Source organism: Myiozetetes cayanensis, unplaced genomic scaffold, assembly GCF_022539395.1.
Source record: "Myiozetetes cayanensis isolate MyiCay16 unplaced genomic scaffold, myiCay2020 scf9, whole genome shotgun sequence".
Taxonomy (NCBI): Eukaryota; Metazoa; Chordata; class Aves; order Passeriformes; family Tyrannidae; genus Myiozetetes; species Myiozetetes cayanensis.
The window spans coordinates 11,303,987-11,376,075 of record NW_026088185.1 but is presented as its reverse complement, the minus strand read 5'-3'; the positions used below and the strand labels follow the sequence as shown (position 1 = coordinate 11,376,075).

General features: G+C 43.7%; 1 protein-coding gene across 1 annotated transcript; it reads right to left on the bottom strand.

Moving 5' to 3' along the window:
* Positions 1-55,745: 55,745 nt before the first annotated feature.
* On the bottom strand, positions 55,746-59,191 carry FZD7 (frizzled class receptor 7). The gene has a single exon (XM_050340633.1). The coding sequence runs from the start codon at positions 58,612-58,614 to the stop codon at positions 56,893-56,895; it is 1,722 nt and encodes a 573-aa protein (XP_050196590.1). The 5' UTR covers positions 58,615-59,191; the 3' UTR covers positions 55,746-56,892.
* Positions 59,192-72,089: the final 12,898 nt, after the last annotated feature.

Here is a 72,089-nt window from a genome sequence, read left to right as displayed (position 1 = left end):
TCTCCTCCTGCGTGGTTAATTCCTTACTATTCAATGGCACATAATGGGCTCAGGTAAAAATTTCTAACAACCCAAATTGACCTCAGAGGGAAAGGCTTTTGTGTCTACCCTTTTTCTTAGCAAGTCTGCGATGATTTCAGCTTCAGTTAGTAAGAACCATTCCCCTCTACAGCCAACGTGGTAAATTGTTCCCATTCCTCTTCTAATGTTTTTTCTCCGTCCTTGCCCGGACAAACCATTCTTGTAAAGGGAGATCTTTCTGCTGCTTTTGTCGATGCTATTGTGTTACAGATTGTTTAGGGTGCCTGTTCAAGACCTGCGATTAAGACTTGCAAAAGACCTGTGAGAATTTCCTTGTGTAGTTTTTTCCTAACTCATCCCAGGGGCTCACAGACAGGCCCTGCCTTCCTGCTCTAGCCAGTGTGAGGGTCGGAAGGAGACGGGAGTCAGATGTGGAGGCCCGGGGAAAGAGTTAAAATAAACCCTTAGGAGACAGAAATTACATTTCTAAATAATTGTTTTTCTGTTTTTCAAAAAATACTCTGTGCCCGGCTGCTGGGAGCAGGCTCAGTGCCTCGGTGTCCTTAGGACCGACTAAATATTGGGAAATTCAGCTTTTGGTTTGTATTTTTTTTGAAAAGGGTTTGCTTCTGCTGTCTTGACAACATGGAGTAGGAAAGCAGCAAGAGGTTATCAAAAAATGTGTATTGGAATTAACTGGTCAGCGTCTGGAGGGTGCCAGAGCGCAGTCACCAGCATGTAAAGGCAGACATCTGTGGGATGCTTTGGGTTCCAGAGATATTTTTATGAATGAAAGGTGCTTATGACAGGAATGCGTGCTGGAATAGGCAGTGCTAATGGAGAGTCTCTACAATCTCCTTATCTTCACCAGTAAATCTGCCCCTGAAGATAAATGTTTAATAACATTCCAATTTGGTTGTACTTGGTAAAAGTGATTGAACTAATGACCCGTAATCCAGCAGATCCATTTGTAGTGAATAGCACCAAGGGTTCAATCCCGTGCTGCTGATTTAGCAAGATGTCTGCTTAATTTACCACGTTTCACTGTTGCAGCGCTTGCTCAGCGATCAAACCAAAAGATTTACCTGGCACTGGATGTTGTCCACCTTTCAGCTGCAAATGGGCAACGATTTCTTTGTACGTCTGAAAATTAACAAAAATCTCGCATGCTCTCGGGCATCAGTAAATCTGAGTGTGAGAGGCAGAAATTTGAGTTTTGGGTTACAGTTTGGTGCGATAACTGATGTGTGGCAGTAGCTGTGTACACAAACTTCTGGTGCACATACTTGTAAACAGGGACCTGAAATTTGCTCTGGTCAGTAAATACTTGTGCACTCAAATAACTTTTCCCTGCAAACATTGAAGAAAGGTGGAACTATGACCAAAGTAAATTTGTATCACACTTCAAACAAATACCTGTGGAATTCTTTCTATCTGGCAAATGAAGCGCTCCTAATCACTTCGGGGGGAATCTGTCTGCTTTCAGGAATGCAGTATCTTGACCTAAGACCCCCAGCACTTACGTAATGAGACCCACTGAACCATGTGGGACTACTTATGCACATGAGTAATTTTATGGACAACTCTGTGCAATGTGCAGGTCCAGGACATGCAGGTTGTGACTGCAGTCACCGATTGCTGATTGCCAAGTAACAGACTTGTGTATTAGGTTAGAGTGGCAGTGACCCCAGTCATGTTTTCCTGCTGCTGCAATGCGGATGGTCTCCTCTTCCTTCTAACCTAACTCTCGTAGGGCACAGTTGCTTTCATAAATCCTGAAAAATCTTCCAGTTGCTATTTGCTCTCAAGCTTTTTTTGGTAGATTGAAATGACTGGTCTTGCATTCTAGGAACTTCCTGTAATAAAAAATAAATGTATAAATAAATAAGCTCCCCGCCCTTCTGTTGCTCAAGTATTTTCTTTGTGAGAAAGTTCTGCAGTTCAGAGTAATGATAATTGAACTGGGTGGAACTGTGTGGGGAGAGAAATAACTATTTTTTTGAGTACTTTTCTTAGAACCCTTTACTTTTTCAAGCATTGCTCCCAAGTTTGAGGTGTTCTATTGCCAACTCTTTACACAAGAAATGTGTTGAAGCAACAGGATCCTGATACCTCAGCTCATACTCTCAGGTTCTGCAGCCTTGCCAGTAACACCTTATTGAGGACCTGGACTGAACAGTGGCTGATAGGAATAATCTGTTACTAAAAGATCTAGTAATTTGAGAGACTAAGTGAGGCTGCAGGGATGGACACAGCAAAACAGTGACAGCAAAAAGATTTCCTTCACAACCTGAGAATTCCATCCCACACTTCTGATGATAATGGCTGATGTATCAGAAGGTTTGCAGCAAAACTGAGGCATATTCTTAATTTTAAAAACCTTCATTATATATATATTTTTTTTTCTTTTTATTGCAGGTGTGTAAAGCAAGCTCAAGGCAAGGAAGGAAAGTAACCTAAACAGACAGAATTGATGTTCTGTCCCCTTTTTTATCCTCCACAGTAAATTAGACCAGTTTCCATCTTCTAACCCTTGTGTAAGATCGTGCACACCTTCCAATATAAGCATTCCTGTTTAAACATCTACCTTAACATCTGGTTTTTTGCCCACTACCCTTAATTTCTCTCTCTGTTTAATCTAGCTGGTTGCTGACCCACAAGTTTTGCTAGGAAAACCCTGGTTCCTTGGATGAGAGTCAGTGGCTGTTGTATCCCATGTCTTCAGGACTGCATGTTATTACAAGTTCGCTGAAAATTTCATTTTCTCCTCAATGTGATAGGGTAGAGCTTAATCTGGATGATCTGCACAAACTACAGAGGGGTATCTGGGAGGGGAATGACCAGAACATTCTAGAAGAAAATAAGTCCCAGTTTCTGATGGGCTTAAGCTCTGCCAGGGGAGGTTTAGGTTGGATATTAGAAAGAAGTTCTTTACAGAGAGAGCGATCAGGCATTTGAATGGCCTGCCCAGAGAGGTGGTGGATTCACCATCCCTGGAGGTTTTTAAGACAAGGCTGGATGTGGCACTGAGTGCCATGGTCTGGTAATCACAGTGGGGTTGGATCAAGGGTTGGACTTGATGATCTAGGAGGTCTCTTCCAAACCAGTTAATTCTATGATTCTATGATTTGTAGGGAAAAGCAGGTTCTCTTATGAGACTGACCGATATAACTGGGGAGAGAATAGATAAGCTTTTAGGCATGCAAGCCCTTTTCCAGGTCTGCTAATTACCTGCTCATTTAATGCTGCTTGTGCTTGTGTTTTCCTATAAATGTTTCATGTGTTACTTCATACTGTATTTTGTAAGAAGATATGGTTTGTACCTTATTACTCATTTCTTCAGTTAAAGAGATTTTGTGTGAATATCTGTGAAGATTGGCTCCAATTTCAAAAGGTAATTAAAAGCCTGCTGCAATGAAATTGAGAACACCTTGATCAGGGTCCATACAGTTTTCTCTATATCTCTGCTTATAGAGTGAGTTTTAATAGCATTATTGTTTAAAAACAAAACAAAATCACAAACAGAACAAGCAAACAAAGTAGACTGGCTAGACTGACAATCCCAGAAACAGGAATTCATTTGGTTTCTCCCTCCTAGTAGAGGGACAGCATAAACAGTGCCAGGTCCAGGTCTACAAACATACTCATATGCAAATAACACCCAAGGACAGGCCAGGCCCTGCATAGGGCTCAGACTCTTTGATGAAGCCGTGGCAGAGACAATTGAGTGGTGGACCAAGGCTGAGACTGGCCAGGGTCCAGCTACCTTCACACTGGTGAAATAATCATCCTATCTTGGAACTCTGTGGAGGGTCTGTCCCTCTCTCCTGTGCATGCAGGCAATGCTGGGGTAGGTTGCACTTCTGTTTCTGTCTGGGGAGCCTGAAGGGAGAGCTTTGGTTGTCAGCTGGGGGAAAGCGGCTGTCTGAGGGTGCTCACACACGTGGACTCCACAGCTGCAACACCGGCTGCACCAAGAGCAAGGTCACAGTCACCAACTCCTGTGGGAAGGACTCAAGACTCACACTCCCTGATGTGACAGTCCATGGATGAGAGCTTGCCCTTACCCTTTTTGTCCGAGTCTTCTTCACTTCTCAGGTTCTTGCACGAACTCACTTGCTGCATCTTGTGTGATAATCTTCAAGTGCTGCTGTGAAAGTCAGGAAGAACTTGTGAACTCTGTGTGTGGTTTTACCTCCTTAATAGTGACTAGCTCTCCATAGTGCCCAGACTTTCAAGGAGGCAGTAGTGTAGCTTTTAAGTTCCAAACAGAACAATGTAGGTTTTTCCTTTATAATACAGAATTAAAATAACATCAATTATAATTTATTATAATTTTTTGTCTTTTCAAGTATCTATACCTTTTCTGCGATCTGCTAACATGAATAAGAAATGCAAAATGATCATTTAAGAAGTCTGTTCTAATTATAAGCATATTTTTATCCATAAAAAGTACTGTTCTAGTCACCTTGAAATTTCTCTCCAGAGAATGGCTGCTAAAAATTTCATGTGCTTTTGCTCTAAAATACTGGAGGGCTCTGTAGCTGATTATCCTGTAACAACAAATATAAAGACTTTGCCTTATATATGGTACAATGAGGAAATTCTTGATATTCTTGTAGACCGGTAGCATTAACATTTTTGTTTTTTTTTTCCAGTAAGAGGGCAACTTGGTATCTGTGACCTGATGACTCTTACTTGTTTTTAAAAAAGCCTTCATAAATCCCTTGTGAATCTCTTGACTAGAATGGAAAAAAACCCCCTCCACTGTTCTTTAGTAGAGTCTGTTTCTGAATACTTAAAAACTGTAAATAGAGTTGGGAAAGCTTTCTTATTCCTACTTGGAAGAAATTCTATGTTCAGACCATGACTAACCTGCAAGCCTGTTGTTTTAAGCTGTTGGCTCTAGCTTAGTCTGTTATTCTGTGACAAATCTGTTACGATTTTTTCCCCCTCAATTGAAATAGTGACATGAATATTAATAGTTAACAGCACTGGTTTAGATGCAGTTTGATATCAAAGATTCCTTTCTACCTTCTCGTCTATATAACTACTAAACCATAAGCACATCATTATGAACATAAAATCATTGTCTTGGGAATGGGCATCCTCCTATAGAGTTGACAGACTCTATGGTGTCTGAAGGCAGAAAGTATTATTTGTGCACTCAACTGATAAGGTGGTGTTCAAGATACTTTGGTGTTGGGACCATTGCAGGGAAGTTTTAATTTTTAAGGAACTTTTCACTAATGGGTATGTTCTTTCTTTTTCAGGTGTCTTTGAATCCTGCAGGAACTGAGTAGCTTCTTGTGGCAGAATTAGACTATGGAATGTATTGAACAATTGACCGTGGGGCCAAGATCCCTGGACAAGCACACAGGCAGGCAAACTGTGAACACAGCAATGTCTCACCTCAGGGGACTGGGACAAGTGTGGTGATATCTGGGCACAGAGAACCCGCATCAGCCGGACTCTCCTCTGAAGCTCAGGTGGAAGAAGAGACCACATAAGAGCTGTTTGCAGGGAAATCTGCTCCGATGAACAAAGAGCTCCGAATGCCAGGTGTGTGCCACAAACCTGCAGTGTCCTCTGGGGCCTTTGGGTGTGAGACTCTAATAAGGCCATCAGCGTAGTCTGAAGGGAATAATGCAAAGGGATTGTTAACAAATGGGTAGCTAACAGGACTAATTCTCCAGAGACAGTTAAATCGTTTCAGTCCCACAAAGAGATGAATGGGCTGGGGCAAATGTTGCTTAAGAAGAGTGCATTTCAAAGAGGAGCTGGTGATGAGGCTTCAAAAGGTCTCCCGAGGACCACTTGAGAGAACTCCTCACCTTGCTGCACTGGTGGCAGTTTTACCATTCAGTTCACTGGGACCAGGATTTTGCCCTGGGAGTTAAGATTAGAGAAATCTGCGTTCTGGTGAACAATCTCAAAGTGGAGCTTGGAGGTTTTTCTATGGTCTTTAGTTGCAGTGCCTATGATAACTTGAAATGAGAGACATGTGTTGAGTTAGTGATAACTGCTGGAAGGAAAACCATTTCCAGCCTTTCCTTGCCCTCCAAAAATAATCGTCATCACTTAGATTTAAGATAAATAGTCTGATGAGAAAATAAGTATTTAAATGCTACCTTATGTACTTTAGCTGTTCCTGTGCTTGCAGTGTTTAAATTCTGGTGGAAATATTTGTGGGGTTTGTAATTACATCTGTGCTCAAAAGGATTGAAGGAGTGAGACAATTTGACCAGCATGCTGAATTTGGAACCTGGGAACAAACATTTCTGGAAAGAAAAAATATAATCAATGTCAATTGTTGATTGTAGAGTTCAAGGGTACATGCCCTGGACACTGTGCATTTTTCAATTATTACTGGATTTTAAGATATGGCTAATTCAGAAATAGTATAATAAGCATTAATTTTGTCTCTCAGAACAAAGACTTTTTCCTAGAAAAATCAGATAATGAAGAAAATATGTACACTATACACAACTCTTAAAGTATTCCAGTCAGTTACTTGTATATTATCACATTTTACCTCATTAGATATTCATCTTAAAGTTCTTGATTTGAAATTATTATGGGAATGCTGATTTCCATATTTGTTATTTATTGATATACCTAATATAGTTTTGAGGAAAGATCTGAAATGTAACTTAACATTTTCAAACATAAATTAACAAATTAAAACCACTCCAAAATTATGTAAATTATTTTCTTATTTAAATTCTGGTTCCTTGAAAGCTTAATATACCTGGAGGGTTGTTTTGGCTCTTATAGAACCTACAGGAATAATACTTGTAACTGAAAATTAGTGGAACCTTGGTTTTTGTGGCTTGTGTTTTTTACAACACCTAAAACCTATTCTGTTGTTTCCAACAGTAAACACAGAGAAAAATTTAGAATACTTCCTTGTGCAGCTGAAGTGCATTCCTGCTGTGGAGTAAATACCCAAAGTCTTTTGAGGAATAAGGGGAAATACTTTTATTATTAGTTTACCTCATGCTGTACCTGTGAAAAAACCCTCAAATTTAATAAACTTATAAGGCTTTAAGAAATTTCTGTTTACATAGTCCAGTGATATTTTTAAATGAGATCTGGGAAAAAATCCATTAATATTGCTTTCCTATCTGTTTGGTCTTTGTTTTTGCCAGGTTTGCTTCTCCTGGAAGGAGGATGCTTCACCCAGCCACGCTGTTACCACTCATGGGCACATAAGACTTGAAAATGCGTAAGTTACGGTTTAATGCTATTTTTAAAGGTGTTTGTTAACAAGAGATGATTTCAAATCTTTTGGTTTTATTCTTGCCCTTCAGGGCATTAAGGGTCTAACCCAATTCCCACTGTGCTCTGGAGCAGTTTTCTAGTTGGGATTACATCCCAGTAGTTTAACAAGGTACACCCTGTTATTGTTTATTGCTGTGGTTTAAAACTCTTTGAGTGGTTGTAGGATCTAGACTTCTACTTCCAGACACCTGACAAAGATCTCTCCTTTTTTGGTACTCTCAATCAACATCCTGCAGCACTAATGCTGTCTGCAAAGTAACGTTTACGCTTCATAGTTTTACCAAAGGTTGGACATCTTCAGCTTTATTAGTGGTTCAAAATGGTTTAAATGCTGGCAAGGTATTACTTCGGCAAATAACTGTCCTTGAAATCTTATTTTTAGAAGAAATGGCTAATGCAGTTTGCATTCACATGTTTTTAAAGTGTCATGCATGGGATGTTTCTTACCAAAGGGGACACTTAACTGTGCTAGAATTTTTCTCCTGTTCACTTAAGAGAATTGTTTGAAACCTTACATAATCTTTTAGGAAGATAAATGTGTTTCACAGGTGTTCTGTTAAAATAAGTATTGCTGGGAGCTTTCTAGGTTTTTTTTCTTGCTGTTTTTAAGCTACATTCATAAAACTTGATCTCTTTTGTAATACAGTTTTAAGTTGGAAATAACATTTAGCAACAAAAATGTGTGTATTTTGACCTGAACGATTTCTTTCCCCCAAACACAATTGCAGTGTATGTTCTCATCCTGTGCAGCCTAGAGGAGGCTGGTCATGTGCTGACAGATTAGGTCAAGGAGGCTGTCAGTGTTTGACTGTTCCCCTACATGCACCTGATTTCTTCTGTGCAACAGGAATGAACTGAGGTGCTCTCTCATGCTTAGAGCCAGAAGAGCATCGCTGCTCTCACTTTGGATTCCTTTAAAGGCTTTAAGGAATGCTTCATTGTATTCAGAACCCTGCCCTGTAATGAACTGGTCTGTAGCTCATAGAATGCCCTCCTGTCGAATATTGAAGATGTACAGTTGTTCTTTGCTCCTGAAACCCACTGTAAGAGACTGCAGGAGGGTAATTATTTGTGAGGATGCAGCTGTTGGTAGATGAAGGTTAAGTTGTCTTTGGCAGAACCCAAGGCAACAATATTCACTCATTTTGACCCCAGTTCTCCGTGTGGAGTCAGGCCTCTAGAGCAAGACTGACTGAGAAGCTAAAAGCTCAAATTCAGGCTGCAGGGGCAGAAGCGTTTCCCCTATGTATAAAATAAGAAATAATAGGCAAAACTGATCGTTCACACCCATCTATACCCAGGTAATGTAGAGGAGTGTCCAGAAATCACTTATGAGTTGTGAAAACCTTGACTATCACTGAGTGTAGAATTGTGTTTGTCTTAGCAAATTGGTAAAAGGGCTTGTAAGAGGCTTAGTTAAAATAGCCATTTTGGCTTCCAGCTTTACACATTGCCCAGGAAAATAACAAAGAATAGCTTGTTACACTGCACCATTTCCCCTATCCCCACTGAGTTTCCCTGTGTCATTTCTGGATGGAATATGAACTGTGTGTGTAACTGGAGGAGTAGTTTGACCTTTGAGACCTTTGCCACTGCAAATGATACAGGAAAAATGAAAGTCAAAGTTGATGTTCATGTACCAGATCAAGTGCCTGATCAAGTTTGAAAAACTCACAGTTAGAGAAAATGTTTCTTTGCTGGTTACTGGCTTTGCTGTGTGAACTGCCCTGGCTTGTCTCTTAGTAGAGAGTACTCAGAGTAAATCCTTTTGCCAATAGGAAGAGACAACACAGAGAATGTATCAGTGCAGTGACAGGACAGTGCAAAATATCAGGAAAGGAAAGAAATGGGGAGAGTATTTTTTACCTTTTTTTACATTGTTGTCTTATAGATTGACCAGGAATTGATTGTTATCCCGTAGGGCAGGGCTGCTTCACCTCTACCTGCTTGTCTGCAGCTTCTGAGGGTAGAGCTGAAGTGCAGCAGCAGTTTGAAGATGCCCTGGCTTTTGCAAAGGGCACTGAGAGACTGAGGAGGGATTGAAGGGCTGGGGAGTTTATGACGGGTGCCATCCCTGTGTCCTGGGTGGCTCCAGAATGCTCCGTGCAGGCCGGACTGCAGTTTATGTGGCTGTCACAGCCACAGTGGGCTTTGAGCTCCTCTGGCCCACATGTCTAAGGATGCAGATACATGCTTCTGCTGTAATCTTCCCCTTAGAGCTTCCCAGTGCCAAACTACATTGACTGCATTACTGCACAGGTGATCACTGGCTGTGCTGCACGTCATTGAATCCTAACATGCTTCCCACTTATTCCTAACAGCAAAGTTTCTTAGAGGTACAAGTTATATCTGTCGTTCTTGTTTGCATTTCTCACTCGTGGCCATTGTTCTGTGTGTGATGACTCTTACCAGAAAAAAGACCCGCTCCTTTCCCATAATGTAGCCTGCAGTTTAGTTTTTTGGAGATTGCAGTACTTGTCTGTGGGAAGATGATTCACATTGGCTGGCTGAGGTGCATAGCAGAAATACCTGAGCAGATTACAAACTAGCTGTCTCTTCCTCTGAGACTCTCTGCAGGGGAAAGGAACACATGGTTTACAGTTGGCAAATTCTGAGGCAGCTTTGCTGCTCATTAACATCCAGTATCACCAATCCCTCCATGGCAGTGCCCTGAGCTTTCCTGTTGCTGGGGACAAGGGAGCTTGCTGTGCAGACCTTAGCAGGAGTGTCTGAATGAGCAGAAGGGATTCAGTCTTGGTGAGGAGAATACTGGCTGAATCCTGTTCTGCAGTTTTTTAAGGCTGTCTGGAACTGGAACGCTACCTATGTAAAACACAGCACCTACAAGATGGACAAGGAATCAGACCCAGCCAGCACAGGTTTAGGAGAGGCAGATCCTGCTTGACCAACCTGATCTCCTTTTACGATCAGGTGACTCACCTGGTGGACGAGGGGAAGGCTGTGGATGTGGTCTATCTGGACTTCAGCAAAGCCTTTGACACTGTCTCCCATAATATACTCCTGGAAAAGCTGGCAGCCCATGGCTTGGACAGGGGCACTCTGTGCTGGGTTAGGAACTGGTTGGAGGGCCGGGCCCAAAGAGTGCTGGTGAACGGGGCTGCCTCCAGCTGGCGGCCGGTCACCAGTGGTGTCCCCCAGGGATCAGTGCTGGGCCCAGTCCTGTTTAACATCTTTATCGATGACCTAGATGAGGGGATTGAGTCCATCATCAGCAAATTTGCTGATGACACCAAGTTGGGAGGGAGTGTCAACCTACCAGAAGGCAGGAGGGCTCTGCAGAGGGACCTGGATAGACTGGAGAGATGGGCTGACTCCAATGGGATGAAGTTCAACAAGGCCAAGTGCCGGGTCCTGCACTTTGGCCACAACAACCCCTGCAGCGCTACAGGCTGGGGACAGAGTGGTTGGAGAGCAGCCAGGTGGAAAGGGATCTGGGGGTGCTGATTGACAGGAAGCTGAACATGAGCCAGCAGTGTGCCCAGGTGGCCAAGAAGGCCAATGGCATCCTGGCCTGCATCAAGAACAGTGTGGCCAGCAGGAGCAGGGAAGTGATCCTTCCCCTGTACTCTGCGTTGGTGAGGCCGCACCTTGAGTATTGTGTTCAGCTCTGGGCCCCTCAGTTCAGGAAGGATATTGAGGTGCTGGAGCGGGTCCAGAGAAGAGCAACCAGGCTGGTGAAGGGACTTGAGCACAAGTCCTATGAGGAGAGGCTGAGGGAGCTGGGATTGTTTAGTCTAGAGAAGAGAAGGCTTAGAGGTGACCTCATCACTCTCTTCAACTACCTGAAGGGAAGTTATAGCCAGGTGGGGGTCGGTCTCTTCTCCCAGGCAACCAACAACAGGACAAGGGGACATGGGCTCAAGCTCTGCCAGGGGAAGTTTAGGTTAGATGTTAGGAAGAAATTCTTTACAGAGAGGGTGATCAGGCATTGGAACGGCCTGCCCAGAGAGGTGGTGGATTCACCATCCCTGGAAGTTTTTAAAAAGAGATTGGACATGGCCCTTAGTGCCATGATATAGTAATTAGAGTTGGATCAGGGGTTGGACTTGATGATCTTGGAGGTCTTTTCCAACCCAATCTATTCTATGATTCTATGATTCTATGAAAAGCAGTCTTTGCATTGTTCGTGTTTATGTTCATCTGGGTTGAAGCCGAATAGAACAGGAACATCTGAATTACAGACTCTGATAATGACAAACTGCTTCACCATCAGAAACCACGATGAAGCTGCCTACTGAAGTGCTTTTACAAACTCCTGAAAACGTAAAACCAAGCAGTGTTAGCAACCTGAATCATCAAAGCAGAAACATTTCTTAGAGAGAGGATTCTCACATTCTTAAAGGCGCTTAAAATAATTGTTTACATTGTGATCTGGTAATTCAGAGAATGATGAGGCTGAAAAGGGGCTTCACGACCTGTAGCATAAAAGTAAATCTAGTTTGATAGGAATTTTCAAATGTAGTTATTGTTTTCCTTTAGCTTTGGATTTTGGTCTTGCTCAGTGTTCAGGAAGGGCCACCAAAATGCATCACAACTTGCTCAGTGAAGAGTACTTTCTGTGATGTGCAGAAGTGCAACTCCTGAAAATTAATAAATAAATAAATATATACACATGCAAATGAAAAATGGTCTACAAAATAGAATATTTTATTTGGATTTTCCATGTGCTTCTGCCACTTCTCTAAACTTCCTGAGTGGAGGTGTATTTCTTTATTCTCTCTGGTACATGAGCAGCTTCTGAGGTGGGTGCTGACCCCAGCTTTTGGGGGTGAGCCTTGCCTGGAATGCAAAGCTGCCAGTTGACAAGAGGATGTATTTTACAGGCATGTAACTAAACACCTGCCTGCTGCACTGAGCATGATGGCTTTGCTGCCTAGATTTTTCTTATGGAAAAATCTTTGGAGTTTAGTTCTACCTCTGATTTTTTTCCCCTGTTGTTTTTTCTCTCTCAGTGAGTTAGTCACTTTATTGCCAAGATTTGCCAAGCCTACACATTGAATATTAGATGTGCAGTCGACTCTGTGCCAGAGTTTTACATAGTTTGCAGTGAATGTGGCAGCTTTTACCAGCTCTCCTTTCATCCATTACGTGGATGAAAGCCCTGCTGGCTTCCAGACTTCCTGCTTCCCTGCAATACTCTTCCTTCCACACCCAAAGTGCCAGGTATTTTACCTGGTATGTGACAGCCTGTAGCAATGCACCAGTTCATAGGCTCAGAGTGCACAGGATGCAGTTTGATCTGTCCACCAGGCAGGTCTGGGCATCTGGGACACTGAGCTGAAGCTGGAGGCTGGGATACTCTTGCTTTGTGCACTGGAAAGAGGGAAAAGCCCAAACCCATGGCTAGATGTCCTATATTACTGTGCTGATGAGAATATTGGAATATAAAAAGATTTGTGTATATAAAGGAGTAATAATCCTCTTGATTTTCCTGCTTTTTCATTAGCATCTGCCCACGAGAACTTACAGAAATAAATCCCCACCCTATTTTCCTCTCACACAAGTGAAAAACAAAAACAGTTCCTAAAGGTCTCAGGACTCCCACTAAAAATATCACACTGGTCTCGATAGCTTAAACAAAAGGAGTAATTATAGATTCCTTTCATAAGACAAACATACAGCAGTGACTTCACTTTTTGCCCTTCCCGGAGAGCACCGTGTGTGATCCCTTCAGGAACAGCCTTGGGAGGACTGTCTGGAAGGACATCTCTGCTGCTGGGGGCTCTGACACCTGCCCTGCTCTCCTGGCACGCTGGATCTTTCTTTACAGCTGTAGGTGTAAAGCACGAGACCTAAGGCTGGAGTGTTGTTTTGGGTATATAGCTCATCATCTTCAGCAGACAGGGCATGGCAGGGAAAATAAGGAAATTCTGCATAAAATGGATATGCTTCTAAACAGGAAAACCAAATACCAATAATCCAAAGAAAGCCTTTAGAAATTATTAATTACGTAAAGTAACTTGGGATTTTCACACAGGTGATCTCTACCCATAGCCATCTGATCAATCTTTATTTTTGCAGGCACTTGCAGGCAGTGGTTTTTCTTTTACAAGTAACGATCTGAAAACATGAGCAACTGTAGTAACTTAAAGGAAATTCAGATAGTGTTTGTTAAACAAAAGTAAAAATTGTGGTATTACTGCAAAACTTAAGTCAAGGATCTGCTACTGGATTTATAGGGGAAGGTAGAAAGGTATTTTTATAGTATCCTTTAGAAAAAAATGATAATAGACACCATGCTTTTCCTTCGCTCTCGGAAATAACTCTTCTGTCTTATATTCCACTGGGTAACATGTGCTGTAGAGTACTGAATTTTTAATGCTGATCACTAGCTTATACAAAACAATTTCTGCCTTACTAACCTTAATCCTTGTGAAGTATTAGGTGCACAACCACACTTTCTGTTCTTATATGGATATTCTGAGTTAGGGCTTCATTTCCAGAAATTACTTATTTGTTATAGAAAAAGTTTTATTGAGAAAGCATCAATTAATAGGGTTCTTTGCTTAACTTGAAAACCTTTTTCTGGAAAATCTGCATGCTTTTCAGTCACACAAATAGCTGCATAGCAGCACAAACACACTTGAGACAGCCTGAAATGAGTTAACTTGAATGCTGTAAATAGTTTTGTGTATGATTAATCTTTCCTGAAAGCTATAAACTGTGTAATCATGATGCTGAGGGATGCTGTGCCATTCGACAGGGCACATACAGAGCACTAGGAAAGGGAGCACTTGCTCTGCTGGCTTGGGTCTTGATCAGTTTGTGCATTCTCTCTACTGAACCTTCCTCCGAAGCCTTTGGTACAGTACAGTGTTAAAAGCATGTGCAATGCCCCCCACATCTCATCAGAAATGGCCAGTTTAACAAATCTTTGGGAGCACTGTATTTACATTAAGTCTTATTTTTAAAATGTTTTCAAAGGTCTTGAGCCTTCTAAAGTGTCGGTATCAACTAAAGCTGCTGCAGAGACAGTAATTGAACTTTGCTGTCCTCTGAACAGTGCAAAATGTAGATGCTGAGCACAGTTCAGACATATTAAATTGAAAGTTTGGACTATCTGATGTGCTTGTAGTCAGGTACCATTTGCTGAGGGATGAGGTTTGGCGGTGGGCAGCTCCAAACTCGTTAGATTTATAACTGAAAATAAATCAGTCTGACTAACATTAGGTACAGGCAGTGTTTTTCTCTGTTGGCTGACTGGCCTTTCTTGCAGTGGCCCTTCATGCCAGCATTCATCCTTCCTTCTGCCTTCCTCTCCTCCAGAGCAAAGCCTCTAGTGCCTGTTGGGGATGGGCTGAAGGTACCTGGATGTGTGCCTGGACAGCCTCCAATGGCCATCTGGTGCTGCTTAGCTCTACAGTCTGGCCCAGAGAGGAGATCATGCAGGGAAGGGGCCACCACATGGCCTCTGGTAAATGAAATGGAGATACTAGTCAGTGTTTTTGTGATTCACTCCCTTAACCAGTTTCTTGGAAAAAACAGTTTTCAAATGGCTGTGTTGCTGACACCCTTTTGTATTTTTTTATATTCTTTTGAAGAGACTGTACTTCTGAGGCAAAGTCAGAACGCACAGTAGCTCTGAGCGGCAACTTTAAATCTTTTTTGATATCAGGAATCTGACCAATACAATTGAAATCCTCACCCTCATGCAATGTTGAACTGGCAATTGCCAACTACAGTAGCTCACCAGGCTGGAGTCAAATAAGGAGCACATGCTAATAATTTGTTTTATGATTTCTGATCTTAGAAACTTGGGGGGGCAGGGATTGCATGTGTTGCATATGTGACACGGTGTGACTCTGCCTATTTCATTGCATGGTGGGCTTCTCCACATGCTTTTCCTCTTCTTCCTCAACTACTTTTGGTTATTAGGTACTAATAGATATTTTACTCAAATCAATGTCTATTAATGGAACTGAAGTTTCTTTCATGCTAGTCAACGAATGCAATTCATGTGAAGTTGATCAGGAATTGTATGTGTGTGGAATCCAGCCCTAAATTAATAAGGATAATGCCTCCGATTTTTGTTCCTAGATGTGCATCTGTGGTTATTGTGAGGAAATGAAACCCCGCTTAATCTGCTGGATTTGTAAATTCATTGGCTATGCTGAAGATTGTGATAACCTCTGTCATACTTTGGCATTTTTATCATGTTTTCTGGACTTTCCTCTTCTAATATGCCAAAATATTTTAAAAAGCGTCTATGGGCTTTCTTTTCCTTGATCTTGCACTTTTTCTGGGAGCAGATGTCATTAGCCAGATGAAAACTACTCCTCTCAAGTGAGAAGTCTGCTTGAGCAGCCAGGCAGATGAGGATGATAGTCATGACACAGGGAAGGAAAAGCAGAAGCAAAACCTGAAATATAATGGCCTATGTTACAGCTGGAGGCAGATCAACTGGCCCCTAATGGCCCTCTCTGGTTCTAATGCTGTGAAAGCACAGGTAGGAGGAGCGGGGTAACTGAGGAGGGAGGCCAGGAGAGGAGCTAAAGGGAAAAGCAGGATTGCAGCACACATGGAAAAACTCTCTTGCTCTGTTTCCAGTTCGCAAACTCCTGATTTTGGAGGGTTTTTTGTGTGACACCTGTGGTTCAAGTGTTACAGTAATGCCAGGTATATCTGGAACAGTTATTCTTTTCAAGCAAGTGACAAGAGGAAAAATTGCCAAATTTTGCATTTTAAAGGGAAATAACATTTAAGCATTAAACAGTGATTGTTGAGAAAAAGCTTCAAACCAAGCTTTCCCTAGGTGTTTCTATTTTCTTATTCAAAAAACAAGTAAAAAGCCCCATGACACCTCAAGTAATGCATCCCAAAACTGTCAAGCTATCGGTGTGAAACTCAGCTTAAACCTAAAGAGGCTGGTTTAAAAAAAAAGGAAAGAAATGCCTCCACCAAACTCCAGACATAATACTGCCAGGTGCTGAACTCAAGTGATGGGCCTATTTACCTGGAGAAGAAGGAGTAGAGATGCAACTGTGGAACCACAGAGCTGTTTAGTTTGGAAAAGACCTTTGAGATCATCAAGTACAACCATTACCCCAGCACTCCAAACTCCACCACTAAAGCAGGTCCCTAAGTTGCCACATGAACACTTTTAAATACTTCCAGGGATGGTGACTCCACCACTTCCTGGGCAGCCTCTCTTGATGCTTGACAACCCTTTCTGTGAAGAATTTTTTCCTACTATCCAATATAAATCTCCTCTGGCACAACCTGAGACTGTTTCCTCTTGTCCTATCCCTTGTGACCCAGAGGACTGGCTCCATGTCTCCAGTGTTCTGGACTGGTGATAATAAATTTTTTTGTTGTGAAAGGAGGAGACGACCAAACTGCTTTAAAACTTGTTCTGCTTTTTGAGGGAGCAAAGGTATTTTCCTGCCCTTCTTCTTTCATACTGTGTCAGTGTTGCTGGCAATGAAAGACATGACTATTGCTTGGTTAATGTGTGTGGAAAAATGGACAAGTGTGCAGTGTACCTGCTAGAGGTCCTGCTTATCTCAGGTGTTCCCTTTCTCTGCTTTGCCCAGGCTGAGAAGCCTGTCTTCATAACATTTCCTTTGTAGCCTTGGCAGCCCAGATTCCAAATCTGATCTTTCCTCTGGCAGTGTGTGATGTTGGGAACTCACCGTGGGAGGGCCACATGGAATCTTCAGAGTTCTGTGATGTGCCCTGTGGGGCCCTCTGTCTTTTTATGAAGAGATATGGCCCTCAGAGACTACGGGTCCCAGCAAGCAGTGCTTCATTTTGATCTGATAAGCAAATGCTCAAATCTGATGTGCATTGCATGTCAGGGCGTGCTGGTTACGTGAGCCACACCTCGGCATTTGAGATAAAGGTGGCTGCAGACTGCTCCAACCATCACAGGGTAGGTGCAGCTTTGGCCAGAAGCTGAATTTTTTTTTTTTTTTTCTCTGCCCCTCAATTTAAAGAATTGTCTTTTTGTCTCTTACCCAGCATTGCAATGGCATTCTGGTACATGGTATGATCGACAATCCTGGTGAATGTGCTTTTGGTTTCCAGGTTCTCCCAGGTGCTTCTTTTACCTCCTCTGTGACTGCTGCCCTCATACGCTGTTCAGGAGTGAGCAAAACTTTTGGAAGTGGCTGATTGCTTCAAGAAAGGGTGTTGTTGCAAGACATCTAAGCCTAGTTTTTACTTGGCAAAGAGGCCTGGCTCATTCAGACAAGCTTTGGATAAGCAGTCTGAAATTTGGGGTGGTTTATCTGATATGATTTTTTTAAAGTTTGTCCAATATGGGAAGAGACTCTACCTTACTTTGACATGGACAGCTGAGGAAGGAGCTTTGACACACCTTTAGACGTGCAGTTTAAGACACCTGTTTCTGAAATGCCTTCAGATTAAGAGTTCAAAAGCTGACTCTACTTGGACACAGTTCAGGATTGGAGCAATCCCTTTCTCCCAGTCTTAGGCTAGATCCTTTACAAGATGTTTGCATGTAGCTTACTTCTCTACAGCAACACCTCTCTAATGCTGTTCTTCAGCTGGGTCTGCACCTGAACAAGCAAAGGCATGATCAGAAGCTCCTTTGGAGTTTCAGTGTATCTCAGATGTTTCTTAGGAAGTGTGTAAACCCTGGGTGACTCTTCTGAGCTTGTAGGTAACCTCAGTTTCTGGTATCTGTTGTAAAATACAAAGCCAAGGTGTCAAGTGCCCTGCACTATCTGTCATCTTTATTTCTTGCTTTGTAGTGTTGTTCAAAGAAAAGTTGAGTGAAGAGCTTTTTTTCATATTCTTTTAAAATCCAAATAAATATGGCTTACCACCTCAGGAGTGGCAGTATCAGGTTGACCAAGGGGCCTGTTTGTCCCATAATTCCATCTCGGTCCATGATCAATAATAGACTTAAAGGAAAAGAACAAAAATTACATTATATGTGAGAAAATAGCCTCTCATTGGATTGCTTTCTTGCTTAGGAGCTTGAACTTCCTAAGTTACCAGTTGTTTCTGGATCATGTTACACAGAAGTTCCTGCCAACATATTCTCTGTCATCCTACATCCTATATTTGCACTTTTGCACATTAAACAAAAAAAAAAGCGTTACCACTTGGGTTTAGTTCTTTTTGCAGCTGTATAGTACGGCTAATACATGAAAAGCTGCGTGAAGACAAATCAGATGCTGTTACTCCTTCATGCTTGGCATTTTTTATGTTTTGGAACTTGGAGATAATTCTCAAGGCTGCAGTTACACACATAAAGAGAAGCAGTTAACGAGTAAGTACCTGGTCATCAGTGGATAAAGATACCTATCAAACTCTTAGCATCAGAAACGTAAAAGTGTTTGGCCCAATCCGAGATCTGAAGAATTTCCACTGGTTCCTAAGGGTTGCCTTCTTAGCCTACATAATATGAATTCTTCTCTGTATCCTTTTTCTCTTTTTTCCCCTTTTTCTTTTTAAGCATAGTTATATTATTTGATTTAATTCCCTTCTGTAGCACTGTTCTCTGTGGAAACAGCTTTATGGAGAGGAGTGACACTGTAGTATACTAGGAACAGCCTACTGGGTAAAGGTAAGATAAAAAAGATTGACCCAGGGTTTAAGGGAATAGCCAGCTATTGGAACCTGTGTTTTTCTGGAGGAATACTGCAGTAAGGGAAGTCAAAAAGTCTCTGATACAGACTTTGAGAAGTCTCACCAGTCCTCTGTTCTTATTATTGGCCATACTTCTTTTGCTGCCACTGAAAGGCGTATTGTTTGGTTGATTTTTGACCAGAGCAAGTTTTAATGAATTTTTACCTGTAAGTAAACCTATCAAACTGCTGCACTGTCAAATCTATCATGGAATTTCTATCCAAGCTCTATTTTATTCTGGCTTACTGGCAGACATGAGTCTGTTCCCCTAGGGCACTTCAACTGTGCTGTCTTTTTACTTCTGGATATCCTCTTGCTCTCTCTGACTCCACCTCAAATATGTCTGCATCGCAGGACCCAGTTTTCCTGCAGTTGTCCCCTGGTGCAATTACAGCACGATTGAAATATGCAGCATGGCTGGGACCTTGATCATGTTCTAACAAGAATATAGCCTTAGACACACAGCCCAGTTACAGCCTCCTAACGATGTCACAGAACAACCCTGCATGTCTTGTAGCATGGGGTGGGGCTTTATGTGCTTTTCCTTGGCATATTTCTAGTCACACCACTTGCTATTGTTGCATTTCAAATGCCATTATCCCAGGTGCCTAGATCAGCCCCAGGGATGAACCTACAATTACCCCTACACAGCTTTTCCAGCACTTTGCTGCTGTCTGCATCTCTAAAGGAGTAGTAGTATGCACTTTTTTGTTTCCTCTCATTTTCGAAACATTAAGTACTCGCAGAGTTATAATTGATTCCAAGAAAAGTGCATACAGTTATTTGTTGCATATTTTAATTGAGACCCCAAGCTCAAGGCCCATCTCTAACTATTGTTTTTCAAGAAGAACCTTTTCCTTAAAACCAGACGGTTCACTAACTAAACACTCATAATTTCTTAAATTTGTTCACTTTTGGCCCCTTCCTGGTGAGTGTCCAATACTATCCACTGTCAGAGACAAGATCCTGGACCAGATGGATCACTGGTTTGTCTCAGTAGTACACCTTTTATGTGTCATGCTTAAATTATGACCCCTGAGACCATTTTATAACCTATTCCAACTACAGAAGCATTAAAACCCCAAAAAATCTCCTGACCTTTCTGTGTTGCTCCATTACCACATCTTGTTCCAAGTCTGTGGCAGATGGGATAAGAGGAAAAAAGCTATTTGCATTAAGTCCTTTAACTGTAACGTCCTGGCTCTTTGCATATCCTTGTTTAGCTATGAAAGAATGGGAGACGGCCCAAAGAAGAGTGGCAGATAAAACAGATCAGTGCCTCCAGCTGGGAGACTCATGGAAAAAGTTCCCTGCACTCCAGATGCCCCTGTGGGGGAGGAATGTTTCTTCATAACGCTTCTAAATGTGCTGCATTGCAACAGTGCTTCCTTCCCAGGGAGCATTGCCACACACAGCCACAGCCACGGGGTCCTGTGGACTCTGAGATTCCCTGTGCCCTGTCCTCACAGCTGCCAGTGGGAGCACTGAGCCTCAAATCAAGGCTTCCTTGTGTGCCCCATGTTTATGAGCCTTGTCATTCTTCAGGAATCCATCGAGTTCAGGACAATGCCTGCTATGTGGCATGCAAAAAAATATGCAGATTTCTTATGATTGTAGGGCTTCTTTCTTTCAGGGAAATAGCTTCCATAGAAAGTGGAATGGGATTTCTTACTCAGAAGATGACAGATGTTGATAGTGATGTTCTTAACAAACAATGGGTTTGTTTAGAGTTTCAAGTGCCTTGGATTTGCTATACAGTTCTGCTCATTCCTGTGCCTGTGCTCTGCCATGGCAGCCTTTGTGACCTGGAGACCTTTCAGCCCTGTGCTCCAGGGAACAAGAGAAGGAAATCTTTCATGAAAGCACTGATCAGAACAGTGTGTTGTTCCATCCCTTCTGGAGCTGATTTCCATGTTTTCTTTGAATTTCTGTTTTTTAACTTGGAGGCAGTCATCATTTTTGACAAACCTGAAATATTCCGCAGGAAGCAGAAACTCTTGTTTCTTATATATATTATTATATCTTATTGTTTCTTATTTCTTATTTCTTGTTTCTTGTTGTGCTTAATCCAAAATCCAGTTTCCATTCAAAATGATCTTTTATAGAAAGGTGGTTTTTTTTTCAGTCTGAGTTCTATTCACATGTTTGTTTCTTGGCTGGGATGTTTTTTAGCTGGTTTAGTGAGCTGAATCAGCTCTTCCAGGAATGAAATGAATACCACAGCAGGCACAAAGGGAGTATGACTGGAGTTGGAAAGAGAGGAAATAAGTTGTAAGTTTTTCTATCCTTTGTTTCTAGCTAGATGCTTAAATATATAACCTTTTTTCCTTTTTTTTTTTTGACACATTTTGTTTCCACTTTATTTACCATTTAGCCAAGGAATTGTGCTTATCCTCAAGAGGGCTTTGACAGCACTTTCACTGACTTCAACGTAATAGATCCTTTAAAAGGTGACACTTTAATGGGTGTATTTATGCGTGATATTTTTCTTCTGTGAGGTGTCTATAACTGTTTTCAGACTATTGTATGTAAACAGGCACATTATTCAAGTCTTAGTCAATAGTACAGATACAACACTGCTTGGCAGAATAATCCTACAGTTTTGAGAAACATTTTAAGACAACAGCATCATAAACTTCACTTACGTTCTCTGCATCTTCTCAGCACAGTTGGACAGCACCAACCATTTTGTTTTCTTTTTAAGACTTTGAATGTTTGTAGTCTCTAAGCACCTTCCACTATATTCTGAGCAATGTGACCGACATCCATTTGGTGCTGATGCCAGAGTGTGTGCTTGCACAATTTGTGCTGCAATACAGAATCCATCGTGCCCATTGAGTACCACACCTGGGGGTGTCTGAGGGCACTCAGAGCTTTGGGACAGGAACTGGCTGAGACACAGCAAAGTGGAGCAGTGAACAGTGAGTACCTGGGGACTCCTGAACAGGAGGAAGTTTGGCTCCAGGCACTGTCCTTTGCAGCCCCCAGTCTCCACTCTCTTGATAATGCCCAAATAGGTAATTGGGGTCTACTCTTGCTGGGTATTTCTTGGCTTCCATAGTTTTCTATAAGCTTTTCTCTGTCCTCAGGCCCCTTTAGGAACAAATAACAACATTCTGTCCTTCAAGAAAGAATTTTGGGAGGTCCAAAGCAGGAGAGCAGCATCTGTGGGAGATCAGCACAAGTCTGGTTTTTTTGGATTGAAATATTGTAGGTTTACATCCCTGTCCAACATTGAGAGCTAAGATGCCTTGTTAGATAGCAGGTTGTGGGTTTGGCTGCAAAAATCTCTATCCCTCCTGATGCATCCAGTGACAAGTGAATGCTGGTTATGAAATCAGTTGATGTGGCTGATTCAGCAGCCTGTGCTCAAGGACAGCAGTGGAGATTTGACTCCTGTGCAGTGCATGGAAAGCTCCTTGTTTACCCCTCAATGTGCATGGGCAGGTTAAGTTATAACCTAATTGAGAATTCATACAGTATTGCAGGAAGTGACGATTTGCTTCAGCAATTTTGTTTTTCTTTAAGGTGGTGACCAGTGCTTTGGAATTTCAAACTGTGTGTCCTGAAGAAGGCATAGAAACATAATTTGAATGCAAGCTGTATTAAGTGCTCACATCCTGTATCCTAGCAGGAATTTCACCAAACAGGGAAGGTATTCATTGAACTAGGAGCAAAGCAAAGTCAAGTTGAGAAGGAAATTACTATGGAAATGAGTTTTCAAAGCCTGAGGCAGATGTAGGGAAAGGCACATTGTACCAGGAATTTTCCTCGTGCTCCCTCACTTATATGGCCTTTCCATTACTTCAGCTGCAACATATGAGAAATCTTTGGCTTGGAGGACTCTCTCTGAATTTCAGCAGCTTTGTGCTATTGCTGCAGACCGGCTTCCTTGTTGAGGGACATGAAAGCCAGACTTAGCTGGGTCTGGGGCATCTGCCTGTCTAGGAACAGCCTTGCTTGGGGCACACCAGAGGTCCCTTCAGTCCAGCACTTTGTCTCTCTGTGGTCAGTAATGGATGGTGAGGAGAGAAAGAGAAATATGTTAACTACTTTCCTGCTATCCACTTGCAGTGCTTGGAAAGGAGCAGCTCAGTGAGTCTGTAGGTTTAGTAGTCCCTGATTTACTTTTATTTCCCATAGATTTGCCAGGTGTGTTTTTTAATTGTGGATTTCAAGGATCCATAACTTGTGGCATTGAGATCCAAGCTAACCCACATGGTGTTAAGAAATCTCTCCCAGCTGCCTACTGATAATGTATAAAGCCCCCACCACTTCCATGTTTTAGAAAAGTTCCAAATAAACATCCTATTAATTTCCTTCATGCTGTTTATGATTAGATCATGAATTATAGATTATGACTGAGATAATATGTTTAACTTAAAGACTTTTGAGCAATATGTAAATGGATTTGATGGCTTAGTGCATTGCAGAAAGATGGTGCATGAAAAAGGTGATATTTTTCAGAAACAGCAGACAGGTCCTGTAGTGTCTTCTCATGAATTCTGGAATATTCCTGAGGCAGTAATGAATTCCTGATACATGCTGGAATGGATTGATTGCAGGTAAAGAGATACACAGCTTAGGGCAGGAGAGCAGAAAATGTTACTCATGTTGGTAACAATCAATGAGAAATGATTGTGTGGGAGAGGAAAACATGTTTACAGATTGTTTGGCAACTAATGGAACTTTGAAGAACTCAGTCCATTCCAGTCCCTCAGACACTAAACGGGAATAAACTGTTTTATTTTGTTGTAAAAAATATAAAAGGAACAAAAAATAAAACCATAAAAAGATCATGATTTTGTTAAACAACATAAAAAAGTGTTTAACACGCAATACTTTGTTTAACAATATTTCGAACAGCTTTTTCTTTAATATACTTGTTTTCATTCAAAACTCTTTGTTACAACTGCTGTTTGATCGCTCCTGGCAGAAATGTGAGTATCTGTTGCAGAGTTGCTCATGCTCAGCTTTGTCACTGGAGAAGAAATGACAATGTGTACATGTTGACAAGCTTAAAAAAAATTGGTTTAGGCACTGAACTGGGGAAGATAGTTCCATGGGGAGGCTATCTCCAAAAAAAATACTGTCTGAGTAGTCTAGAAGTTTATTATCCAAGCTTCGTGGCTATCTGCTATTGCTTTAAGAGACAAAATTTATGTGCCACATCTTGGGAACACAGATTTGTTCAGAATAGAAATTCTTCTGTCTTAAGATGGAACCGAGAACTTATGAATTGGAAAGTCACAAATTTGTGTCCCTTTCCTGTATAATGTGTAATAAAATTATTAACTTACCAGGCTCAATTATGCAGTGCTATCACTTTGTACATTGATATTAAGAATAATCTGAGGTCTGATTACACTCCTGTCTGCTGGTATCTGTTCACTGATTTGAATGGAAGTTGGTTGGGACTCCAAATCTTGTGAATCCTGCAACCTGGGGAAAGTGTTTACTCTGTTTTCTTTCTACTCAGCCAGGAAGGAATGTGTGCATGAATAGTCATTTTCCTCTTTCAATTCCCTCTATGTAATGCAATAGAGTTTTTTTCACACCCCCTCCCAATATCTGTAGAAATATCTGCGTTATTCTTAAGCAGGAAAATAATGTCTTTCAGAAGGCCGTTGTAATTACCTTTTAAGTGCCACTGACCTGTAAAGTTGAGCCTGTCTATTGTACCAGGATCAAGAGAGTCTGAATAGGTACCTCCTGGAGAAATATCCCGGGCAACTTTGTTGGCCTATCTGGTTATCAGGTTTGTTTAGGAATTGGGAGTGGGTGCCACAGTGTTCCTTTGTGATCCTTTTGCAGCAGTAATGCGTGTGGGAGGACTGTAGTGTCAGCCTCTGTCGTTTCCCTGCTATCCATGGGTTGCAGGCTCTAATCAATAATGCAGAGGGTGCTCATGAAGCTGCCTCTAGGTAAGCAGCTAAGCCAGAAAGATCCTGAGAACTATGACTGAGGGCAGTTACCTCTTTAGTCTGCTCTGATTTTAGCCATTCCTCTGGCTCTGGCCCTGTCCCAGGCCCTGCCTGTGCGCAGTGTGTTGCCAACAATCTGAACGACTCACAGTGCTATGCAACGTAGGAACTGAAAATGAGTTAATGAGGTCTTGGTTCCTTATCTCAAGTACTCTGCAGTGTATCAGACTTGTTTCCTGATTGGGCTGAATGTCTGCGCTGTCACTCCTGTGGCTCGTGAAGGACTATCCTGGGAAGACCTGTTACTCTTCATGGGCTGGGAAGTTCTGGGTTCCTCACATCCCAGTGAGCAACTGTGTAAAGGACGGAAGGCACATGAATGGAAAAGCAAATGCTCTCCTAGAAGACAAATGAACAGTATAAGAGCTCTGAAGAGTACTCATTTGCATAAACTGCAAATTCTGTAAAAGTATAATGCTGTCTGGCAATTAGTCATCTTCTACTTTGTGTAGATTCATGGAATGTATTTATTGGCAGTTCTCAAAACAGGCCACCCTGTACTTGCCCAAGTGTTTCACAGTATAGAAAGCATGTTGAAGCCTGTCCATGTTCCTTTGCACTATAGCCAATTACTGCATTTAATTATTCTTTGCCTATGTCTCTGTATATATTTCTCTTCAGCATTCAAACATTTTTTTTCTAGAGAGTGTCTTCGTAAATAACAGGTTGATACCATGCAATAGAGAAGTTGCACTGACATCAGTGGTGTTCCTTGCTTTTGAGCCTGCCCAGCCCTGAGAGCCCTCTTAAAACGTGCAAAGTCTGACTTTAAGGCACTGGGTGCTCTCAGCTCTAGCTGGGTCAAGCCTTTGCCAGTGAATGTGCCTGTATAAAGATTTAAATGTACATTAAAAAAGATCAAACTTCCAAAGACTGATCAAAACTCCTTCCTCTGCCAGCTCCTGTCTTGCACAAGTCCACAGGCAGCTACAGCTACTGAGGCATTGCAGGAGGGGCCTACACTGAGCCAGGTTGTAAAGAGGATGTGGCAGAGATGGATGGATTGGGGTACCAGGGCCTGTGGCATCCAGCTAAAGGCAAGAGCCAGTGCAGGTACTCAGTAGGCAGTAGGGGCTGTGCCAGCCAGCAGGGCCAACCCTTCTGGGGTTTTGCTTTGCTGAAAATCCAGTTCAACATCCTTTCAAATGTCAGGTGAGAAAGTTCCCATTTCAGTCTTCAGGCTGTCTCGGGAGTCTTGCAGCAGGTTTGAGAATAAAGGACTAAGTTCAGCTGAGCCATTTTAAAACAAAAAGCAGTAAAAAGGAGGAGCTTTCCCATAATATTTGTGTGTCTATGGACATAATATTCCAAATTTGTTGGCCTTGTGTTTTTTGTTCTTTGTTTTTGTGAGCCCGATGTTATTCAAACCTAACAATTTTATTCTATAGTTTGTACATTTTTTACATGTTTTTTGCTCAGAAGGGCTTTCCATTCTTCTTTACCTACCCAGGATCAGCAAATGTGTCCAAGCTGTCTTCCTGTAGTAAACAGATTTCTACATTAGGACGAGATGGGTCTTAACTGCTGGAGCCTATTGGTGTTCCACAAAGATGTGTTGGGATTGTCACTAGACATGAGGCCAAGAGCAGCTGCCTTCCTTGGAGACCCCATCCTGGGGGTTTTGGGAACAGCCTTTGAGCTGTTCCCCTTTGCTGCCAAATGAGAACTGCAATGCAGATCCCTGTCCTTACTCAAAGAACAGACTGACACTCTGATTTCCTGCTGTCTGTAACTTTAAGTTTCTGTGTATGACACGCTAGTCTTCACATCCTGATCCTGGTGAGATTTTAGTAAAATGAGGTTTTTTTCATGACAAGAAAGCTTGCAGCTTCTTCCCCATAGCAGCCCATTGTTATGGCTGGGGACAGCGGGATGGGTTAATCGTGGCCCCATTTCCTGAGGTCTCCTGCAGTCATGATTTGTGAATGCCTGAGAATACCCCTGCTGAATTCTAATTGTTTGTGGCAGTCGGCACATGATTTCAAGTGTTTGGTCACAGCAGTGTTCGTTTTCTGCTCTTTTAATCTTTGATGGATGTTGCGCCTGGCTTCACTGATGTGGTTCACCACACAGTAGGCAGTGATTTCCTATAAGATGTTTTGTCTCAGCTACAGAGGTGTGGAGTCCCCATATGATGGCCAATATTTATTAATGACATCCCAAGGTTTCTAAAGAGCAAGCTCTGCCATAGACCATTAGAACCTAATCTATTCCAAAATGTCAGATGCAGTTAAGCAAGAGCTAACTCGATTGCACTGAGACTTTCCTCATTAGTTCAGACTGTGATTAGAAGACTGATTAAAGGCATTCTCTTTGTCAAGGTTCACTCTTTATCTCTGCAGATATCATTACTGTGTAAGACATGATAGAGCTAGCTTAGGGCTCACACAGATGTTAGAACGTGTGTATGTGTGTGCACGGTTATTCATGCCCATATAGTGCACATACATGTTTTTTTAAATGCCCTCAATTAGTAACATGAAAAGTGTTTGTTTCTGAATTTGAACTGGGTTGAATTTTGTTGCACCTTTCAAACTAGTCATCTGGTGTTATTAGTGTAAAAGGTCAAGTTTTCATATCATATGTAAAGCTGCAGGATTAAGATTTTAACAGCAATTGGGGGTTGCTGGGATACAAAGTATTTTGTTCAGAATACTTGATATCTGAGATCATTATGACTAGCCAAATTGCTTCCTGTGATTTAAACATTGCTCTTGCTGTTCAGCCTAAGCTACATGATTGCAATAGTGCTGAAGTATTCTAGGCTCCTCCTAATGTTTTAGCACACAAATAATATTAATCTTTGGCATTTGCCTTTCAGTTTGTCATGGTATTTGTGTTTGTATACAAGCTCTTAGAAGAAAGGATTGCTGATTCATTATGCATTTGTATGGTGCCTACCACAATAGAGAGGAGGTCTTTCGATATTTCTGGAGCCTAGAGAGTAAACTGGTATTATCAAGAAATAAAAATATTCAGAAGGCAACTCTCAGAGCTTCCAAATGATTTTTCAAGATGTAGATCCTAAAAAATTGGATGTTTCAACTCTTTAGTGTTTTGTAGTTTGCTGCCTTGAATCATTTTACAAACACCTTGTAGGCCAATGAGAAATAAACCAGAAAATAAAGACAGCTTTAAGAAATGATATGGAGGTCAGTGTTCTGATGGTGTATGAGGGATTTGCTTGTTGTTCTCAGTCTGGTCAGATCAGCAATAACTAAATGCTGCTGCTAATTGATGACTTGAATATGCATTGTTAGTATGTGAAAGAGAACACAGTATTAAGTGGTCATATTGGTCCAGTCACCACTGAACAGACAGTTTGTTTAATTATTGTCAAACTTCAGCAGGGAGGCCGTGCTCTGAGGGGTGATAAGCGTTAATGTCCTGCCTCTGAAGTTACCTTGTGGACCCTGGGGGAGTGTTGACCCTTTGTGTGCCAAAGCCAATCTCAATCTTGTTCAACAAATAAAAAAAAAAAAATGTAGCTGTTCCATTGCAAATACCATGTAGGATGTACCTTGTCTTATAGCTGACAGGCTGGAAGTCTTAATTTTGCTTTTTCATGAGTGTCCTTTGCACAAGTAACTGAAGGTGCTCTTTGGGCTCATGGATTTCCTGAATTCTGGAAAACTTTTTTGACCGATTCTTTTTGATGGAGAGTTACAAGGACTGACAAGATGGTAGCAGGGCTTCTTCTAGTGAGGTGTCACAGTAACAGAACGTCATAGAAATAAGACAAAACCAGATCTTTGTACTGCAGAGTTGTCTGCTCACTGACTTATAATTTGCTTTGCCAGATTTGTCACAGACTTGCTGTTTGTTCTCACACTGCTTGCACAAGTGATGCAGTTGGCCAAGGTCTCTGGTCACTCTGTATTGCAGTGATAGTGACCATTTAGTTAAACCCAAGTTTTCTGAATCCCACTCTAGTATTTTTTATGCCTTGCTCTGTGTGACTTTCCATAAATCAGATAACTTGAGCAAACATATAAAGGAGGAAGAAAATCTCTCAGTCTCTCCACTGATACAACCCTATATACACACACCACACACACCACACACATAGAGAGGCAGGCACACAGTTTGCAAATGCTATATACCATATTCCTCTTCCAGAATTCTGAGATTGTGTTTACTCTTCTTGAATGAAACAGAATAAATAAGACAGATATGGACAGATAGCTGACTGAGGAAAGGAAAGCCTTAAGGGCTGTGACCACAATTTATTCAGATGCCGTACCACAGACTTGAGGGGAAATAGTTCTGTTTTATTTCCCAATTAAAAGTTGAATTGCTCCCTCCAATGCTGGTTTTCAGGAAACATCTACTCTGTGCAGCCAGAGTTTTTTCAGCACACCTGCAGCTGGGTTTGAGAGTGTTTCAGGTCTGGCAGTCCTAGTCTGGTGGTGGGTGTGGCAGTGGCAGTCTCTGCACAGCGGTATCTCTGCTTTCTCCTCCATGCCCTCCCAGACCCTCAGGGTGCACTTCCAAAATGCCTTTGGCAAGCATCAACCCACACCTTATTTAAAGCTTAAGACCAACCTACTGCAATATTATCTCCTGACAGTATCTCCAGAGAGGCTCTAACAAACAAGGAAATGTTGACCCTCTCGAATCACTGTGAAACATCCTTGGCTCTACTCTGCTGCCTTGCTCTAATGCAGGAATAAGAAATTACTGGTTAAATTTGTCCCTTTACCTGGTGTCCAAAGTTGGTTGATTGCTAAGGGATACTTTCACTCTCTGGAAATCCCTCAGTGAAGGGCTATAAAGTCAAGATAGAAGCTCCCTAGTCTCTTCCCCAAAGAATAAAGGATTTAATCATAGATATTAAGGCATTACCAAAATGCTCAGCTACCCCAGCTCTTCAGAACTAGACTGCTGGGCAGCAGCAAAGTAGGTTGTGCTGGGGATGGTTAAACCACTTCATTCTGGGATCAAGGAGCTACAAAGTCATATTTCTGCCTGACCCTTTCTGTGACATGAGAGACTGGCCACGACTCACCCTCAAGTCTGCTGCAGTACTTGTGGGCTGTATAACCTCTATCAGCCCATGTCAGTGCCCTCACACTGGCGTGTGCCTGGATCAGGAAGGAGAGTGCAGATGAAGAGAAAATATTTTGTCTCTCTTATCTCCAGTAGGCACTGTTGGTAAAACATTGCCTGATGTCAAATCTTCATGTCCCCAAACATTTAGCATGGAAAGAGAGTCATAGGAAAGCAAAATGAGCAACTACTAGGAAATGTCTGGAAGAAAAACCAACTTGTGGTTGGTTTTTAAACTGTTTGTTCAGCTCTGACTTGTCTTTCAGTGTAAAAGCAAGCAGCACATAAGCATATGTAAGAGTATGAATGTACTGAATGTGGATCCTTGTTACCCGATATTCATCTTAACTTAATATCCTGTGTCATCAGGAAAGTCTCACAGCAATGACTTGCCTAATTTCAGAATTTACTGTTGTAGACATCTGTGAATGTATCACTAGGTGTATATATAGCACAGATCAAGATGTAGGATGTTGGAAAAAAATCTTGCCTTTCAAAAATTTGGGATGAACTCATTACAACACCGATGGTGGAGCCAAGAGTGAGTTAAGCAAAAATCTTCCCAGACAAATGTCAGTAGCAGCTCTCCCATATCTCACACAATCAGAGATTGATGGATAAGTCTCCTCCTCTCAAAAAGCCTCATTGTGCTTTTTACCTTTTTTTTAAAGCAGAGTTGCTGCATTGCAGAAAAAAATCATGTCATTGGCAAGGGTGTAGCTTATTAGTTTTAATAGCACTGAGTTATGCAGAATACAAAATGCTGTTATGTAATCGCTTTGGTTGTTATACCATGACTTGGGAAATATGGGAGCCAGTGTGGTGATGAGTATCATGTAGGATGGCTGACACTGTCCTTTCCAGTCCTCAGCAAAAAAAACCCCAAACCCCTCTCTAACTGGCAGGAAAACTTCTTCCATTCCAATAGAAGAGGGAAGGTTTTTTCCTTGTCAGGGTTCATAGACATGAAATCCACCCATGAGCTGGCTGCATTGATGCTGATGGCAAAATTCCAGTAGACTTTATGAGAACCAAAATCCGGCTCTATGTGGGCTTCAAAGAAAAACTCTCCATATGGCAAGGTGTTGGAGAAATAAGTCAGCCTTTGTGAAGGCACAGGGACCATGCTGGCACCATTTAAAACTTCAGCACACGTTCAAATTTGATCTCTACAAATTGTCTATAGCTGGTAACTTTCAAACAAAAGCAGGGAAGATGATGCTAAAGAATATGTTTGAATCTCAGGTTAATTTTAGCAGAAGCTTGTTAACATCAGTGAAGAGCAGTAGTCTTTTTGAGTCACTGTGTAGTTAACATCTAAAGGAACAGGAGCCAGAAATCTCATGTAATCTGTGGCTTCTTACCTGTTCTTGTCAAATCTTGGAGGGTGTGTAACTCCAGTTGTAGTTTTCTTCTGTGCCTGTGGCCCTGCAGGCCCATCCTCCTACCTCCCTTTTTCCAGGAAGGTTCAACTACATTCCCAGAGTACAGAACCAGCACACTCTTTCTTGTACTGTCTTTTGCTGATAGGGACGTACCCAAGCAGTCCTTCGTGATGTGCTTTGTATTTGAAGTCTTGCTAAAACAGGAGTAACTTTCTTGAGACTTCTAGTTTAATTAATCCTGAGACACAGAAGGAAAAAGTGGCATAGACATTGGAGAGGAAAGAGCAAAACAAAACCTTTAATCAGTTTGGAGTTTGTCAATTTGTGGCTTACTAACTACACAGGAAATGATTCTTTCCTCATATGCTTTCACCACTGTGGCTTTATCTGCTGTCATCAGCAAATCTATCAAATGAAACTCTTGTCAGTGCCTAAGAGTTACTGTACAGCTCAGACCTGAGATGCTGTTCTCCATAGACCACCTACAGCAGGAAGTATTGAAAAGTGAGAGATCAGCCTGTAAATTAATCATCAAGATTTTGCCCACTTTTGTTCTGGCAGCAATACATTACTTCACTAGGGACTTTCATTGGCTTCTTCTCAACTGCAAGAAGGTTTTATGGATTAGGTCCGGACAAGTCTTGCCCTAGGCAGAAGTATGGTGAGCATTTACTTAGGGCAGCAGATGCATTGGGCAGTGACTGTAAGCATGCAGTGTGCTTTGCCTAAAACTGGAGTCATGTAAAGCCAGGCTGCTGCTGCTGCTGCTGCTGCTGCTTCCACCAGGCTGGAGTCTCATCTGACAGTGGCAGTTGTGACTTTTATCCCTCCTTTTATCCTAGTGACGGCAGGAGCAGTGAGATTACACCTGCAGAGTTTTCTCTTCCTTCTTTGCCCGGCTCTGCCCAATGCATCTCCTTCACCTGCAGCCACAGCAGCCCTTCGACACTGGGAGTGATCTATTTTTAATTCAGTGCTGAGGAACAGTGGAGCAGTTCTGGGCCCAGTCTTCTGGATTTACAGATTTACAAAGGATGCCTAATTTGAGGTGTCTCAGGAATATTTCACAGTATTTACCTAGGGTCCAGTATGTCTCTTGAGCTATGGAATACACAAATTGAAAGAAATGTGCTTTTAAAACACTGCTGACTGCATCTGAGGAGAGCCCTAGCTGGGACAAGTACTGCAAGGGCAGCACTGCTCACCTAAAACACAGAGTGTTCTATGTGCAAAGAGTGTCATGTGTAGTATGTATTGCTGTGCTAAGAAATGTTATCTGCTGATAAGCCTCTCTGCATGCTAGAGCCATACCCACACCTGTATTCAACATGGTTTGTATCACACTGGTTCCTCAAAAACATGGGTCAAAAACTGGAGTACTGGTGTTGGTTTGTTCCATCTCATCCATGACCTCTATTACCATGAAACATGTTCTTTTTTCATAATTGGGAACTTAATGGATTTGGTAATAGTAATAGTGATTAAATAGTAATAAATAAATAGTAATAAATGGTAATAGTACAGTGATTAAATGTCTTAGGAATAATTAAAAAAATAAATAATTGTAGCTTATTATTTCAGTTTAAAATGTTTTTGCCTTTGCCTTTTCTCTGTACAGTTTATCTCTTTAGAAAGTGGGGTGTACTGTGAACAAAAACATGGCTCCAGCTTCAGGTGGGACAAGTAGTTGCTACACTATAGAGATAAGAACTGTGTCCTCATAGCGTTTGAATCAGTCCAAAACTCTTTTATGCTGTATCCTCTGTGAGTGCATAAATCTGACCCCCCTAGCTCAAGAAATGTATGTCTTCCTCCCAGGAGCCCTTAAGCCATCAGCAACAGAGGAGGTTCGTTACATGATGAAGAGGGAGTTGCTGTATGATGGTCTCAATATGGGGACTCTAAAAAACCCAGGGGGTTCTCTCAGAAGCTCTAGCAAGCTTTGTTGTAGGAAAGGCAACAGCAGACAACACCTCAAACAGATGATGCTATCTTGGCTGTGAGGGTCCGTCTCAGCCTGAGATGCATCCCCATGCACTCAGAGGTTAGAGGGATGGATGGCTGCCCTAGGGAGGCTGTAGATAAAATAGGGGCTGTGAGACTCTTGTCTGTTGGTGTTGCCTTGAATGAGGTGGATAAGAAGAGCTCTGGTAGATAAGTTGTCCCGCTGTGACCACTGGGAGAAAACTGTAATACAAACACACAACATTTCTCCGGGGAAACTCTCTGGTTTCTTGAATGCTGTAAATAAGGCAGGGCTTTCCTAATTATTCTCGAAGTCGGAGTGTTCACATGCTTGCTTCGATATAAAGTTTGTGTGTCATATTCTGGCTCCCAGTGACCAAAAGTTACACTTTTAGAATAGCTGTTCTGATAGCAATGTTTAACAGGGTGAACAGTCATGATTCCTGGGAGAGGCAGAGCGGAGGTTCACAATCCACCTCGAGGCACGATGAAAAATACACAGAGCTGATGCTTTCTTCCTAGTCCCTCTGGCTCTGGTACAGCTGCAGTGCTGAAGCTGGGAGGGAGGTTTGGGGTAAATTTTGATCTGTGTCCTATTGACTTTTTCAGTTTTTCTGAGTACCTGGATAAAAATACGATTCTTTCAGAAATGATTCTGAAGATCCACTGAGTCAGGTTAGGGTTGCTGCAGAGTGCTTTTGGTGTGAACTTACAGGAAAAAACACTGGCTGTGGCTCTAATGTATCCAGTTTTTATGGCAATACTGAGCTGCATTATTTAAATAAGTCTGGTTTTTTAGCTGCTGCGAAACTCTGATGGAATGTGCTATTCAAACAAAGTATTACTTTAAATCACTGTAACAGATGTAGGTTCAAGAATATACACAAATCCTAGAACTAGGTAAACCTAGCAGGTTTACCCACTCATGTGACATTTAACAACACAGAGAAAATGATTTTCCCTTTGGAAATCTATTTTTTTGTGTGTCTATTGGCTTCCCAAACAATAATATGCTACAGTTTTAGCTACAGCAGGACATATATATCTCTTATTATATTATGCCATTGGTTATCACATTTTGATTTTCATGACAAAGAAGATACTGCAACATATTACATTTTTTTAACATTAGTCAGTATTCTGAAATTGAAAATATTTAATCCCCAAGAACTAATGAGGAGACTTTTCTGGCAGCAACTCACCTCTAGTTCCTACTGCACTTTCAGTTTCTCCTGGTCTTTTCTCACCACCTGCCCAATGCCACATCTCAGCAGGGACAGGTTAGGCATTGGGCCCCAGGAAGATCAGTGAATTCACATCTTGTCCCTAAAAACTGCAAACTTATTGTCAGAGTGCTCAGCCAGATTCTTTCTTCAGAAACCCCATAATTCATCATTCTGTCCCTTGCTAACACACGACTCCAAGTAGCAGAAAAGCCAGACTAGCACTTCTTGTTCTCTCTATTCTGGTTGCTGTTAAACATCTTGGGATCTGTAAGCCACCACCCTCACCCTCTTCACTGTGATCAGCTGTTGTTTCTCCATAGCTGTGGTGGTAAAAGGAAAACAGAATCCTCATATGAGCTAGGGAGGGCACAAGTAAGCTCAGAAATACTCCAAAGGCCAGGTCAGATATAAAGGAAGGAATGCCCTGCAGTAAATACCCCAAGGTGACCGAATAACATCATTCTTCCCAGGCTACTTTATTGTATTTTCCTTATTACACCCTCTAAATTCCATTATCAGCTGAGAATGGAGAAAATCAGTATTATTAGAGCTGGAAGAGACCAATTTTAGGGATTGTTTTGTTGAACACTCATCCTCTACAGATTTGTGTAGATCTGTTATCTAACCTGAATTACTTTCTCTCTGATTCTTAACTGTTTTCTTGCAGAAACTCGGTGTAGGAACATTTCAACCTTCCTAGGTAACTGCAGAGGAAGGTGAGTGTCTCAGTCTCTCAGCTGTGTTCCTGACTCCTGTGAGGGACCTCCTGTTCTTTGTCCCCCACACCGGCACTGGGATGGCAGAACCTATTCATTCATTCACTTCTTCAGTGCCCAGGTGTGCAATTCTTTGCCCTTCTCATACTTCATTCGAGGGACCACGTTTCTCTTTCTTTAATTTTCTCCCTAAGCTTCTCATCTCGCTGTGAGAATTTTTCAGCAGGAACAAGAAGGCCGGCGCCGTTGCTCGGTGCAAACATGCTCTGCTTTCACAAGTGGGATGTGAACACACAGAGCAGCACTTCTGCCTGGCCTGGAAACCAGGCGAGTCTGTCAGCTGCTCTTCAGCATCGTCTCGTGGAAGTGCCCCCTGCTGCCTCGTACAAAGACTTACAGCATATTACAACACGGCAGCTTTTAACTTTATTCCATACAGTGTCTTTCATTCTACATGTGCTCAAAGTCCTCTACAATATACAAACAGCAATAGAAAATGTACAAAACAAATATGTCTTCAAACAGAGGAGCTGCTTTCTTCAGATGGCAAAAATGACACCTTCCACAACAGAACAGCAATAGAAATGAGCCTGTACTGGCAGAGGCATTCTAAATTCTCCCTGGCTTAAGATAACTTACTTCCAAGCACGATTGTTCTTCATGACTTTATAACGAATTGAACTAAACATAAATTAAGAAAATAGAGATTTTAGAAAATAAATAGAGAAATTAGAAAATAGGTGAGAATATCAATCTAAATTTACTCCAAAGCCTGTTGTTGATTCTCTGCTTCGCATTTCTTTACCAGTTTTTCTCCAACACTGTGTGACATTGTTTTTAAGCAGTGCTTAATTATATTTTGTTAATGTGGGAAGGGAAATGTATTGGCAACTGCTTTTTATGATTGTATTGGTTATATTGGTGAGTAGTTAGTTTATATCTTAGAAAGAGATATATTTCACAACTAAAAATTCAGCATTCTTGAGTGCTACATCAGATCTGTTTTTAATGGGGTATGAGCATAAGGGTAAGGAATACGTATGTTTTGTGGTGATTATCTTTGGTGAGGAGAGGAACAGCGATAGCCAATGTTAAATACTGCTCTCCAGCACAGTAACTTCGGTACATCTGCACCTCTTTGGGGTGCAGAGATTGCATTATTAGCCTCTGTAACGGTACCACCTTGCACTGCAGTTCTGTTTGCTCTTGCAAACTGAACAGGATCACATCTGCATGGGATCTTTGACGAGGGCTCTGCAGAGGTCACTGACATGCCAGAGAACCACAATTGTTCAGGAAGCAACTCTTTCATCTTGGTGCCCCACCAAGCTGGCACACCAGAATGGCTTCCTTTGCCACCGTGCAGTATCTCACTGTGTGTGTGTGTGTGTTTTAGGCTCCAAATACAAAGTGCAGACACGGGCTGGTTTTGATTGCTTGAGTTTTTGTATGGATGTGGTTAGAAAACTGGGCTGTTAGTCCTCATGTGTTGCCAAAGTTGTGTTTAGATAACCACTCTGCTGTAGGAATCTCTTCCAGTTCTTCACTTATTCACTGCTAACCTAAGCTGAGCTGCAGTGCTGTTTTTCCCCATTTTATGAGTGTTACACAAGGACTTTTGTAAAGAGGAGGTTGTGTCCTGCCTGAGACAGGGGCTCTGCAGTGGGAAGGGCTGCACCAAGCCTGGCGTGCGTACCTGCAGGTTAAACCCAGGAGTTAATTTGTAAGCAGGCAGGCAGCCCCTCTTCACAGCAACACAGTAACTAATGCAGGGTCTCAGGGCCAAGACCAGCAGAGTGGACCCTCGAGTAAATCACTGCAGAATCCAGGGAAACAAAAGTGCTCTGTATGAGCATGTGGTGTATTTTTCAGCATTGTAGTTTGCTGTGTGTGTGTTCTCCCACTCCTCAGCTGTGCAATATAGCCATGCCAAAGCTGTTTGCTGGGATTCCAAGGGGCTCTGTGGGGATGAATGGTGTCATCTTGACAGTGTGCTGCTCTGCCTGTTTGGATAGCCAGCAGCCACAGGGAAGCCCAACCCTTCACCATCTCCATCACTAAGCTGGGCTGGAATTGGCACAGGAGCTGTGTGAAGATATTAAATCAGCTTTGCACTTTACCCACTCTTGCCAATCCCTTAGAATAAATTTGAGGGGCCCAAGTTTATTGTCCCTTATATTCAGATTGTTAGGACTCACACTGGGACTTTATGGCCCCTTAAGCATTATAATGGTCTTGCAATGTCCTTTCCCCCCAGGCCTTCTGCACTGTGGGAGAGGCATAAAAAGGCAGTAGTACAGTGGACCCCAACTCAGAGCTCAGTAGATGGCTGGTATTACCACGGGATATAAATAGGCTGAAATGGAGACTGGCTGGGAGTTCAGTGTAGTGCTGCCAGCAACCTTGCTTGCTCCACACTGTTACCAGCTCTGTGGGATCAAAGCAGTTGCACAGCCAGTACTGGCTGCATGGGGATGGAGTGCCTTCCACTAAGGCTGCAGAGTGGGGAATGGCTTTTCATATTTAGGAACCTGTGCTGGATTCAAACTGGAAGCCTGAAGATGAAAATATTTGGGGCTAGTTCTTGTCCTGTAAGAAATACCCAGGCTTCCACATGTTCTGCTTCAAAAGAGTGCAGGCAGGCTGTTGTGTTCAAAAAAAAGTTTTGGTTACAGCCCCTTGTTAGTTTAATTTTAGTTCTTATGAATTGACATATGGCAGGCATGATTTTTAATTAGAGCTTTAGCTGCGTTTTACTGGTAGGGTTGCAGAGCACTGTGGAATTTACACTAGGAAAAACATGCTCTGTCGGTAGAGTACAAGGCTGTTTAGTAATCAGAGTGGAAAGTTAACTTTGAAACAAATTGGCAACTGATCAGATAAAATTCAAATCGGTAACATTTGTGTTGGAAACCAGCTCAGATCTGGGAAAAATGGAATCTAAGCTATTCTGTTCCTCTTGCAGAGGAACTGACCAGTGAATACACTGTGTGCACACCAAACTTCATGTAACACCCCATACAAAAACAAAATTAGTACTTTTATAGGGTTATCTGAGCACTTATCTGAATCCTTTTCACATTAGTGTAAAACTAAGCATTACTTTGAAGAGAAGTTTCCTTACAAACTTTACAAAACAAACAAATGTGCTTTGCCGGTCAAAAACTAAAGGTCAAAAGTTTCCCCCTTTTGTTTTTCTTCTGAATCAACAGGGTGTTATAGAGAGATATCAGAAGATGTTTTGCTCCTCTGTGCTTGTAATAGATTCCCATCTTTGCAGTTCATTGTGTGAACTCTTTCAAGTACTGAAAGAGTTAATGGTGTGTTCAGGCCTCAACCAGCAAATGCATTTAAAGCTCAGTCCAGCACTCACATGGTTTGTATTCTTGCGCTGCTGGAGTGGTGTGTTCATGGCATCTGGTTCCCTGGCAACAGCTTTCATTGGCTCAATCAAAGCCTTTTCTTCTTAAGAAAGCTCCCACTGTGACACCCTACCACCACCACTAATCACCATCTTAACCGAGTGTTTAAGATGCAGCTGGTATGAAAAATAGTGCTTGTGCATGTGAGAAGATTAAGAGGCTACCTTGCATAGTACACCTGCCCTGGAGAGTGCTCCCATTCCTTGGGGCTGGGCATACTGGAGGCGTCTGCTTTCCTACTGGAACAGATGAGGCACCAGTACACCGACAGTCCGCTGAGAAATAATCTTTTGTTAGGCAGAAATCCATAAACCTTTGTGTCTTGTGAATAGTCATTTCCTCTTTGCGGCTGAGATGGCGATTGGGCCTCTGTGCTATTGACAAGGGGAAGAAGTGGGATGTAGGGGGGGTACAATAACATCCATATTGTTGAAGCTGTCTTCCCTGACAAGGAGGAAGCAGGAAGAAGTATCCCAACATGTGAACTGGAGGACAATGGGAGCAAAGAATTCACATTAAGCATGCTCAAGGGTTATATGTGTTGGGATTTCTGGGAATTCAGAGTTTGCATGAAAGCTGAGAAAGTCTCTAGCAGTCACACCCACCTGAATTTGGGGTACAGAGTGATCAGGAAGCTCGGGCATTATCACACCCTGAATCATGCTACTGTTTTTTCACTGTTATAAATATTGCCCTCATAACAAAAAGACTGTTAGAAATGAAGCCTTCATCGACTTGGCAGCCTATAGAAATTCTCTTCTTATCCTAGCCTTGGAGATTACCTTGAAGGATGCTCTGTAACCATCAGAGGCCTTGGCACTCCACAGGAATGATGCAGCTGGAGCGGAGATGTAGGTGAGGGTAAGCACAAGGAGAGGCAGTGTGTGCATTGTAATCCGTGTGCTACAGTGGTTACTTGTTTACCAGACAAAGCACACAGGCCAGACAACCCTCTCCTTTGCTTATCTCCGTGTGGTTGGGCAGGAGTGAGCAAGGATTTGAGAATGTGGGCTGGAGAACATACAACATCTTCAGCAGCGTGGCTTTAGTCATGAAATAGCCTGCCAGAGAACACTACACTGAATCTGTGCCTGCTTTGGTTAGGTTCTAAGGTAAACTGCAGTCTCCTGGTAGAGCTCTTCACTGAGCTCATCCCTTGTTTGAAAACAGTAAGTGAACTTTTGAAGCTGGAAGGAGGGAGGAGGAAGCCTTGTCTTGAGACTGTGCCATGTTTGGCCTAGAGAGACTGAGGCAATATGGGCCTGAGAAAGGAGATGGGGAGGACAGACTTGTGGTCAAGATACTATATTGAGACTTGGAATTTGGGTGTAGCTTCTACCTCTGTGTGGCCTTGGGAGTGTCTGGTCATAGGCAAAATAGACATTTACCAAGGGCAGCCAAACCAGAAATGAAGCTGTGGTGGCTCCTTCGGCTGTGGCAGAGCCCAGGGAACTGCCTTGGTAGCTGCTGCTGCCAAGGCAAAGCAGAGCCAGCAGAGTATTGCCTGGCTGCCATTGCCCTTTCATCTTTTCAAGGGCAGCTGGAGCAGCAAGTGCAACTGGGCAAGGCTCAGTCCCCAGCTCTCATTCCCATCTCTGCCCTAGCCTTTCCCTGTGGCTGAAACGCTCTGGCAACATAACAGTGTAAGAGCAGAGCTGCAGGGATTTGGTTCACAGTAGGGCAGACAAGTAAGTCTGTAGTCACTCTCCAACACTTGTTACTTGAAGAGCAATAATAGCGAGGCAAACCTGAAATGAGCATTCCCCAAAATTCACTCTGCAACTCAAGCAGTTGGTTTCTGAGCCAGCACTAGGTCTTTGCATTAATAGATTTTCTGAGATTGTTTTATGTGATTGTTTCTAGGTGCTTTGCAAGCCCAGCACTAGGCTGGCACTAGCCCCTTATCCTAGGACAGCAAAACTCTCACAGAGAAGAAGGCCAGAGCTTGTTCTGTTTTGACTTCCAAGTGTCCAATTCACTCTTTCAGTCCAGCTGCAGGGTCTTTGCTTGGGGTACCTTTGCTCCCTTTGTCAACACTGCTGTACCCCAAGTGTCCTGACCCCCAGGTACCACAGTAGTGCAGGCAGGGGACTGGAATGCAGTAACATCATACGGGCCCAGCTGTGGGACCAACAGGGTGCAATAGGTGCACAATTTGCAAAGTGGGAATAATTCTCCTTTATTCAGAAGGCTCTTAGAAAAGTAAATCCTAATATGTATGAGAGATACTTACTAGCTACATGGATAAAAGCTTCCCTGAAAACCAATGCATGTATTTAAACATCAAATATATTTTAAAGAAAGAAATTCAAAAGCTGAAATTAGAAATCACAGCAGCAAAGAATAACATTCTGAATATGGTATGTCTGTTCTCTTCTTCTAACTGTTTATTCAAGCCCATTAACCCCCATTCAGTAAAAAAGGAGAACATGGCAGGTACTAGAACTGTAAAAACAACCTGTTTTGAACATGACATGTCTGATTTGCTAAATGTGCTTTAGAGGCTGTGTGTGTGGGTGTTGTTGCTTCCTCCTTCCCAGAGTGTTTCCAAAGACCAGGGAAGTGCATGTGCATGTGCATGCATGTACGTGAGGAGCTACACTTTTTCTGCTGCACTGACAATCTTGACCTTTTGACTAATTTATGGGCCTCAAAGCAGGCAATGAAAATGTGACTCCAGCAGGGTAGATGTCTCTGCTCCAGTGAAACTTGGGTTTGCTTTGGTTTAGATATGATTTCAGAAAAAAAATATTTACTAGTACTGGTTTACCATGAACTCTGTAACGAAGGAGTTCTGGGAATCACCTCTGGATATGAAAGGGCAGGGAACTTCCACTGCTTAGGGGGTTTCACAAGTTTCCACTGGCCACACAGATGCATAGCTGAAAAAATGTAAACTTGGCAAAGCGCAGAAAGAATGAGACCAAAATGCAGTCCTCTCCTTCACATAAACTGAGCAGGTGCTTCTGTGAAGAAATCTGAGGCCTTTCCTTTCACAGAGCAAGATACATCTTTAAATAAATTAAAAGGTTCTTGATTTGCACGTTGAAGGTATTCAAATGTACAGAACCCACTCGTGCTGTAAAGATGATGATTGAAGGGTGGAGATTATTTTGTTCCCTAATTAATTGGGTAAAATTGTTTTTAATGTGGAGTTTGTGTTGTTATTTCATTTCCTACTTTGTAGATTGCGGTAGTGCTCTCAAGAACCCAGCCACCTTTACTCAGTCTCTCCTAATCACCGTCTGCACACATGTGCCTGATTATGTTATCACAGTGTCTAGCAGATAAACAGCACAACTTCTTTTGTTTCAAATAAAGATCAGAGGGTAAGCGTGAGGTCCACACACAGCTGCAAACCTCCGAGAAAGGATGTAAGTGCTGGCCCTCTGCACAGGACTGAATTTTACCCTGAGTAAACCTAGGACAGGGTCATATAATATATTAGTCTGGAGTCACAGTGGTAGATTTATGTTATGCCAGTGAATGGGGCTGTGTCTCTGGCACTGCTGCCTAACCTCGAGCAGAAGTTGTGTGATGTGAATAAAGGCCAGAGGCCTGTTGTAAAAATGATGATTTAGGTGGTTGATTGGGACTCTAGAGATCTGGTCGCTTTTCCTGCCTCTTTTCTACTTTTCTTCAGAAAGCAACTCAATCTTATTCTCTAAATTAGGGATAATATTTCTTCACCTCACTAGGGACATTTTGGGAATAAATGTGCAAAGCATTCGGGGCTCTGGAGCTGAACAGCAGAGAAAAAACCAGCATAGAATGGAAAAGTATCATTGTTCATGCAGTCTTGCGACAGTTCGTAGTAGATGAAGCCAGAGCCCCACTCTGAAGAGCAGAGATTAAAAAGAATATTGAAGAGCTGCTTTGTATGCAGAGCATTGTGGGTCCTGTGCCTGGAGTGAAGCAGAGCTCCTGCCAAAAAAATGAATGTGGGGGCAGTACCTGGTCAGAGACTGAAACAGAACACTGGAGCACACGAGCCAGAGGCAGGCAAGGTTACAGCAGGCAACCTTTGCTTCGCTGTCTCGTGATACTTGAGCCCTTCGCTTTTCAGCCTTTGACTGTTTAGTTTTAAACAACGTAGTTTTTAGCATGGAGCAGATGATATAGATCTTACAGTGCACCTGGAGCTTTACAGGAGAGTGTGCAGATAAGGTCTCAACCCCTTAAATCTTACAGACTGGGGCCTTTTTCTTCTCTCACGGACCTCATTAGATTAAGTAATCTAAGGAATTCTAGTTTTACAGCAGTGAGCCATAATTCAGCATCGGTTTAGGCATAAATCTGCAGTATGCCTTCATGGAGTTTCAAACTGCAGAAATGCCCTTCTTTTGGGTGGTTGTTTCTTTGCATACCTTCATCCTGTACCACCTTATACCCAGCAGGAATTATATGGCCTTTTTAGGGACTGTCACCCAACAAATTAGCAATGAACAGAAACAGGAATCACCAGCCCTACTTTTAAAACTGCTAGCATGTGTCTTTTAATCTCAGGGATGTCTCTACACTGTATCCTAGTAGTGAAACAAGATCAATTCCTCCTGTAGAGTTGGGCAAAGGTTGGTGAATTAAATTTAGTTACAGAAAAAAGATTTTTTTTTTGAAAGGTTTTGTATTATCTAAAGCCTCTTCACTTTTAGTCACTCTTTGGGTGTCTGCTTTTTTTTTTATTATTATTATTATTATTGTTTTTAAAACATTTCCTTTCCAGAATATCCAGCTTGCTAGAAAGAAAACATATTTCAGTCCCACCAATATTATTTATGAGCACATATCAGCTTCACATAGGAATACTCAATAAACCCAGCAGCACTTCAGAATGGCTGAGCCCTGCCTCGCTGCTCAGCAGTGCTCAGACAAGCCAGGAGGAGCGAGAGGGCTGTGGTGGACTAGCTCAGAGATGGGAGGCTGCACTGGGGAATGATTTGGTGGCCTCTGGAACTGGACACCATGCTGGAACTTTTCCATCCAGCGTTTTAGAAAACAGCAGGAACCAGTGCTTTCACACTAGGAATCAATTGAAGAAACCCAAATTATTACCATTTGAATAAACAATTATTCTTTTTTCACCCTCACAGAAGCTTGTTACGATGAACTAAAAGCCAAAACTAATTAAAAGATCTGATCACACAATTCATATCAGAAGTGTTTCATCTGGTTTAATTAATTCTTGCCAGAAATCACTGCTACTATTAGCATATGCTAAGGTTTTTTTATTAATTTTTTTAACAGTTTCCATTTATATCTGTTTCCAGTACTGCTGGGATTCTCTCTCTGCAGATACAGTGGGAGTGTTTACAGAAACGCTTACTGCCAGGGAGATTATTAACCCTAGAGACAGACAGTATATGGCAAATACCTTGTAGGTCAGGAAAAGGGACATTTAGACCTGAATCTAAAAGCACTTTTTTTTAGCTGCAGAATGAGACAAATAACACAACTGCTCTTCAGTCCACCCTCATGGTTAACTCTGAAATTGCTGGTGACAAATGCTCTGATGAAAATGCACTCTGCAGTCTTCGCCAGCCTTTTTCCCTCTGCACTCAAAATGTGGACAGGTTGTGTTGGTCACTGCTAGCCAGCTCTACCACAGGGCATTGCTTTGTCAAGCAGAACAGGCCTTAGCCTGATTTCCTGAACCGCTTGGCATATTTTTGCACCCAGGGCTTGGGATCAAGGCCTGAGAGTGTTTGAGTCTAAGCACAGGGTCTGCAGCCCTGCAAACCCTCCCCTGAGTCAGGAGTGTGTTCCTGAGGTTCGTGAGCATGCTTTTATCAGCTTGCTGTTGGACAGCTGATGCATTTTGGCTCTTGATGGGTGACAATGGAAAGTCTCTTCCTTATGAGATATTTTAGAAAAAAATCTAAACTGTCAGAATGTGCCTGTATTTAGAGACTAGAGGAGGTTTGGAGCCAAGACTCAGTTTTGTGATCCTCCTCTTGATGTCACACTGATGTACTCTGTAGTACATACCAATGTCCACACAAGGGTGGGAACAGTCCTAAACACAGAGTTTATCTTTGCAGTCTTTGATTTCTGTACTTATTTCTGAATTGATAATGCAGTTATTGCTCAGGCAAACCTCCAAACCAAGGGGTTGTAGGTGATCACAGAACAAGCCCCCACACCTGCAGGTGTGCTGTAATTGCAGCACTAGCAATTGCCCTTCAGTTGTAGTTGCAGGACAGCACTGTGCAAACTGGCTACAGAAATTCTTACCAACACGAGGACAGAGGCTTACTCTAGGGACTGCTGCTTTGGATGTAAAGACCAGAAAAATATGAGAATAGTATTATTTTCCATCTGACTTTCATGAGGACAAGTGACAGGCTTTAAAGTTTAAAATAGCACTATTAAAGCAGTATAAAAATGTACATATTCAAGACATGTCAGTAAGATGGGACATTGTCACAGAATAATGGGTGCTAGCTACTCACATTCAAAGTAGGACAAAATAGAGGGAGAGGCTAATGTGATTCTCAGTTTCCTAGGGAGCAGAAAATGAGAAATAAATAGAGAAGAGGGATGCAACACATCTGTGTGTAGCCCTGCCATGATAAGGAGTGTTTGAGCAGGGTTCCCTGTGGCCATGCATTTCAGAGCAGTGGTTGTGCCACAGCACAGATGAAACTCTCTTCCATCTTACCCCCTGCCAAAAAACCCTTAACTGAGAAGGAGCAAAGCTGTCTGTTAGCCTCTTGTGCCTCCCCATCTCAGCAAAAGTGGTGAGCCATGGGCCTTTGGAAAAGCAGTGCCTGAGAAACCTTCCCCGTGCCCTGGCTGGGGTTGGCTGTGCTGCCAGGATCCTGCAGGTCAGTTGTGAGAGCTGCCCCGCTCCAGCTGGCAGAGCAGGAGCACTTGGCTGCTTTGTGGCTCTGACACAAGGAAACTGCTGAGCTTTGACATGAGAAAGGCCTTGTCCCTCTGGGAGCTGGCTTGCCTCTTTCCCTGCCTCCTCTCTTTTATATGTGTGTGGTTCACTACCGTGTCCCATTTAGGTGATGACTTTGTAAACTGTGGTAATAACAGTGCCTGGAGCTCTTCCTTCCCGGGAATTACCAGAAGTGCACAGAGGTGCCAGTGGGATGGTCTGTGGCTCAGAGCTAAAGGGTGGAGTGAGTACTCCTGGGGCAGTCTGTGAGGACAAGGGCTGTAAAGTAAATAGGTGCTAGTCCTGAGGAAGAGACCAGCTGTCCCTTGTGTAAGCTCGGTGTTGGCACTTCCCCCAGTCCCCAGTCCCTGCAGCTTCCCTACAGACCAGTTTTCCCTTGCAAAAAAAGAAAGCTTCAGGCTCTGTGCTGTGGTCATGTGCCCTATTCCCCAAATGTTTGCACTCTGCCTTTGAGATAGCACAGGCTCTGTGTGTTATGGCCATATTGGGGCATCGCTCCAACAGCACAGTTAAGGTTGTGTTCACTCATACCTTAACTCTTTATTTACTGGTTTCCAAGGGAATAGCTAGGACCAGCATTCTAGAAAGGCACTATATGCTCCTGACAACCTTCTTTAATGTCTTTCTCAGAAAACCTCATAGTTTGGAAAATTTGTAGGAGAAGCGTCATTTGTTGAGCATTCATATTGAGTGCAGCATTTTAGAAGTCAGCAAATAGATAGCCCCTGAAGATGCTACTGGAGCTGTGTATGACTAAGTGCTCCTTCACAGCCTGGGCACTTCACCACACTGAGCAGGTGAGGGAGGCAGTACTTTGCTATGAATGTTCTGTTAAAAAGGCACTGGGAGGAATCCCAGAGCAACACCAGCCTGGATGGGGCAGGCAGTCACATCTTCTCCTTGCATGGACCCCAGGATGGGTGTCCATCAGCCAGCTCAGGCCACAAGCCTTAGCCAGGCTACTTAGCGTGAGCACTGTGCTGAGCAGGCACTGAAGCATGGCTTCACACCACAGTTGTTTTCTCTCTGGCTACCCAAAACACAAGGAAAGCAAATGTACATGTGGTTGTAGCTGTATTCACGTGCCTCTTGTGTCTCAGTCTCAGCTGTTTTTATTGCTCTCCTGTATCTCTGCTCTCCATGAACGTTTTTCCCGATATGCCATTTCTAATCTCAGTAAGAAACGTGTTCCATCTGCTGCCTTGCGTCCCTTGTTACCAGGTCTACATGGTGCAGGTTTTCACTGAGTTAGACTCCTTCAGTGATATGGGGCAACCTGTAGGTAAAACCAACTCCTATGTCTCTCTTGAACTCCCTGTGGTCCCAAAGCCAAGCTACCTGCCTTCACCTGTCAGTCTTAGCCTTGGTCCACCCCTTAGTCTGCCCCTTAATTCCAGCTGAACCTTATAAGGTTGCATAATGTTTTTCATTCTTTTTGAGTACATTTCAAATTCAAATTTAGAGTTGCTTCATTTCAAGAAGCATTTAAACAAAACATTCAGACATTTCCCCCGTTGTTTTCCTCTTCAGTTGAAGCAGTCCAGAGTTAACTGGAAAATTGTTTTGCTTAATTCAGGTCCCTATTTTGGAGGTGCATGGAAGTAGTGCACTTCCTGCTTGCTCTGCTGCTGAATTATTTAATCACTTCACTAGTGATATTTTAATGAAATACCCAGGCAGTTATTTTGTTTTGGTTTTTTTTTTCATTGCAGATAAATATTTTCCTTTTATGAACAAGATAGTTTCCTCAGTGTCTGGTTTTCATTTCTAGGGAATAGTCAGCCAGCTAACAATCCGACTGGCCAGCACTGCTTCTGCTCAGCTGGAGATGTTTTGCAGTATGTGCTATCACACAGACCCCACATGGCAACACTTTGTACAACAACCAAAAAAAGACAGGCAGAAGAGGGCACGTGACAGTAAATCCCATCATCTGAAGAGTCCCCAGAGACTCTTCAGAGAAGGGAACATTCCTTACGCATGTTACACAAAGGCCCGAAAGGTGATGAGTGACACTTCCCACTTTCATTTCTTTGGGAAGATTCGGTGTCATCACATATGTCTCTACTTTGCCACTAGTGTTGGACTATTTCCCCACAGAAAGTAAAGTGCCAGCTCACTCTTTGCCATTCTCTATCTCTTAATGATCAATTATTTTTAATTGGAACCTCTTGCATTGTGCTGAATCTTAAGAGGCCCCCATCAAGATCAGGGCTCCAACAAGATGGGAACAGCACCAACACATATGTGGGGACAATAGAGACAGGGTTTTTTGTCCCAAAGAGCATGATCCTATTTAGAGAAGGGCAGAAGAAGAAATTGAGGTAAAGATGATTGGAAGAATTTTCAGACCATGGGCAAGTTTAGGAAACCTATGACTGTCTCCTGACTTCTAGTCTGGTGCCCTGTCTGCTGGCACACACTGCTTCTCATTTACTAATAAAACTGTCATTGTCTGTGCAGAGTTACATGCAAGCTTAAATAAGACAGGCTGGTATTGCTACAAAGAACTTGATCAGCTAAATAAAATGCAGTCAGGGAGATGAAGCTGAAAGGTTGGAGCTTGTGAAAATAACGGTTCTCATGACACAGTCCCTCACAGGCTTATCTTTATGCATCTAACTTGTTATTACATCTTTACTGTCTGTGTTCAAGTAACAGTAAGTCTGAGGGCAGTAGTGAAATGCTGGCCAAAGGACACTTTGTTAACACCGCTCACTTTAATGACAATTGATAGCAAAATGCAAGAGTCATGGAAGTGAAATTGCCGAGTTTCTTTGACATTGTTTTCTGAGCAACATTTGTTTTCAGTTCTCATGTTGAGGGGTTTTGATTAAGATTTGATTCAGAATTCTGCTGTAAGATCTTTACTTGAGGAAAGTGAGGGACATGGAATTAAAGCATTAACTTTGTTAGTGTTGACTCTATTAGTCAAAGTGGCAAAAGCCTTCAGAAATCTCAAAGTCAGAAAGTGGGATCACTGGGGGCAATGATGCAAAGTTCTGTCCTTCATAACAATGCAAAACTATCCACCTAATAATTAATCTTTGCAGGTAAGGAGTTTCTTACCAGGAAAGAGCCACAGTTTGTGGCTCAATGTAACTGTAAAGCACGGTCTTTTAAATTTTACGACATTCGGGACTTTGGTTTAGCCTACCATAAAAGCAGAAAATTGATGTGAGTTTTGGTCTGAGCTCTGGAAACCCAGCCCACCTCCTGCCCCTTCTTGGAAGAGGAATATCATTCAGGCACAGGCGCTGCTTTACCCCCTTTGCACGTGGGTGTGGTTTGGTCTCTTCCCGTGGTCGCTGTGAGCTGCTTTAGAGAGGCCACGTCTTTGCCTTCATCTGCTTTGTGCCTGAATTCTTTGGGTGTCATGAGAGTTGTTTCTGCAGATCCAATAGCTGATTTATTATCTTCAGAGAGCAGAATGTGTAAAGAAAAACAGCACGAGCAAATCCTCTCTCTAGAAGGGTTTTCTATCCACTCACATAATCCCGCTTGGTTCCAGCCTGGTATGCATAGCTGTGTAAGGGTGTCAAATGACATCCCTTTTACTGGCTGCTGGCCCTAATGGAATGCTGCTTTGCACATCTCGTAAAGTAAGGGCAGGAAATGCTGCCTGAGACTTTTACGTTTTGCCCGTAATTAAAATGTAAAATTAAAAAATTGAGAGGCAAGAGCATTCCAAATAAGAAACGCTCTTTTCATCGTGAATTAAATAAAAAAGATTCCATCTTTACATTTAGTTTTTTACCCTTTCTAAAGGCTTACTTGCTTTAGATAATCAAAGCTGGCTTTGAACTAGCACACAGAAAAAAAAAAATCTTTTTTTTTCTTTAAAAATAGCCCTGTATATATATATATACATATCAGAGCCTTTCGTTCCTTTTATAGACAGTTTCCTTTTCTGTGAGAATGTGAAAGTTCTGAGCAATCCAGAGCTCACACAGGCAACACAACAAACACAGGGAACAAGGAACAGCCACGCTATTGCAATTAACACCAGTGTTTAATTAGCAGACAGCTGCACTGGGCAAGGGTCTTTTGATTTTCTCTCTTCTCTGGGCTTTTGATGAGAGATTTACCTACAGTTATAACTTCTAGTTGTTGCACTGGCATGTACTCACACTACACATGCACGCACACACAGACACTCACCCCACGTGGATAATTCGTGGAAGGAAGCCATGTCAGCCAACTGATCTGATTTGTGCTTTAGGTAAATTATTTTTGGAAGTATCTCCCTTTGACTGTCTTCCATAAAAACTCTTAAAGTTATGTTTTTGTTTGTTGGGAAGGGGGAAATATAAATTATAGTACGCTTTGGTGCATTTAGGAATCCTTTTTTTGGTTTGTTGGTTTACTTTACAAAAACCTGATGTGTGACACAGGTTGGTGGGTGCAGAAGTCCACCAGGGGAAAGGTTGGCAACACAAAACATTTACCCCGGTCAGCTTAGATGCCTCTGTATTTAATTAGTGAAAGAAGTATAGTAGTCTCATGCTGTTCCCTGTTGTTGAGGCAGGGGGATGTCCAAACAGCCAACTAATCCTTCTACTTGGCCATCTTTAATAAAGACAAAAATGTTGTTGGAGGTCATGGTATCAGAAAGAAACTGTTGAGGAGCTCAGAGATGAAGTGAAAACGTGGCAGGGAAGGTGAGTTCTTCCTGCCAAGAGCTTGGATGAAACCTTGGCTTTAGGCCTAGTGCTGTGATTTAGAGCCCACTTGCAGCAAGCTGAAGGAAATGGTACCGATTTAGAGAGGGACAGCAGAGCTGTCATGGAGACAGACTATTGCCAATAAGAACTTGATAATTTTGTTTATAGCATATAGAAAATGAGAGCTTCAGGAGTACTGGAAGAGTTAAGCACAGTGTAGGACCAGCACAGATGGGCCGAAATTCTAATCTCTGCTAAGCACCAGGATAACACAAGTCCATTTTGTTTGAGTGTAGTCAACAGCTGTTGATTTCTGTGCATGCCCAGGTCAGTGTAGTTTTCTGTGTACCTAGCTTGCCTCTTTATACCCTCTCACACCTTGTATTTGAACCCTGGCTAGAGTGATACTCCTGTGGAAGCATGCGCTCAGCCTGACTAGTTTTAGATAAGATGTTGGAAAACATACAAATAATTTATTCTAGCATTAATTTGGCATTCTCTAAAACAGAATCTACTTGTATACATCAGATTGTGGGACAAAGACCTGACAGAGTTATTTATACAAACCCTATTATAATTGGTATTTCATTTCCTCTGATTTTGAGAGTATTCATTTTCACAAGGTCCCTATAATATATGGAAGTGTCACTATTCCAATTTTACAGGCAAGGAATTAGAGACAGAGACAAGGTTTTCTAGTCAAATACCAAGTTATGCACCTGGGAATTTAAATGCTTGTGAGAAGTGCTTTCCATGTAATCTGCCTCCATCTTTAGCTGCCTGAACACTGCTGAAAGTCTCGCTGTATGGGGTCTGTCCACCATCTGTGACAGTGAAGGTAATCAAGCACTTGTCCTCCAAATCCTAGATTGGTGCCTACTTGCTAGAACACCCTTTTGTGTTCATCTGGCCAGATAATATACTTCTACTACAACTCCTGGCAGAATTCCCTGTTCGCCACAAGCTTTTTCAAGTCCTTTAGTGTGGGAGCCTGAGGAAAAGGACGGTATGGTGAGAATAACCTTTTTCCTTGCCTGCCCTGAGTATGACATTGCCTTCTTGCAGATTGGTTTGAGAACAGTGGTAGAACTGCCAATACCTCCAGTAAAGCTGGAGACAAAGGAGAACTGGGCCTCTTCTGTTTTTTCTTTCTTCCTAGTTCTCCTCCTGGTCTTTGGGATCCTAGTGTTAATAGTAAGGTTATGGCTACCCTGGTAGCCACACAATGAGGTTAATTTCCAAGACCTGTGCAGCCAAAGCCTACTCATACAGACTTCTCCTCGTGGCAGCAGGCACTGATTTTCCACCTGTATTTGTAGGTGCAACATGCTTAAGTGAAGGGCTGCCTGTTACCAACTACATGGATTAGTGATCTCCCCCAATTTACAACTGTTATTTAAAAATGTGCTCTAGGCCCTGCTTATTCCTGCTTTTTATCCATATTCTCATTTATCCCAGTCCCGTAGTTTCCTGGTTAGACTGGCCGTACAGAGAGGACCAAGGGAGTGCCCATGACCCTGTTTGGGCCCGTCTGTTCTCACAGGGCATCATTCAGTCAAACCCCATTTGGCTGTATGTGGGGACACTGTGCTTTGGCCCAGCCTTTACCTGAATTAGGAGAAAGTGCTGTCAGTGCCTTCCTTCCCCTTTCTCTGGTTTTGAGACCAGCAATGCCCATCCAGCCACGCCAGAGAGCCTTGAACCTCGAACAGTGTCAAAGGCCTCTCCATGCTCCTCTGACTGCAGCACAAACTGGTTGTCTGAGCAGCATTAAACCCTGATGTACCTGTTTAAGTTTTACAGTCTGAGCATCATTTTAGTCAAAATGTGTCAGTTCTAAGTGGGGCATTTGGGAACATGCCATGACTGTATTTATTCCCCCAGTCCTATATTATCCTGTGCAGTGTTGTAGCTGCCAAAACCACAGGCTCATGTTGGCATGAAACAATTATCCTGGTTTATATAGAGCAGGCTTGGCAATAGTCTATCTCGATGAACAGTTACAGTGCTGAAGATTCAGAGTCATCTTTTCCTCACCAAGCAACAGACCAAATTTCTTTCAGCTGGATTCATGGTTTTAAAAAATAAAAGGAGTAGAAGGCGAGTATGAGGAGGAGGGTGTAAATGAAGTACCTGTAAGGTCTGGAAGGAAATGAAAATGAGAGAAAAAAAAAAAAAAGACTATTTAAGATACAAGCTAGTAATTTTGTTTCTAAGCCCATGTGAAATTATAAGTAATGTTTACTGTTGCCAGTTGGTGAACACAGAGATGTGTGGTTTTTACTTGCATGCAAAGCTATTGGTTGTGGGTGAAATACTAAGACAAAAACATTCAATCTCTGGTGTGGGTATTCCACCAAAAATAAAGCCAAACAAACACTGACTTATTATAAAAGCACTTCTCTTCTGGAAACAAACATTCAGTTGCTGCTGCTATTTGTGAACTCTAGAACTGTTAAAACCTCGTTTAACTTGCCTGAAACAATAATACTTTATTTTAGAAAGTTATGCAAATGTCTCTGAAACTTAAGAACCAGTGTTTATATAGTTTTCATAAAAACGTAGTATATGGTGTAAACTTACAGGGATATTGATCAGTGATAATTGTTGTTTGCTGAGGTCTTGTGAACCAAAAATGCTGCATAGACAAGAGTCAAAGGTAAAGAGTAGGAAACTTTTCTTAGTCTTGAAAAAACGTAACTGAAAGTGAACTTAAACTTTAGTCGAAGAGAAAAAGGTTTTGCAGTGATTATCAAAGGTTAGTGAAGGCTTCTTTTCCCTCCTTTTTTCCAGGCAGTTTCACTGAGAGATTTTTTGATTTGTACTCCATTATGAAAGTAACCACTGCTTTGTTATCACAACAGTGATAGAGATTTTTATTCTGGAAGGCCAGACACTATCACTACTTGAAATTTTCCAAATTGTTTCCACTGTGAGCAAATTCAGTCTTGATGTGAGTCACATCTGCTTAAAAGTGAATAGCAGTTGCTTGTACTTTACACCAGCATCGAATTTCATCTACAATTTCAAATTTTAAAAATCATCTTAAATCACAGGATTTGCGTAATTTTGCAAAAGTTACTTTAAAACCAGAAGCACCCAATAGGAAATACTGAAATGAAAGCATTCGGCTTTAGCCGTTTCTGGTGGAAACTGAGACATTTGCTCTCAGATATGAATGTCTCTAGAACTAAAAATGTCTCTACGAGGTTTTCCACGCATGGACAGAGAAGCAGCACTCCCGTGTAACTGCAGTGTCTCAGCCAGCGAGCAGGGGTGTGTGGGGAGTGGAGAGCAGGGGGCTGGGCTGAGCTGCCGGGGTGTCCCAAGGATCACTTGCATGTTTAGCACTGCAGCTGTGGCTGCACAGCACAGGGGCGTCAGTCACTCCACCACTCCCGCCGGCTCCCAGTCCTTCAGAGCCCAGGCTGTTCCAGCCGTTCCAGCGCTCTGGCCGGCACTGATGGATTAGTGGGAGGAAATGTTTATAGAAAGGTTCGGGTTTCCTAAGTGAGTGGAATGAAATCCCCCTCAGCAATGATCAGCAAGCTCATGTCATGGAGCAGTTTGAAGCAGCCTGACTGGCAGGAATGCAAAGGGCTTTTCAGAAAAGAAACTTGACAAGTGGATGATTCTGTGGAGCAGTGAGAGGTGTTTTCAGATAAAAGACGTGGCTTTTCTGGAGAAGGTAGCATGAATGGGGCTAGCTCTTAAAAGAACTTTTAAATCAGTAGTTCGTACTCTGTAAATGTAAAAGGTTAAGTTTGAGGGCACGGTGTCCAAATAAAACAGCGCCCTCAAAGTGCACCTCTTACATACTATGCTTAGTAAATGAAACCATATTGCTGTGCACTCACAGCTATGATGATGGCATCTAGCTAAGGCATCGTAGATCTCTCTTCTGTAACTTAAATTTTAGTGTAGGCATAGTGTAAGTTAGAAGAAGGGTGATGAACCCCGTAAGGAGGCTGAAATCATTGTGTGAAATGAACTGTTACAGGTGTACAGCTCTGTTTATTGGGGCACTTTCCATGATTCTGGCAACACAGCTTGAGATCTAAACATTCATTTCAGTTAAAAAAATTAAGTAAAATAGACCATTCCATTGAAGCTATCAGCTTTCAGATGACTGTGATAAGAAAGAATGTAGGCTTCAGGCTAGCTATTAAGATTAAAGTATAATTCACCTGAACAAAACTGCAGCTAGGGAAGGTGCTGGGGACGGGGGGGAAAGGCCAGTTCAAGACACTGCTCTTTGAAAGACACTGAAAAGGACCTAGTCCTTAGTGTTTCCCTAGGACACTCCTCCAGTCAAAGTGAGGATTTAATTTACAGCACTTACAGCACCCTCCAGTTCTCAATCTCCCAGTCTCTTTGGAAGGGGAAGAGAGCATTATCCTTAATTTCTAGATAAGGAACTGGTTTATCAGCTTGCCCTCAGCAAGAGGCAGAGCCTGGAAGAAAACTTGGCTTAGGATGCAAGTACCTCAAGTGAGGGCAGACATCTGAAACCAGCTGTCTCAAAATGTGCTCTCCCATTGTGAGGGGCTGCTAATCAGAACGGCCGGTTTCAAGTCACAGCTGAGTTTCTGGTCAATGCATTCACCAAAAAGTCTCTTGCATCTCCCGTTACAAAGTGGGGGTGAAAACACCACTCACAGGGCTTCCCCCCATTCTCAAACCTGCCAAGTGTTCAAAGACTGAAAGAACTTCATTAGAGCCCTTGTATTAAAAATTATTTATTTAGTGATCTGTACATGGGGTAAAGCAGGGCCTCATACAGACCTTCCAAAAAAATCAAGTAAAAACATAAATACATATTTTCTTACAAAAATGAGATTTACAAAATATACATACTGCACTTGTCTTACACACTTTTTCTTTTTTCTTCCACGTGCACATTATAAGAGACAAAACCCCAAGCCCTGCAAGTCTGAAATCAGATCTACTGAAGGATTTGGCTGATGGGCCCATTCCTGATGCCCAGACTGCTGGTACACCCTCAGACAGCAGCAGTCTGTTCCCCCTCACCCTGAACAGGTTTCTTCTTTTTTTTAAGTTTCGTTCCAGACACTTTTCCCCCAAAAAACATGAAGAGCAGCTATAGGTTGGAGGCTTGCTAAAAATCCAGAATTTCCTATTTTGTCCTTAGACAAGAATATACACACACACATATATACTGATAAAAACAACCCTTCAGTGAATATAAAGGTAAAGTAGTATGTAAAAAATAAAATATGAACAAAACTTAAAAATTTTCAGAATAGAAAAATCTGTCACATTTCAAAAAAGAAAACAATGTACTTGTTGATTAATTTCTGAATGTATTTCCTTCCAAAGAGCGATCACTGGAAACTTAGCCAGCTGCATTTTAGCCAAAATTAGAAGGCTCCTCACTTGCAGTAACTGCTTTTTAAACCCCAGCCCCCTCCTGAACCGGGAGTCATTGCCATGCAGCTCAGGGAACCTGAGGAGCAGGCGAAGGGTCCATCGTGAGCCAAAAAGATTCCTCCCGTCCCCAGAATCCGGCTGTGTATTGACTTTGTCTGCAGTGACCTCACTGCAAAGCAAGAGAGAAAGCAGGTTTATGGAAAGGGTAGAAAAAAAAAATCCCATCTTTACGTTACATATTTTAATGACTCTTGTTTTGGCAGGTGCTCTCGGTTAAGCTCTTCTTGCCCTCTAAATCTTGCGTTTCCTTCAGCTTAGAAAAGCGACCCATATTGAACGGTAGGAAAACATCCTGCCTCCTCCTTTTTTCATAAAAGGAATGTTTATTTCTGTGAGCTCCTCACATCCAAGGGTGAACCTCAACGACTTCTTTTTGTCAGTTTGCCCATAAAAACCGATCCCATGCTTATGCCTTTCTACATAGAAAACACTTTTGTTTCCCCCTTTGTCTCCTAGAACAAAGGCAAGGGGGAAAAGCCTTCTGCTGAAAAGCAACAAGTCATTTCTTTTCAGGGTGTGGAATAGCAACCCCCTCCTTCCCAACAGCAGCAAGAACAACAGATGGAGGGCCAAGTTTTTACTTTAAAACAATTACAACAGGTATCACTGAGGTAAAAAGGAACTTGTGAGCTGACAGAACAGAGGCATCTCGCCAGCACACGGTCGGGCTGTAGCCGGCTGTGCAGTACTCACGTGATGGCTCCGCCGAGCTGGAAGGAGCAGGCAGCGAGTCAGGCTCAGGAGTTACCCTGCCCGCGCTGCAGTCTGGCCCCGGCAATTCAGGGATTATTGGGCTCCTTCTCGGCAGCGGTAGCTCAACAGGTCTGGCTTCCCCTCCCTCTTGTCCAAAGCAAGGCAGGATGATTTTAGTTGGGTTGGAGTTTCTTTTCCTGGACAGGGGTAGCAAGGGGTAGAGAGAAGTAGAGGGACTTCTGGGGTGAACGGCTCTCCCATCCCACCAGTGGCCTCTTTTTCAGTCCTCTTCCACTTAGCTGGGCCTAAGCACCACTGAACACAGTTTGACTGATCCTTTATGCAATAATTATATCTTTTTTTCAAACCTTCTGTGAGGAAGAAAAAGTTTGGAAAAGCCTCCCTTCCTCCCTCTTCAGGGAGCCATTGCCCTGCCCTTCTGCCGAGTATGTGTCTCCTCTGCATGTGTGCATGCGTGAGTGTGTGTGTGCCAGAGGGGACAGGGGGTCTCATACTGCTGTCTCGCCTTTGCTGCCGGTGCTGAGTCTGTGGTAGAAGCGTCGCCAGGACTGAAGGGTTTTGCCAGACCAGATCCAGAAGCCAGTCGTGATCCCAACGATCATGGTCATGAGGTACTTGATCATGAAGACAGTGAAGTCTGGGCTCATAGGGGCAAAGTGGCTGGGACAGGGCACGGCGTATGTTTTGCAGGTCTGGAGGAGCCACGTCTTCTCCCAGGTGCCACGGAAGGCCTGCTCGTAGAAGTAGCATGCCAGGACAATGGTGGCAGGCACCGTGTAGAGGACACTGAAGACACCAATACGCACCATCAGCTTCTCCAGCTTCTCCGTCTTGGTGCCATCGTGCTTCATGATGGTGCGGATGCGAAACAAGGACACAAAGCCAGCCAGCAGGAAGGAAGTGCCAATGAAGAGATACACAAACAAGGGCGCCAGCACAAAGCCCCTCAGCGAGTCCACGCTGTAGATACCTACGTAACACACCCCACTGAGTACATCCCCATCCACCTGCCCCATGGCCAAGATGGTGATGGTTTTGACAGCAGGCACAGCCCAGGCAGCCAGGTGGAAATACTGGGAGTTGGCCTCGATGGCCTCATGGCCCCACTTCATGCCTGCAGCCAGGAACCAGGTGAGGGACAGGATGACCCACCAGATAGAGCTGGCCATGCCGAAGAAGTAGAGGATCATGAAGAGGATGGTGCACCCTTCTTTCTTGGTGCCCTGGGCCACAGTGCGGTAGCCATCCTCGGAGAAGCGCTCCAGACACACCACCCGCTCCTCCAGCAGGAAGCCTGCTGCGTAGGCCACTGCCACCATGAAATAGCAGCCCGAGAGGAAGATGATGGGCCGCTCCGGGTAGCTGAAACGGCGCATGTCTACCAGATAGGTGAGCACGGTGAAGAGGGTGGAGGCGCAGCAGAGCACGGACCACACACCCACCCACAGCCGGGCAAATCGCACCTCCGCCTCCTTGAAGTACATGAGCCCGTTGGGCCGGGCCGGCTCACAGGGGGCACCGCAGTCCCGCTCCCCCAGGAACCGGTAGCCCAAATAAGAGGGCACTTTGAGCTGCCGCGGGCAGGAGAAGGAGAAGCCAGAGGGCGGCTGGGGCGGGGTGAGAAAGCCAGAGGGGTAGACAGCCGTAGGGTGGGCAGTGGCCCCCCGGCCCGCCGCACCGCCAGGCCCTGGTGGGGCATCTGACGTGTTCTGCCCCACGCAGATCTCACCCGCACCGTGGACAGGGAAGTTCTCGCAGCGGAGCCTCTCTGGCCACTGGAAACCGAACTTGTTCATGAGCGCCTCGCAGCCCTGCCGGGCCCGCTCGCAGAGGGAGCGGCAGGGCGGGATGGCCTGCTCCAGCACGGTGCACACCGGCGCGTACATGGAGCAGAGGAAGAACTTGAGCTCGGGCGAGCACTGCACCTTGACCAGCGGGTAGAACTGGTGCACCTCCAGCCCCGCGTCCTCCTGGTTGGTGTGGCCCAGCAGGTTGGGCAGGATGGTCTGGTTGTAGGCGATATCCGTGCAGAGCGGGATGGAGATGGGTTGGCAGAAACCGTGGTCCGGCACGGAGATGCCCTTCTCGCCGTGATACTGCTGCGACGCCGCGCCCGCGGGGGTCCCGAGCAGGGCGGCCAGCAGGGCGGCCAGCCCCAGCCAGGGGCAGCTGGCGGCAGCCGCTCCGCCGCATCCTCCTCCAGCCCGCATTGCCGGGGCGGCCGGGGGCGCGGAGAGCCTCGGGGAATCCTTCAGAGGCGGCCGGCGCAACGCCCCAGGGGCATCAGCGCCCAGAGGGCGGCGGCGCGGCCCCTCCGGCGGGGCAGGGGCGCGGCGGCGGGAGGAACGCGGCTCCGCGCCGGACCTCCGTGACTTTCTTCCTCGGCTCCGGCGGCGCTGGCAGCGCGGCAGCGGCGCTTCCCTCGGCGAAAGTTTCCGGAGCTGCTCTCCACGGAGAAGGCGAGCAGCGAGGCAGGAGACGGCTCCGGCCGGCTCCGCGCAGGGTCCCGCGGCGGCGGCGATGCGGAGGCGCTGCTCCCTGCCCGGCTGCGCGGCCCCGGCGCCGGGGATTTAGGTTACGGCTAAACGGATTATTACCGCGCCCGGCTGAGCCGTGTATTTTACTCCGGGGCTTAAATAACTTTTAAAATCCAATTACTGCGCGATCCTCCCCGCGGCTCGGCTGGGCTCCGCTCCCGACGGCCGCCGCTGCGGGCTGTGCGTGCGGGGCAGAGCCGTGCGCCTCTCGCCTCGCTCCGATCCCGATCCCGCTCCGCCGCTCCCGGCTCACAAAAAGGCCCCGGCGCGGCGGCCCCGCCCCCCCCGCCGGCCCCATTCACAAACCGCGCCGGGGCGCGGCGCGCGCGCCCGCCCGCCAATCGCCGAGCGCGGGGCGGGGCCTGGCAGGGGAGGAGGGGAGGGGGAGGAGCGCGCGCCAAGGGGGAAAAAAGTTGGGAACAACTTTTTCCCATCCCCGCCGGGCCGGGCCGGGAGGAGCCGCCCGCGGCCCCCACCCCCCGCGCTGCAGGGCACAGCCGGGAAGGCGGAGCCGGGGGGGGCCCAGGCAGCTCGCTCAGGGTGGCCCGATGAAACTAAAATTAACTGGCTGCTTTCTGAGCAGGCTTTGAAAATGCGAACAGCTGCCTGTGCCCAGAGTTATTAGAAAAGAAGAAAAAGAAAAAACGGGGAACTAAAAACCACAGCGTCCGGGTACATTTGCAGAATGAGCTTATTGCGTAGTTGGGATGTTCGTGTTTGTGCGCTATCGCCTCCCCCAGCTTGGGGGGGTTTGGTTTGTTATCGCAGCATGACCGTTGCTTTTTCTGGCAGAATAAACGCTTTATTCATGCAGATCTAAGCCCTAGCTGGGGGAAGGCAGCTTTTTTTGAAACGTCCAGTGTTACCTAAGCAGAGAGGAGAAATTTTAAATCCCCATCTGCACTGCTGCAACTCCTTAAGAGACTCGAAAAAGCTGTGTAAAACCAGGAGTTCCTCCGTGAAAGCACCCAACCTGCCCGCAAGAGAGAAAATGGCATAGGTCGGGCGAGGACTGTTACTGGCCTGCCAGGTGATGCTGAGCAGGTTTAGAGCTGAGCAGATCTAGAGCTAGACCGTTGTACACTGGCTGAGGACAGAAGTGTGGGGTTTGCAGCACAGCCGTGTTTTGAGGTGCACCGCGGAAACACGGGGAGCAGGGACCATCCAGCCAGAGGCAGGCAGAGCATGTCCCCGGCAGCACAGAATGGGGGTGCTTGACAAAAGCCCTACAACAAGGCCTGCTTTTCCTTCACACTGGCCTGTGAGAGCCTGTGCTCAAGGACAGGCTCCAGCCAAGTGTTATTCAACCCACCCCATCCCTCCCTTTGAGGATAGAGGTCCCCTTGAACTGTATTACTCAAATTCTTACTTTTACTCCTTTGCTCAGGACTGTGCTCCCATGAGCAGCTAAGCAAACACATCAATCTGTACCTTCCTCCAGGGCAGTTCAAGAAAGCAGGGTTTGGCTCAGGGAACTCCAACAGCAATTGTTGGACAAATGTTTCCCATATCCTTTCCTGCTCATGAACACTGTGTCCTCATGCCACTCAGACCACGGAGCTGCAGCTTTTGCTACATTTGTTTAAAGAAGTTGACAGTTATAAACATGCTTACTAAAATAAATTTACTCCTCTTTAAGTGGACATGTGACAAAATAATACTGTGGTGTAAAAAAAAATATAGGAAGGGCTAGCTGGTTATGGCTGCAAAGGATGTTTCTGGAAAAGAAATAAGTATTTTCTTCGTTCTCAGTTATAGTTGTTTGAGAGTGCCTTAGAGAAACTTCAGTTTTTCAATTTGTTAAGGCTTGTTATCTGAAATTCCTTACTTTTCTACACCCCTAGTGACTAAGCGGGTTTTTGTGATACTCTTCACCTAAATAACCACCCATGGTACAAACTTACATGAACTTGTCTACTCTATTGTTTGTTCTTTGGCTGCTAGTAACTTTCAAAAATATTATTCTTTCCAGTTGCTTTTTTTTTGGTTGTTGGTTGGTTAGTTGTGGGTTTGTTTTTTTTGGGGCGGGGGGGGGAAGGTTGGCTATTGTGGTTTTTCCCCCTGTCTTTCTGTAAAGCTCCATGAGCTGTTGAGTCACCTATCTGTAATAATCAACTTAAAGCCTCTATTTTTCACTTTGGCTTATATGGCTGACTTCATCTGCAAAGCATTTTGTGATATTCACTATGAAAAACATTGGATGAAAGGAGATGTTTCACTGGCAGGCAAGGACAATGCAGACAAAGTAAAGCAACCACAAACTTTCTGCCCCATGCATTGCTCCTTCTGACTTCTGTATTTAAAGAAACTGGTTCAGAGCTAGCAAAATTGTACTGCAAAAAACTGTCTTCCAGCAACAGGGAGACAGTGACAGAAACTATTCAGGGTAAGGAATGTCAAATCAAGTGGCAAGACTTTAACTGGGTATTTATTTACAAGACAGGGCAGATGGCATCAGTGGCTCCCCCTGTTTTCTACTGGTCCCATTTGTTAGAGTCATTCATCCAAACCGTGGCATGAACAAAAAGGAGACTGGGATCTCTGATCCAGGCTGTAAAAGCTGGGTGACTCCTTTGCACTTATGGACATAATGTAGAATCAGAGTGAAGCCAAAGGGGAAAAAAAAAAAAGCAGAAGGGTAGGCAGAAAGGAAGAAGGATTATGTCCTAGATTATTTCTTAGGGAGATAAGAAGAGAGTAAACTTACCACATGGAATGATGCTGCTAGGCCATCCCAGATGGCAGGAATGTGCAACAGGATTTACTAAGATGGATGAAGAAAGTCTCTTGGGCATGTTACCAAATTCCAAGGGTTTTTTGTTTTTTTATTTAGACCCACTCGGAGATGGGAAACAATCACTGAGAGAGGCAATGGCAGTCTCAAAATGGCATACTATGGTGTAAGAAAATCCCAGTCTGAGACATTCTGACAGCTTTCAGGGGACATTAAAGAAAGAAAGAAAAAAAAAAAGGGGGAAAAAGAAGCAGCATCAAAATTCCAAGATTCTGGAATGCAAGGTTACTCCAAAGCATCCAGAACATCTGTAAGCAGCATCAGCCACATTTCAAACAGCAGCCTGCAAAATTACTTAAATTTCCTCCCAACAGGAGGGATTCTCATCAGCACATAAGCACAGCAGCAGCCAGCCTTAGCCAGGTTGTCAGTCACCCAGAAAAAACTGCTGCACAAGACTCTGCAGCATCTGAGAACTTCTCTGTTGCAACCACACAGCAGTTCAGAAAGTTTTCTCTAAAAATCTCCCAACTGCTAGTGTAGTGAGTATGCCACATGGCCTGCCAGCCATGAACCTTCACAAGCAAAGTCTTGGCAAATCTGAGATTCTGGAATAAATGTACAGTCTCAGGTGCTGATACCAGCTCTGGAGGTGTCTAAGTAGGCTACTGTGCATAGGGGGGAATTGTAAGGAACAAACAATTATCTGTCTTTTTACTCATTTAAAAATAAATCCAGTTCAACTTCCAACCTAAGTCAAGGTGAGGAGTGGCATCCCTACATGATGTCTTTTTCTGCAGTTTTAAAGCCTCCTTAAATTGTGCCAATATAATTTTCCTTGTTTCCTATCCCATCTGATAGAAACCTCTTCCCATGGGGGGAGGGAAATCAAAACAAAACACCCCCTCCCCACCCCACCACTTATTTTGAGTGCCTGAGGGAGAACATTTTCAGATTATCTGTTGCAAGCCCTCCTTACCCTCAGAAGAACAAAGGCCATTGCTTCCCCCTTCTCCTTCCACCTGCAGACACTTGCTGGCCCTCACCTCACTGGCTGTCCTGCTAACCAGCTCTGCCAAAGTCCTGGTGGGATCCCCTGAATTGTGAGATTGGTCCCAGTTAACGATGGTAAATAACTTGTATGACACTTTTAACCTCGACATTTTGAAGCTTACTTACACACAGTCTTACATGATCAGACAGGCTGTTGAGCTAAGAACATCAAAATTTGCACTCCCTAAAGCTTAGTGGAGAAATGCCAGGAGCCTGGGGGGGAAATCACGCATTTGCCTATTTTGCATAATGATTTGCATAATTAGAAATAAGTTCACATTATTATATCTGCTTGCATTTCTATCAGTCTGATAGATTACTCTCAATTGCATCTTGTTTGAGCTCACCAAAGGCATCCAGTCGTTCTGCAAAGAGGCAGGAGAGCCCGGTATTTCACTGGTGGGGAGTGGGGAAGGCAAGGCCCTGCCCCCCCCCACGGAGCGATTTGAAATTAGTTTGAAGATAGGAGGAACCGATTGAAAAGAGCATATGGGGAGGGCACGGGTGACAAAAGGAAGGGGATACTGCTGGAGGGGATGTGGTTTCCCTCAGTGAGAAAGGTAAAAGCTGTGGATTTGTAAGACAATTATTAGTTTATAAAGTAGTATCCCAACAGATACAGGGAGCAGCACTGCCCTCCACATTTAAGATCAAACTGGGGAAAACTTAAGGAAACATTGACAAAGATGAGCTATCAGGCCGATGATTGCCTTTATCTTGCAGATCCATGAATAAGAAAACAAAACCTGAAGTTGATCTGCTCATCCCCACTCAGCGATTTGGTGAGGACATCAGTTACATTTTAACCCTTGCATGACACTGAATTCCCCTGTTTCTTTCTTAATCATCTTTCTCACAATTTTAGGATTGCAGAGGTCCTTTGGTAACATGCAGGAAATCCCTTCTTATTTCACTTTCTTAGGCTAGGTGCTTTTTTAATGAGACAAATTCTCTGCTGGCAGCAGTATTATCAGCTGGGTCGTGTTGTCATTCTGTCTGGGTGCAGTACATTGGAACATGAAAAAGGGAAGATTCCAGGAACAGTGGGAAGAGGTGACACTTGTGTCTGCTGTCCTCTTTCTGTCAGTGAATAATATCCTACTCTGAGAATCTGGGTTTAGCACAGGCATGGGCAAACTTATTATCTGATCCTTTAAATCTTAGAAGGTGCTTCTGACCTGGTATGGTGGGTAGACACTTCCCAGACGGCTGTGGCTGATTTTGGCCGACTCTGTATGCACTGGGATATGTGATATACTCCCAGAACAGGGGAAGAACTGCTCGAGACGGACCTGCCTCAGGCTCCCTGGGTCAGCCACCTTCTCTTGGATGCTTCAGGAGTCCCAGTCTCACGGGTGCTCCAGCTTATCCTGAACTTCTCCCAGTGTCTGTGAAAATGAGTCACAGATCTGCAAAGGTCTCAAGCAGAGTCACTCCTTGCTTTATAACTCTTAAAGTATTACAAATCCAAACAAAAATAAATATACCCCTCCCTACCCTGTTCTCATAACAATGCAGTGTTTTTTAGGATGCTGGCTAGTGTCTTTGTGGTTGAAGCTCCCCTTCCCAGAATTATATTCCATCAGACCTCTCTTCTACACCATGGATCCTTGACCTAGTTTGGACTCTCTGTTATATATCCTTTTTCCTCCAAAACTCGGTGATTTTGTTCCTTCTGTGCTATTCCCCTTCTGTAAACCCCCCTTTAGTGTCCAAGGCCAAAGACAAGTGCTAACTCCTGATCTCTAGGTCCTTCCTGAAGGAGCAGCACAATTACAAAGCCCAGGTGTCTGCAGAAAACCTAGAGAAAACTGATTCTCCTTCCTTGTGCCAGCCAATTCCAAGTAGCTATCATATAGCCAAGTTTCTCAAGTTTGTGCATAAATTTCCCAGATCACTGCAGACGGTGCCACAATATTTGTGAACACTGAATTATGCCTTGCTTCCAGCCCCAGAGTTGGTGTGGACATAGTGACTGATTGCTCTGATCACTCTCCTGTTGATACCATTTGATTGTGAGTGAGTGCTGCAGTGGCCAAATGCACTGTGATATGTCTGTTGTCATTTATGCCCAACCTTGTTTTAATTTTGTTTGTCTACAGACTCATCTATTTGAGATTGCATCTTAAATCTTCTTTAATGCTCAGACTGAAGGCTTGCACTTGTCCTGTTTGAGTTGATGGGAAGTTTTCACTTGTTTCAGTGGAAACAGAAGAGCAGGATGCTGATCAAAGCCCCAAACTCTGTTTATGTAGGAAGAACCAGACTTAGCCCAAAATAAGAGATGGCAAAGACCCATTATATTGCTTAGCCCCTGCTATTGCATATGCTAGTGGTATAATTAGTCTAATTTCAAATGCCTTGAATAATGGGACTATTGCCATCTCTCTTGGGACGTGGTTCTGCCATCTAACAATCATATTGGCAGGAAGCCACTGCCTGATGTTCAAACAAATGGTTTATCTTTGCTTGATTAAGTCTCACTAAAGACGAGTGCAGCCTCCAGAAATATGTTGTTTCCAAAGCTTAGAAAACAAGGGAAGAAGAGCTGTTATTCAATACAAAATCTGCCAGATGTCTAAAGAGGCTGAGGAATTCCTAAGCCTCTGTTTACAAAATCCTGTCTCCTCCTCCTGTGAGTGCTTAAATTACCAATCACTGCTACCATCCCATGTTTAGGGCAAAATTTCCTTAACTGACTCCACTTTCAAAATCGGATTGAAAAGAGAAACAAACATTTTAATTACTTTTCTTTTCCCTCTTCTTGACAGGCTTGCATAAATTAACCCTTGTCCTCCACAATTCCAGTTAAAGCCTTGAACAGAGTTGTTTCTTGCTTTGGTCCCAATCACACCTTGCTGAGGTGATTCCCTGCTTTGAGGCCACAGGAAGGTTTGCTGTGTGCAGCCACTGCCTGCTGTATCGCTGCAAGCCCTGGAGATGGGTGATGCTGCACTGTGGAGAATTTCCCTTTCCATAAGAGCCCCCGGGCAGCAGTGGCCCAACCTGCATTTCTAAGTAGCAGTGCTGTTCAGGGAGAGGGGCAGAGGGCTGACACCAGTGCCTACAGACAGCTCTCATCCTGAGGTTTGTGGACCAGCATCACATGCTCTCCTTTGCCTTTTTTTAATCAGTCGTTTCTAAACTCTGATTTCTGTCTTGGTGTCAATCTGCATCGACTGCACTCCCTTGGAGCTGGGACCAGTGGTGCTCTGAGTGGTGCTGGAGATATTCAGCTGATTTCCTTCCTTGGAGGGAGGGGAACCTGAAAGCAGCACTTCAAATAAGCTCCCTCCTCACGGAGTCTCTGCAGGGAATGAGGGCCCATTTTCTTAATTACATGTTCATTAGTATGTTTAGTGCTCTCCTCCCTCTCTTCCCCCAGCCCCGCCACCTGGGAGTTCCTACTATGTTACTGGAAAGCCACAGAGGTTTATTTAAATACCACACAGTCAGATTGGAATGAAAAGCTATGAAGCTTCCCCTCTTTAATACTTTTTGAAATTATTTATGGGCTATGCTTCTTGCCTACGTAGAAGGTGCCTTTTGAGATTCCTGCAAGTCAATGCAGAAATAGCTGTTTGAATTGAGCAGTAATTAGAAGCAGATGGAGCAAAGCAAAGCATCAGAGAAATCCCGTTCTGCTAAAGAAACACTGCTGTCTGAAATAGATTTCCACTGCATGTAACATTTTCTCATATGGGCTAAAAAGAAATAACATATCTTATGTCTGGTTTGCACCTACCAAAGCTGGGAAATTCAAAGTAAGGTCGGTCTGCAATTCCACTCTGAATTCAGTCTCAGCCACACGGTGTTTGCAGCCCCTACATTGGCTGTGCCATAGTTACAATTTCTTTGCCTTGCTAGACCTCAGAACAATGGAGATTCAGCTACTTTCTGTGAATGTGTGAATATTTGTATTCAGGTTTTTTCTCAGTCTTCAGTGGGTTTTGGTGGTTGTTTTGGTTTTGGGGTTTTTGTGGGTTTTTGTTTGTTTGTTTGCTTTCTTTCTTTCTTCATTTGTTTGGTTTTAAATGATTTAAAATTCTGAGGAAATGTTTGTGACTTAAGACACATTACGATCTTTTGTAATCCGAAGACTCAGTTTAGGGAAAGTACTCGGAGCTCTCAAATCCTAATTTGCTGCCAAATTCTTTTGTGCTTGATGTGGTAGATTGTTTCACTCCTGAGTTCTAAAAATAACAGGTCCCGCTCTCATTGCTCCCACAGATCATCCCTTTGAGTGTAGAGATAACTGGAAACTCTCAGCACCTCAAGGGGAGCCGTACAGCACCCAAGCTCAAATTTTAGCTCTGTTTCTCATTTGCTTTGCTTACACGAGTACAACGGGATGGAGTTTGCTGTCGGACTTTTGTCGAACCATGTTGTTGGGGTGACCTCATTTTCTTTCGATGATTATGACTTATTGACCTGATAGTGAGCCAAAAAGCCATGCTTTGGTCAGCTGCTACATGTGTAGCCGTGATTTTAATGATGGACTCACTCGTATTTATGTTGCATTTTTCAATAGGCAGGGATCGGTACTACCATCTCATGGAGTCTTCATTAGCCATTTTAGAAAGCAACCGTGTTTTAAAATTTCAAAGACACCAAATATCTCTGAAAATGTAAATATTGTAGCGCTCCGAAGTGTCCTAAGCTTGTGCTGCTACTCGAGTGTGTTTACAAACAGGCTCGAGGATTTCTTCTGAAGCAGAAGTTGCTCCTAGAATAATAATAATAATAAAATTATTTTGAAGGAGATCATAAAGGTTGGCAGGTTGATGGTTTTTTCTCTGATGTGAGTGATCCAGCGAGGCCGCGGTGAGGTCCTGCCCCGCGGTGCTGCTTCCGACCTCATCGGGGCAGCTGTGTGTGCCGGGCGGGAGCAGGTCCTGCTGGGGCGGGGAGCGAGCACCACGGCCAGACCGGCGGGGTAGGAAGTGATGCTGGGAAGGCAGCTGATGGCATCCCTCTGCCTGACCCTGCCTCGAGGCCCCGTGCTGCTGGAGGTGCGGGGCTTTGCCTGCGGTGTGAAAACTGAAATTCCAGCTGCTGATAGCTATTTAAGTGCAATTACAGAAGCAGAAATGTTAATGCCGGTGTCTTTGTCAAACTCCTGCTAGTTTTAATTTCATAAGGTTGCTGCTGGTGGTGGATACTGTAGGAAAACAACATCTAATATTAAATATGTCCTCCAGTAGCATCCTGGAAGCTGCCCCACGTGGTGTGTTGGTGATGGTTCCAGTGCTAATCCTGGCAACTCTGTATGGCCACTGATAGCCTTATTTTTAAGGTTGTGGATCTGTGGGCATTTGCAAAGTGCTTTAAGCTGTTTTAACATGAATTTAAATGAGGCAGCATCATGCCAGTGGCTCCTGGTTGGGGAGACAGTAGGCTTCTAAAGTGCATCATTGTTGTCATTGTTATTATCCAAGTGCAGTGCAATCCTTGGTGCTTTTCCAGGCACAACAGTAAAGGCATTTTCTGTCCGGCGAGCTCTTATTGATGCCAGTTCTCATTGTGGTAGAGAAGGGTGGTGACTCATGAAACAGCTTGTGCAAAGTGGGACAGATGAAGTGGTGACTGTCCCCAGACATCCCCCTACCCTGTGCCAGGGATCACTTCCTCCAGGGCAAGGACATCTGCGCTCAGCTCAGAGCCACTCTAGGGCTGCCATTGCGTGGCTTTGTTGGAGCAGTTCAGATTTGGCACTGGCTTATTTCCCTTCTTTGGGCTGGGTGATCACTGGGGTGATTCCTGGAGCCACATTACTTTTGGCCCAGAGATCCCTGTGTGAGGGGCAGCCACTTGCAGGAGAGCAGCAGGGCAGGGCAGGGTGGTGGGAGCTGCTGCAGCCATCTGGTTTTCTTCTGTGCCTGTGACTCAACACTCTCCCTGACCACAGGGGTCAGCTGTTTGTGAGTAAAGTCTATAGGTGCAGGTCCCGAGATCTTACGCAGATCCGGGGAGTTTGGGCTCTCTGCAGCAACCTGAGGAGCTCGATATCAGCTGTTCACCAGACTCCAAATTTGATCAACAGTTTGTCAGAGAAACCTTCTGTTTTCCAAGTGTTTCTAAGGTAGCTGAGCTTAAAACATCAAAGATCTAAAAATTAGATTTGCTTCAAATGCACGTATCTTAAAGCTGGATAGTTTTTGTTGTTGTTTGGGCTTTTTTAAGATAGATCGACTCTCCCTTTATGATGGTCTCAGATTCTGGGTGCCCTCACCAGATCTGTGGGTGGGAAGGAGACACAGGCCACTTCTGGGCTTCTCCAGAGGCATTTATCCACCCCAGGGAAGCTGCAACTGAAGCCAGGCAGATGAGAGCCAGCACAAGTAGTATTTTGCTAGACTAATTCCCTAGAGTCTGAGGCCTTGTTTCCTAAAAGGGCCAGCTGAAAAAATCCAAGAACTGGCACGAGTGTCATATAAAAATTCATTATTGCTATTGTCCATCTATAAAAGTATTGATTTGAAGGAGCATATTTTTCACTATATTTTTATCAAAATAACTTTTGAAAATAATTCCTCGTTGAAAACCTTCCCAAGAAAATTAAATTTACTGTCAGTATTTGAAGTCATCCCTTTTTCAAACACGATGAGGAAATGGCAACTGGGATAGGAGCTCACGTGGAAGCATCATGGGGGAAAACGCAAAATGTTTCTGAAAAATACTTGAAAAGAGTTTGTATGTGACAGTCTTTTTCTGTTCATGAGCATACAGTTAAAAGAAAAACCAGGTCCATATTTAATGTAAAAATGCCAAGTGTTTACCTCTATGAGCAGAAGCAAACCCAAAAGCTGGGTAAACCCAAATTACATAGCCACTGAGCCTAAGCACCCCCCTGACTGGAGGAGGAATTAGTGGCTTGCATAATCAAGCCTGGGGAGCTCATTTTGTCATGCTCAAAGGGCCACAGTGGTGCAACAGTAGGGGTGGAGGGATCAGCAAGCACAAACAATGAATTCCCTTCATTTTTCCAATTTAAGGCCTGAGCAGAGGAAATGCAAAGCTCTTCTTTTTTTGCACTCTCCATTTTCCCCCCTTTTTTTCTTTCTCTTTTTTTTTTTTTTTTTTTTTTCTTAAGGGTAGATGAAAAGAATGAAGCAGTAAAGAAGCCAGGTTGACACCTGTATCTGTGACAGCTCAGGCAAGGCAAAGAGTGGGAAAGCATCCGCTGGCAGCAATTTGAAACTGTCCCCTTCCTGACTTGGAGGCTTTGACTGATGGTGCAGCTTTGTGCAGCCATATGGTCGAACATCTTGAAGGGCCGGCAAAGAGCTGCTGCTGCCAGCACTGGGAAGGGGAACCAAGTCATTATTGGAAACCAGATCTCCGGGAGAGAGGAGCCATTAACACAAAATTCTGCTTGGTGCTTGACTGTCCCCTCTGCACACAGGGCCAGGCGTGGCACTGCAGGAGGGCGAGGCCCAGCCTGGCGGGCGGGCACGGCTCTGCCAAGCCGGGGTTAAAAGGAAAAGCTTCTTCCTCAGTGCTGAGCGCACAGCTGGGGTCTCTTCACAGTGCAGCGTTTCCCTCTTCACACATGCTCTCAAATGCTCCCTCTTTTTGTTCACCCAACCCCAAATTTGGCTCTGTTATGAACTGCCACGTTCATTCTCCCTTCATTGTAGCCCCAGGACGACAGGGCTTGTTCTTCCCAGGCTGCAGCTGAGACCCGAGCAGAGCAGAGCTCCCCAGCCCGGGCCCCTGGCAGCACTGGCGCCCATTAATGTAAAGCAGCACCAGGGCCAGCAAGATAAGGGTTGTAATGACCACCGTGGGTTCCTGCTTTTCCCTTTTATTACTTGGTACATTACATTTGTTTCCAGCAGAGAAGAGTTTATGTGTGCGTGGCTGCACCGGTTGTGTTGGACCGAGCTCCCTACATGGTTATGTGGATGGACTCCAGGGACAGAACTGCACTTCCCCTTAATAAGCTCCTCGCACCGCATTAAAGATAAAAGGGGAAGGGAAATATTTATATTCTGACAAAGCAGCTCTTCCCTTCAGGCTCTTGTTTTATTTATTAGCTTGCTCTGTCCCTCTCTTGCAGTTTTTTTCTCTCTATTTCATTGCCTGTGCTCTCTTTTTCTCCTTTCTTCACTAATTTTGTCCCTGGGAGACAGTGACAGCAAAACTTAAGAATCACTGCCCAAGACATCAGATTCATGTTGTGTAATTCCCAGTTGATAACTACAACTCTCCCCATCTTTATTTTCTAACACAAAGTAATGATTTATGGTGCGTAAACAGTTGAATACATTACATCTGGTTTACTCCAATTGCATTAGATGAAACTGTAGAAATAGGCAAAGTTGGGGTTTTGATGGTTGTTGTTGTTTGTTTGTTTTTTATAAATTGCAACCCAGATGCTGAATATCCTCCCTTGTTTGTGTAGGCAGTGGAAACCACTATCATTCTTGTCTGGAGAAGCCCTTACTGAGGCATGACACAGCTACACCGAGACCTTTCTAACCTCATTCATCAAATACTTCCTTTCCTCTGAGGCCTTATCCTGGGGGACCATTCATTTCCTTCAACTAATATGCCACACGAAAGGAATCTTGGGTAGATTCCTGTGTCTGGGTCTAGCACTGAATTTGTATAAAGGTTTGAGAAGAAATGCAATGTGTGGTATTCTTGTCCATGCTGCTTCTTTTGCTCCTTCTCATACACTGCAGGAAATCATGTGCTGACTTACAATGTCAGGGGACATCAATGTCCATGTTGTAATTATTTTTAGAGCTATATTTTTCTTGCCATAATCATAATCTCTGCTAAGAGTGAGGCAGCAAAATTAGAGACTCGGTGCCCATAAGCTTCACCTCATTGACATCCTTATGTTTCTGCCTGTTGTCACAGAACTGCAAAATATCTGCAAAACACAATCTTTACACCACCCCATTAAGTGGTGTAAACTGCAAACTGCTGAATGAATGTATTGCAGCTGGCTGGGGAACAGACTGGTTTTTTACCATTCGCAATCCCACCCTCCAAAAAGCACCACAGCTCTGTTTCCAGACTGATCAGGAAGGTAAAGGAATTTGTTAATTGATTTTTCTCCCTCCCATATCAATTAATGAAACCAGTCTAGGGAGATGTGAGCTCTTCTTTCTTAGTTAATTAATCCTTTTCCTTTATCTTCACAAATAATGGCAATAAAGCAATTAGCAAAGGATTTACAGGGTGTGGAGCAGTGAGAGATTCCTCTGGCCCCTCTGCAGCTCAAGCTGTTCAGCACTGCTGCAATTCAGGCTCTCTCTAAAGGAATTTGTGTCCCCACCCTCTGCGGTGCTGCTGCTGAAAGCCCAGCCTCTTCAAGATGTGAAATCGCCAGCTCGATTCCCCCTAA

Bases quoted from the DNA above. Each gene is read 5' to 3' on its own strand.
- FZD7 (XM_050340633.1), bottom strand. From the start codon at position 58,614: ATGCGGGCTGGAGGAGGATGCGGCGGAGCGGCTGCCGCCAGCTGCCCC.